Here is a 63063-nt window from a genome sequence, read left to right as displayed (position 1 = left end):
CTAGTCTCATTTGTTTATAGGTCAATGTTAACATTACTCAATACACATTCATCCTCTTGCAATGAATACTTATCGGTTCTTCTTCTTCTCTACTCTTGCTCACTCGTAATTTAAGCTCATGTATTCACGTATCTTCTAAACTAGGCTCAAACATTAGTAAAATGACCTCGGATGAGATCAAATAATTTGAGATGAGGGTATTTGTTCTTGCTTAGGGTCACTTAATATCATTACCTAAGCATGTCATTTGTGTTTGGCCACCTTGTACAAAGAGTCTCACTAATTTATCAAAATTCTGTGATTCATAATCCCCAAGGCATCATTTGTTTGGAATCCCCAAGGCACTCATTTGTTTAGAATCCCCAAGGCACTTGTTTGTTTTTGTGATTCATAATCCCCAAGGCATTTTGTTTATAACTTTTCCAAAACATGTGTAATATTGTTTTATTTTAGACCTTACTACTATAAAAAGACTATTTATATTAATTAATGAATGTGTAGTTCCCACTTATATTCACACTAGGAATTTTCTCCTTGAAAAATTCATGTACATATCAACCCTTAAAAAATAGTTAATAAAGTGTGATTCTAAAAGTGCCAATACGGTCCAACCATATTGTAACATGTGATCTAGAGAAGTTAGTTGAAAGTGGCACACTTTGATTTCTTTTCAGAGGACATAACATTGAGGGAGATTTTGTGTGTGTATTCTTCTTATAGCAGTTCATGAGTGGGAAGATCAAAATTTATAGGATTATTCCCTAGAATTCCCTAGATTAGCACAAGATAATTTTAGGACTTCAATGTTGAATGTGAATGTGATTTACAATTGTGAACATTCACATGATCTAGAGAGGTTAATCGAAAGTGGCACACTTTGACTTAAGCATATTCTTTTCAAAGGACATAACATTGAGGGACATTTTGTGCCATGTATACTTCTTGGCAATTTTGAATGAGTGGGAAGATCAAAATTTATAGGATTATCCCCAAAAATTCCCTAGATTAGCACAAGATAATTTTATGACTTTAATGTTTAGTGTGAATGTGATTTACAATTGTGAATATTAGAAAAAAACCAAGTTATTCTCTCTCTCTCTCTCTCTCTCTCTCTCTCTCTCACACACACACACACACACACACACACACACACACAGTGAGAGAGAGAGAGAGAGAGAGAGAGAGAGAGAGAGAGAGAGAGAGAGAGAGAGAGAGAGAGAGAGAGAGAGAGAGAGGAGAGGTTTTAGTAAGGGAATGTATGCCAACATTTGTAAAGTAGAGTATTATAACTGTGAAGTTAAATTATAACAATATAAGTCATAAAGGAGTTTTCAAACCATCTTATTGATAGTGACGTTATCTCCATGTTATACAAAAGTGATATTTTGTAGTTTATAATACGCCATAAAGGAGTTTTCAAACCATCTTATTGATTGAAAGTTATCTCTATGTTATACAAAAGTAATATTTTGTAGTTCACAATAGCGAGTAATACTTACTTTAGCCCATATCTAAGAAAGATATGGTGCCAAAAGCTTATACAAGATGTCAGAATGCTATTTGGGAAAAGGGAAAACCAACAAGAAGGAATCTCTGAAAAACCCCTCATATAACAAGCTTAACAGCTTTTCAAATAGGTGAGTGCAAGATGTAAAAAAAGACGTATGAAACGTATGAAACAAGTTGGTGAAAATAAAAGCCTTTGCTAGAAATCATAAAAAACAAGTGGATAGAGTCACAATCATTGCCTCATCAAATAAATGACCACTTTCACTATGATCTGATACATATCATTAAAACATTTATCTTTCAGTTCCATTGTCCATTTATGTTTAAATAATTGTTGACCAAACAAGGGTACCTTCACATTAAAAATTATTTGTGTGAATTGTCAAGTGAGAGAGGTGTGCTTTTATAAAAGGATTCCATAGGATATTGAAGGAGCCTCTATGGTATACATTTTAATAAAGATAATATATATTCTTAATATGTTGAGATTAAAAGAAAAAAACTACACTTGCTTTAGTTATTCTTTAAAAACAATAAGAAGTAACTCTATACACTTACACTTGCTTTAGTTATTCTTAAAAAAACAATAAGTAACTTTATACACTCAAGCTAGTTTTCTTGATTTATTTAAGTATAGAGATTGCATGAAGAAGAGGTGCATATGTTTAGACTTGAAAAGTGTTTCAAATGGAGGTCTAAAGAAGCACATCTCTAGACCCCCCCGGTAAACGAGGCATGGAGCCCTAAAAATCCATAAGGGATGGTGACTAGAATAGAAGAAAGAACCATAAAAAAAAGTAGCAACTTTCTCTCCTAGAATGCATTTTGCATCCCCTACCATATTGAGAGAACATGATTCTAAACTAGAGACCTAACAAGACACTATTACTAGAAACATATTTTGTAAAAGATTTGTACTACTTTTGTTGGCAGTGATATGACTAATATAATAAATACACCCTTAAAATAAACATATGGTATGCCATGTGTTTGTTTATATATGATTGTGTACACTAGTATGTGTATGATATTGTAGGCATTCCAATGCCTCCAAGATATCCTCTAAAATCCTTTTTAGATTATTCTAGAGCCCATGAGTTTCCATATATTATAGGCTTTAAAGACTTCACAAGTAGGTATTTAAGACAAGGTACATAAGGCCATACATAAACTGAAAGACTTCACAAGTAGGTATTGAGACAAGGTACGTAAGGCCATACATAAACTTATGCCTTGTTTTTGAGTATGTAATTCGATTCACATGGTCTACAAGGAGGTTGTTCAAAGGATACACTTCTCTAGCAAGCTCTCTTTGGGTGTGAGGTTAAAGATTCTAGATACACAAAGAAGCACAAACAAGCTATGTGATAATTTGGAAGAACATATGTATCTATTATATCTATAAAACAAGTACGTGTTAAATATAACTAATTTCACTTGTAGAATTTTAATCTTGTTGAAATGCATAACAAAGATCATGAGTATGATGGAAAGTTTGAATGGTATCCAATTATCTATTCTAATCTTTGTACATGTCTTACTCTTATCAACATGTGGTAAAATAAGATTGATAAATCAATAATACATGTTGCCATACAAATGCATTTAAACAAGGTGGGTCTATTGATTAAAGTAACCAAATATCATGAGGTTTAACATGAAGCCTTGAGGAACTAGAAATGCATTTTTAGTTTAAGATGTAAAAATAGTCGTACAACAAATTTATTCTCCTTATAAAAATTTAACTCCTTTCTTCTAGAATAGAATAAACCATTGGCCACTATATCCACAAATAAAAATTTAATTCCTTTCTTGGCCACTATATCCAAGTACACTGCAATTTTGTTGACATTTCAAAATGCCATTTTTTAAAAAACGATACTTTTAGTTACCCTTTTTCTCCCTCAAAAAAGGGTAGGGCGAAAGAAGGGCCTACCACTCCATGATGAGAAAAGCCACTTTCGGAATAAGAACACCACTTCTGCCAACTCGTATACAAGACAGCACTTTTGGCTTCCATATTTTCCTCCAAACTAGCAGTGCTTGCCATTTCATATCGCACACCAAGATTTGGGAGCACATATTGTAGAGAGCACTTAAGTCTCTCATAGTCTTTATCATCTCTGGTGCTTTGTGATCTGATGTTTATATTGAGGCAGCTCATTATACAAGAAGTTATCTATCAATATCATGGTCTTAGGTCAGGAAAATAAATTCCAGCCGTTAAATCACCAGGCTTTGTTTTTAAAGAATGCACCATAGGATATTGACACATCAACAATGGGAATTATACTCAAATGAAAGCAAATGAGTTGATGACACATAAGCAATGAGAATGTTAAAAAATAAAAATAAGCGACCAATACAACTTTGACACATCAGCGCATGGAATGTTAAAAAATAGAGAGCTAATTAAAAATTGCCACATCAACAAGGAGAATTTAATAAATTGTTCCACTCTCCAAGACCATGATGGTTAGGAAACTCCATGGGTTGGCCTTTCCCTAGGAAAATGGATCATTGGCAGGCACCATCTCCCCAGCTGCCTCTAGAGAAAGAACTTCCCATGGCCTTTGCCTGAACTTCCCATGGCCTTTGCCTACACCTCCTCATCCATGTTGTGCTTTTCTAAGAGAAAATAAGTGACGGCATTTGATGGGGAAGTATAGTGGCTGGACCCTTATGTACACAGGAGGGAGCAGCAGTTTTAGACCCAGTATTTCTTTTCTTTTGGTAGAGGAAAAGGTTGCGACGAGATCTAAGGGAAGGAAAAAGAGATTTGTGTATTTCTGTGTAGAGATTAAGAGCTTCCTTAAATAATTATGGTGGTCTTACTTTGTTACACTGCCTCTGAAACAATGAAAGATAATGCCCACCTAGAAATTTTACTTTCCCACCAAGAGCTTAAATTCACATATGTTACCTTCCCCCCATCTGCCTTGCGAGTTCTTATGTCCCTTTGACGGTTCCTAATTATGTCCATGTTCATATGTAGAGAGGAGTGAATCTTTAATGTTATGGACTTGGTAGCATTATACCAAAAAACAAACTCAACCTCCTTGCCATAAGATTCGCTCCTTTTGACCATGTAATCGCAATGCCATCTACATACTAGCACATCAGTCAATTATTTATTCAAACTGTTCTGAACCAGGAATAGATCGATTACACAAACTATGGTTTTACAAACTGCAGCTTTAGTACAAGGGCCATAGTTGTACAGAGTTAACCATCCTGTAAGCTTCCCAGTATTACTCATCGTTACTACAACTTAGGTAGTTTTTAGGGTACCCAACCACTCATAATGTACATACACTAGCATGAAGAAGTCCTTCACAACTTGGGAGCTGATCGAGCCATATCAACCTTGTTTGGTATACAGGACTTGACTACCATGTTACTTACCTTTAACATCTGCATTTTGTGATACCAAATTGTTCTCCTGGAAGACCACCGATCGATTCATTGCAGCAGGATTCGAATTCCGAGCCTGATCATGGGAATCGTCAGTGTCCTTAATTTCAGCCTTTGCCTGAAAGTTCCTAAAGATACCACCAGAGCCGAAGGTGTCTGATCTTTTTCCAAGCCCAAGTGTTGCCCATATGGAGCTTTGTGCAGCTTCACCAGGATCATCTATTCTCAAGGTTTTTGGGACCAAAAGTGAACCACCTTTCTCACTGTCAGCTACTCCTTGCTCCCGCAGCCGTTTTCCAAGAACAGGATTTCCAAGAGCTGGATTGGCTGCAGCGGCGGCGGCGGCGGCGGCGGCGGCGCTAACTGGAGCTGCCCATGGCATGGCCCAGGCACCACCCCATGCAGGGGGTCCCCATAATGGGCTCTGCATGAGAGGCCATGGGATTCCCGACCAGAGGCTCCCAACGGCTGCAGCCCATGGAGGCTGAGTGACAAAGTTTGCAGCCTGAGGAGGGTTGGCACCTGCCGAGCTGCTGGAGGGACTCATGACTCCCTGCATGGCATTTGCTATTGCAGTAACAGGGGCCATGTTGCCCCAGCCAAGGTTTGCTCCATACTGCCAAGGACCACCTACTAAAGAGAATGGAGCACCGGTGGCCCATGCTAGAGCTGCATCAAAATTATTGGGTATATCACTAGGAGTACCAGCCTCAGGTTTAGCAGTAACTGTGAAGGGCACCGGAAGTTGAGCAGACTCCACAGATCTCGCAGCAGGCTCTCCACCGACAGATTGAACAGGATTCCAAAAAGCAGGCTTGATGGCTTCATTTCTAATCCCATTCACAATGCCAGAGGGGTTCTGTTCTTTGTAGCGGTTTGCATCAAGAACCCTTTTGTCAGTGTCTAATGGGGTGGACGGGCCTGCATCCACCTTGAGATTGAACTTTGCTTGAGCCTGTGACATTTCTGGCTTGTACCCTTGCAGTACTTCTGATCTACTTGGAGTGAATGGAGTCGCCCCCGTGCTTCCGCATACCGGGCTTTCTTGCCCAAAGGTAAGGACTGTGCTGGAGGGCGGGCTTTCTAGGGCCAGAAGGGAATGCACATCCAAGGATAACAGGTGTCTAGGAGAAGAGGACGGAAGCCCGGTCTTAATGTGACTGTTCAAGCCCGCAAGTGAAGATCCAGGGCGTGAAGGAAGTTGCTGGGCATTCTCAGGCGGGTCATCTCTAACTACCAGATCCTCAGGTAGCATGCTTCGTTGATGTGCGACTGAGTGCTTATTCTTCCGGCGCCCAGCACCAACAGGCACATTTCTCAAAGTCCCCCCTGCTGTCCAATAGCGCTGGCAGTTCTTACAGAAATGACGGGGCTGTTTCACATTGTAGTTGTTGTAGTAACAGAACTTGGTGTCCAAGCTTTCACAGCGAGGGCATGGTATGGGCTTGTCAGGCTTCTTTGGAGCCTGGTCTTGGGATGTGTCTGCTTGGCCATCATCCTCAGGGTTAACCATCTCTGCATCCATGCTCTCTCCTGCCAGGTCCATAGTTGGTGTGACAGGGTTTTCAAGACCATCCCCAATCGCTTCAATTACCTTTTCTTCGTCACACCCGTCATTGCTTCCTGAGGAGCTTCCCAACTCATCTGGGACAGAGCTTTCATCTTCGGATTCAGGGGCCTCATCTCCTACATCCTGGAGACAGAAGCAAAGAAACATGTAAACAGGGTATTTGCATAAGGGGGCACAGAAACCCTTACGAAAAAAAAAAAACATCTCCAACACGATGCTAAGAAGCTGAAAAGGGCTAGGCACCAAGACCTCATTAGGCTGCTCTAACAAGCAAGTAAAACAGATGGCTTCCTGGACAGTGCAGAAAGAAAGCAAAAAAGAAAAAGGACCCTTGTAATGAGGGGGCTGTGACATGCAAGAAAACCTGGCAGAAGAGCTCTAATGTGCAAGCAACAGAAACTACCTGAATACCTGTGAAAGCTAGCATATAGACTCGAAGAAAAAAGTAGCATGGCCTAGCTCCATGGATAACAAACAATCAGCAATCGTGCAGGAGCCCTGACCGAGTACCTTTAATGGCCACGAGGGAATCAAACTAGCAAGTCAGAAATGCAAGCAGACAAACGCAGAAAACCATAGAGGGGAAACAGAAACAACTAACTACCCAAGAAAACAGAAAACCTAGCTATACAAAGTTCCTGAATGACACAGAAACCCTGCTATACAGAATCCCTGAATGATACATAAACCCCGACCATACAGGACTACACAGAAGCTGTAACTAACAATGGGGTTCTTCAAGAATCAGATCGGACCTGGAAACACGGCGATTCATTGCGGACGGCTGCAGGGTTCTCCTCTGCTGTTTTCTTGCAGTCGGATGAGACAGGGATTGTTCTCCCAAAAAGCTTGAAAGCCGGATCGTAAAGTCTTCTTGCAACACCATCGCTGGCCTGCGAACCATCCTCTGGGATCCCAGACAACGTTGCAGACATTGACGAAGGAAACGGGGAAGAGAAGGGAGGAGGAGGAGGAGGAGGAGGAGGAGCTAGAAATCACAGAAACAACTCGGGTAAGTATGATGAAGATGAAAAAAATCAGAAGACATGAGGGCCGTGGCACTGAACAGGAGGGAATGACATAGCATCAGGCAGAGAACAGAAACAATGAAGGTTGTGGTGGCATAAAACAACAAAAAGTAGCAACGTAGAGCGAGAGAGAAAGAGAGGGGGAGAGTCCTAAGCTGTGTTGGGTTCTCTTGTGCAGGCAAAGAGAGACACAGGTCTGTGCGGAGAAAAGGAAGAAGGCGGATGAGGATGAAGAGAGTGATTGATTTATGCGAGTATTAGAAAGGGATGATGATGAGGAGAAAAGTGCAGCCTTTGAAAAAAATCCATTAAATTTACTGATGATCATCATGTTCTTTTGACAATACACTTTACAACTCCTCTCAAGGTGAGAGGAGAGAGAGAGATGGGACTCTCTCAAGCTCTAATAATAATTTCTTTTTTTAACCTAATCTTCTCCCCTCCAAAAGGTGCGGTTGGTGTATGAAATGGCGCCTTCCTACTTTTTAAGAGGGCCCCTTTGGCACGTGGGTTAAGAGGTCAAGGGCCACAATCTAAAGTTGTGGCTACTAATGCTCCTCTTTGCCAACACATATCTTTCCCTTTCCCCTAAAGTCATTCCTCGTGAATCTCTCTCTTTTTTTATTCAATAGATTCTTTCTCCCTCACAATATATATATATATATCACCACTTGTGTGCAAACAGTCTTAAGACTCCATGATGCTTGTTTAGGAAGCTATGTATATGAGTCTTGTATATAACTCTTAACTAGTTCTTAATATATTATGAAGAAACTATGGTGTTTTTCCTTCTATAATGTTATTTGCAACCGTGTGTGTGTCGTGCATGTAGTGCATTTCCTTGAGTACCCTCCTCCCAAGCTAAACACAATTTTACTTTAACATCGTGTCCGGCCTTGTCGATTGTCGTCACTGTTGTTAGATACAGAGTCGGATGTATACACTCATGTGAATGCATTTTTTTGTCATAACAATTACACATCATCCAACCATTTGGCTTTATACACATGATATTTTAAAGTGGCATTTAACAAGTAGAACAAAAGAAGTACTTAATTTGTTTGTAGTTATTCAACCACCAAAAATGATCATTTTATGTTGTTTTCTCTTTTATTCTTTCTAAGCTTTCAAACTCATGAAGTCAAAAGTTTATTTAATTGAATTGTTCAGTGTATCACTTAATCATGTGTAAAACTACTCAAGGCCTAAATTAATTAAAGCTTGGCTTATTATATTGTATATCTGAACAAAAATTATATTGATAAAGTTCATTAGTTGCTATTAAACAAGTTCACACCTAAAATCAATAAAATTTCATGCGATATGTTCACTTGAATGTTAATTAATAAATATACAACTATATTCATATAGTGGGTATATAGCTTTTATGCTATTATATAATTTCATATACAACTATATTTGTATGTTTAACTATAGTCCTATATAGTTATTATACTTGCATCCCTCTCTCTATATATTATATTAGCAATAAGTCATTTTTGTATTATTTAAGCTTATAATATATGTTTTAATATATACTTCGAGGTAGCGCACGCACAATGGGAAGTTACATTTGCAGCTCGAAGGCAAGACCAATGACACATGCTTCAACAAGGCTAAGGTAAGCTCTTGACTTGAACACACACACACACACACACACACATGCATACATGCTTCAACAAGGCTAAGGTAAACTCTTGACTTGAACACACACGCACACACACACACACACACATACACACACATACATACATGCTTCAACAAGGCTAAGGTAAGCTCTTGACTTGAACACACACATACACACACATGCTTCAACAAGGCTAAGGTAAGCTCTTGACTCGAACACACACACACACACATGCATACATACATACATACATACACTATGTGTATGTATGTATGTATGTATGTGTGTGTGTGTGTGTGTGTGTGTGTGTGTGTGTGAACTTGTCCCTCTCACTCCTCCTAAAAGTCTAGAGATGTTTGTAATTCTCGCAATCGTAAACCACATAACTAAGCAACATGATTCCGAGGGTGTTTATAATTTAATGAAATATCCCTTTTTGACAACTTGAATGTTGTTGTTTGTTTGGAAGAATTTGAGGGACAATATTATGTCCTATTGTTTGGACACAACAAGGCTAGATGCTAGATAAGTCTTACAAAAGTTAAGTTTGAAGTAAATTATTGGGTGAACACTCGAGTGCGTGCAATTCTTTCTTTGGAGATAAACATATTGTCTATTAGCTTCTATGTGTGTGGATCTTGGGTAAACACTCAAGTGTGTGCAATTCTTTCTTTGGGGTGTTTCACCTACTATCAGCTTATGTAGATTGTGACGCTTAATACAATTGGTATTGGCTTTAATGGTTTGTTGTGTAGATAGATATTATTTTGTTATGAATATGTAGAACAACCAAATTATAGGTTTATTTTAATTGAGAAATGTTTTAAGCTTGCATGTGAAAAGAGATCCAAACATTACAGGGTATAATTTAGCTTTTTAACTCGAAAAAGAGCAAGTTGAGATGTTTAGTAGAGATCCCCATGGCTAAGCACGTTGCCTAAAGAAGATGCATAATCTCTGTGCAAGAAGACATGAAATAATTATAGAAGCTTTGGATTGGCTCCCCGTACATCCACCTCCCTCCAAACTGCCTACATGTCCATTCACCATTGTCAAAGTCGTTGAGATGTAGCCACTCACTTTAGACATATGTAACAACAACACCTAAGTGCATGGAGGGGAGGATTTTTAATTGGGGGACTTACATACCATATACATGCAAGAGAGGATTTAACAAAGAGTTTCTTAATGTAATTTATTTATAAATTACATTAAATTTACAAAGGTAGGGTTTCAAATTCAAAATTCAAACATGTACACTTACAAATAAAAGAGTGGTTTAACAACCAAGTTTGAAAACATAAAATTTAAAAAATAGGGTTGTTTTAAATTCATGCTTGCACGCACATGGTGTATATGCTTGTTTTTAAAAATAACCTCCTTGAGTGGCCACCTTGCTTAAAAAGGATGCAACGAGTACATTGGTCTTCTAAATTAAGCGAGCTACATCCCCAAAATTTATAGCAAGGGAGGGACACATGGAGCTCATGCAAAACGGAGAAGGTGTGACTAGCAGAGCTTCTCTCATCCACTTTAAAATGAGTTGGTCGCATTGTAGAACCCATCCACTTTAAAACGAGTTGGTCGCATTGTAGAACCCATCCACTTTAAAACGAGTTGGTCGCATTGTAGAACCCATTCATTTGCTCCTCTTCTCTTGCATCTCCCGCATTATGTGCACCTATAGAAGCCCCTTATAATTTACGCCTTCCCTTCTTCCTACTGCCATGGTAGCTTCATCGTCCCATCACCTATGGAGCTGAGATTAAGCCTTTGTTCTCAACTACACGCTCATCCACATGAGTCGGCATGCCATTGGCTCCAATGTGTGTGTTAGATGACAAAACCCCATGATTGCCCTCTTTGCCACCTGCTTCACAAGTTGTCTACCCTTTACAAGAAGGTGGTCAAAATGACGTTGGAGGTTTTCATACTTTTTACTTGCATCACATATTGATTGTTCATTTATCTTTTGATGCTATTTTAGGGGACGCAACACAAGCCCATGATGAGGATGCTAAAGTATAACCTCTTGCTTATGAGTCATAACCAAAAGCACTCATGCATGTAACCCAAAAGTTTGAGCTAGGCTTATAATGGCGGTGGCAAGGATGGATCATCTACAATGTGAGGATGCAACATCTACAATGTGAATAGGAAGCAAGCAAGACATGTAGATGGTAGCATCAAGGATCTAGTGAAACACCCAAAAGGTTGGCCTCAATTTTGGAGAAATGTAAGCTATTTTATGCAAACCGTTTCCTTGAAGCACCCAAGAGGTTGGCCTCAATTTTTGAGAAATGTAAGTGCTTTCGCCCACTTCCCCCCTCCCTACACTCTTCTTCATCTTCTTGGTAAGGTGCTATTTCCTTTCAAGCAGTTTTCTCTTAGGCAAGATTCGACAACTTCTGGTCTTGAACCCCCATGAGGAATCCATGGTAGTCGCTCCATCATCCGCGACCAAGGCTATGCGGACCTAGGTACTAGAAAAACCCATGGCGAAGTGGGTATTACTAATCGATGTATAGGATATGACAACGGCAATAACTTGTTGTAAAAGGAGATAATTGGGAATAGCCAACTCTTGGCATATCTCCAACTAGACCCTTGAGTGGTAGTTGAATGGGGAGTATCGTGAATGTGAGATGCCAGTGGAATGATCAGTCGGACGTGTTGGGCAGCTAGGGCTTTCTCCCTACCTGCGACTCTCCTTGTGTGTTGGGCAGCTAGGGCTTTCTCCCTACCTGCGACTCTCCTTGTGTGTTGAAGATCCAAAGTGAGTGCACCGGGGATAAGGGAAATTGGGATTCAATATGGGTATAGCAAACATCTGAAGCATAACTGCACACTCACATGACCTTTGCCGAAAGATAGGAGCATTCAATGAAACACACTTCTGGATAGATGTGTGGGACAGAGGGCTCATAGTACTTGCCTACCTTCCGCTTCGGGAACCATGTAAGCATTAGAGTACTGCTAGTGTCACAGAAGGAAAGGGGAATCTTTGGAGGTCTCCACCTTGGTATGCAAGAGTGTGGGTAGCCGCCTGGTACGTAGACAGCTCAGGGATTGTTTTACAGGTAATCCTTCTTGGTGTGCTTGGAAAGATCACTAATATTTATCCCATGAGGTGTGTCTCTACTACCAGGTTGAGTTTGATTCATATATAGCTGCAAACAGAGTCATGTAGCTAAGCCCCATCGCAGCACTACGTGCAGCCCAGACCTTCTTTGCAAGGTGGCAGCATGGCTTTGACCCAACGTTCGATCCTTTGGTTGGCATCTTAGGCTTTCCTGTGATAGTCTACTTTCAAGGTCTTAGGTAGGAAGAAATACCTTCCTCTTCTCTTGGTGATAGGTGGTGCTATCAGGAGAATGATGGAACCCCCCCACACCACCTCTTCGGTTCTTGCTTGGGCAGCTGGGATTCCATCCCTTTGTATCTGCATAGCCTCTTCGGAGCTAGTGCATCATGCTATATCGTTTCCTCGCCTCCAAGGGAACTATGTTGCAGAGAGTTGAGTACTCTAGCCTCATCCTACTCCAATGTTTCATCTGTCGATAGATGGGACACCTTGCTAGAGCTTTTTTGGCTATCCAAGAGGATGGTTCCGCAGTAGTCTCCTGTCCCCCAATTCAGATCCTCCTCAGGGGGGTAGGAGGGACATAGGCCCCTAGGCACTAGAGCACTAGGACATGACCTTATTTGATCCTGGTATAGGAGAGTGGCAGAGACCACTAGCCTGAGGCGAAACCACCGGCCAACTTCCAAAGTAGAGTGGCATCTCCAAGCTAGCAGGACACGGGAGGATATAGTTATATCAAAGAACTGTTATGAGAATTTATCTTAGTAGCCCCGTGATGGTGATGCCCCCCGCCCCCCTCATAGTACCCTCGAGGAACCCACCTTTGGCCCCCCCATCTGGAGATTGTTACCTCATCGAGACCCCTCTCTAGGCATTCATATTCCCGTGAGGCTCTTTGATACTTGAGAGCCTTTGGTGGGCCCGACCTCATAACCCTTGCCTACCCTCCCCCCCCCTCGTAGGAAAACCCTTAGCCCCTAGCCCCCCCTCGTAGGAAAACCCTTAGCCCCTAGCCCCCCTTCTTAGCCATTGTTCATTCCCCATCATCTCCCCTTCTCCTTCCCCCTACCCCTGCCTTCTGCTCTAACTCTCCCCCCTACAACTCCCTCTGCTCTCTGACATTATCAAAACCCCCTTCCTCCTCCCCTTTTGTCTCCCTAGAGCATTCTCATTGCCCTTCAATCACGCCAAACCCGGAGCAAAGGCAGCCGGTTAGCTCAATCCGCCATTTGATCCATTGTTTCATGGACCTGATAGAGGTGACCATCATTGCCTCTCCGGTGTAGGCTCTCCCTGAGTCGCCATGTGGGCCCCCTAGGGTACCGCTTGACTACATCTTCTCTGAATGCCTACCCTTTTGAAGGAGTTGGTATGTTCGAGGAGACGGTGGCTCCCATTCGTATATGTGTGGTGCTACATCACTCCAAACCTTCCACCCTAGAGAGTGGTACGCTTCCCCCTGGCACTAGGGGAGTGGGTCCGCGCCACTATTCATGGGTAGGCAATCAATACAGCGCTCACACCATTTACATGATCTACGTATCACACTGATGTTCTTACCCACCTCTAACCTTTGGCTTGGATGGAGTTGGATGGCTCAGGCCACATAGATCATGAAGGGGAGATGCTCCAGCCTACAGGTGCTTCTTTTTGTGTTTCTTCCCGTTTTAGTGGTAGTATCCCTTCCCCCTCCTATAGATACCTGCATTACAATAGGTGAAATCTTGAGTGTGCATACTTCATAGCTTGAATAAAGTGGCTCCACATAGAGGGCAGGATTCATGCCCATCTCTGGCGCAGCTTTGCCCTAGGATTGACAGTGACTACTATCCATCAAAACAACCCACACCCAAGACTCTTCGAGTGGAGGACAGTTCCAACAGCTCTGCCTCCCACCATAGATCTGAGTTATTTGGATTCTCATGGAACATCTAGTAGGGTTCGGGGGGTCCACAATACTTTCAGAGGCATGGAGTCCTTAGAGAGGAGCTTCACAGAGTAGCAGTTGGTGGACCCATTGGCATTCTCTTCACTCAAGACCACCATCTTTCAGAGGGGTGTACTTGCCTCCCCGCCGCTGCTGCTAGTGGGAAGATCTTGTAGGGCAAGAGTCACACCTTCTAGTCCCATTCTTTTGGCTCCTCTTAGACACACGATGGAGTATGCATTTCCATCAGTGAGCATGCTCACCACCAACTAGCGAGAAGATCGTGCAAGGCAGGAGTTAACTTTTTAGTCCCATTCTTTTGGCCTCTCTAGGACATAGCATTTCCATCAGTGAACAGCTATTTAGGACAATTGGTTGAATTAGGCACCATTATCACTAGACGAGCTCAGTGGGTGACCATCAAGATTGGAGAGGACTATGTGGGCTTTCTGAACATATATGCATTGAATGTTGTAAGCGTAGAGCCACCTTTTGGAGTATAGCTTGTAGTCCCTTTCGACAGGTCCGATTTCTAGTGTGGGTGGGGATTTTAACATGCTAGAGTCGGCAGAGAGGATATACTTGAAGATGGCATGGCAAAAATTCTGGTACAGAAGATCACTCGAATTGCATGGGGATCATTGAGGATGCATCCCGCTAGGTCACTTAGAGATTGGCTTACATTAAGACAGCTACCCCTTGAGGCCTAAGAGAGGGGCCTTACTAGGACACAGGGGGGCTTGGAAAGCCTCAGCCTACTCTTTCATCCCTCCTGAGTGGCTGGCCCCAATACCGAGCCCTCCTCCCCTCGCAATGGTTGGGAGTGTTCACTAGGCATAATAGCGGATGAGAGGTATGCCTTACCTTCTCTATTGGAAGTCATTGGCAGAGTGGAGACAACAGAGCCCCCCTTAAGGATTTTAGGAGATGCACCTTGCATAGGGTTGAGTAGCACATTAACCCTCTGTCGGTCAAGGTGGCTAGAGAGCGCAACTCTGGATTTGGGAGGGAAGGCCTCTCATGCATTTCCAGTGGGACCCAAGCGAGTGAACATGGCATGATCTAGAGGATAGTGAGGAGACTCTTGGTATCCCCTTTTTTGCATGCATTGCATGGTTGGGCCATAAGATTTAGATGCTAGAGGTCGAGGGCACTCCAACAGCACACTGGCATGCCCATGGCCTCTCACCACACCCTCTGAGATTTCTCGAAGAGGCTATGGGATAATTTATGTGGCAACTGGCACATAGGAGCTTGGCAATTGGCACTTGGTTGGTTGTTAGAGGTAGGCCAATATTATGCCCGAGGTGTGGCCAGCCTCAGGATTCCCAGCATCATTGTCTTTGGGATTGTCTGAAGACTTAGCACGTTTGGTGGTGGATCCTACGCATCTTCACTATGGACCGACCCCCTCCTGCACCGTTACATGGGGCACAGTCTCTTGGGCCACCGGAGGCCATGGCCATGGGCCATCATGTCATATGAGGAGGAGGGTGGGGGACTAGCCCTTCGGGTCTCTCACCTTCATATTTTTGAAGTGCTAGTTCCAGCTCCACTTGCTAGTCATTGACTCTAGGTTCTAGCCAGAGATGGGAGATTTGCAACAGTATTACCCGCGCATGGCACATTTGGAGAGCTCGATGTAGTGAAGCCATCAAAGGCACCCTCACCCCACTAGCCCATCCGGAGCATCTGGCTTGATATCATTCATACCCTCCTTGGTCAGTGGATGAAGCTTCAACGTGGCTCATACCACATCTAGAAGTGCTGGAAGGCCTTCCTGTGAGGATCTCGCATCATGGTCGCTTTCTCATTGACAGTGGTGGCGAGCTCACTTGGCATTGTAGACCACCTATGTGGTCTACAATGGTTGCTTTCTCATTGACAATGGTGGCGAGCTCACTTGGCATTGTAGACCACCTATGTGGTCTACAATGGTCGCTTTCTCATTGACAGTGGTGGCGAGCTCACTTGGCATTGTAGACCAACTATGTGGTCTACAATGGTCGCTTTCTCATTGACAATGGTGGCGAGCTCACTTGGCATTGTAGACCACCTATGTGGTTGTTTCGACCTCCCCCATTGTATGAGATAGCCTTTGCCTCCTAGAGTGGCCAGCCAGAGGAGAAGCGCATCCTCCCCCTTTTTATGCTTCTTGACTCTCACTCCCCATGTGGAGACGAGCTTGTACTTAGCAATTACGGCTATTTTTCTTCGTAAACTAACAGAAGGATCTTTTTCTCTGGAAAAAAAACTTTTCCTTGAAGCTAAGGGGGCAAAGAGAGAGTAGTTAGCCCAAAGTGTAAACATATAACATTTATCCAAGCAAAACATAGAACACTTATCCAAGTAGTGATGTTTGGTTACAAAAGAGAGGAGAGTTGGCTCAGAGTGCAAATGTAAAACATGAAGTGCTGCTTGGTTACAACTATAACACCTCCATCCAAGATCATTGTGGCTTTCCAAGTTTATATACATGTGTATTCTATATACGTATATATAAGTATACATATAAGTATATGTACACGCATATATAAGTATATATACTTATATATATTATATATATACGTATATATATGTATATATACATATACATATATATCCTATATACGTGTATGTATTAATATAAGTATATATATGTATTCATATATATACGTACACACACACACACACACACACACACACACACACATACATATATATTATTTATATGTGTATATATGAATATAAGTATACATATGTATTTCATATATATATGTATATATAAGTATATATATGTGTGTATATATAAATATGTATATATATATATATATACATATTTATATATACACACATATATATACTTATATATGTGTATATATGTATATATACTTATATATACTTATATATACATATATATAAGTATATATATATATATATATATATATATATATATATATATATTATATGTATGTATACGTGTATAGAATATATATACATGTATATATACGTACATACATACATATATATAAATGTGTGTGTACATAGGGATATATGTATATACATACACGCACACACAATAGGGATATATTTACACACACACACACACACACACACACACATACGTGCGCACGTGTGTGTGTGCACGCAATACTAGGGTTGTCGATGGATGGGACACTGGACACAAACATGAAGCCCAGGGTGGTGGAGGAAGAGATCCCAAAAATAGGCAACATGCACCAATTAAAGGATGTGGCAGATGAGACCCATCGAGAATAGTTTTTCTTCTTGCAGAATGTGATGTTCATGGTGGGAAAGCTGAAGGATATGTCGAATAAAAACTACAAGCTACTCAGAGCAGCAGAAACAAGAGAAACAAGAGAAACAAGAGAAAAGATCAATTGGGCTTTCATCTACAAAGAGAATATGGCAAAGAGAGCAGCCACATGGGCTAAGGAAAAACAACCAACGGTGGTGCATGCACACCTAAGAGTCATCTCATAGGCCTCTAGGTCTGTGGATCTCAAGTCCAGAGGCCGCTATGTAGAACAATAACACTGCAAATTTGGAGGATCCTCGAATCCCACTAGAGTGACCTTCAATTCTTTTGAAGATGATGTAGATGATAAGGAGGAATGGCAAAAAAATACTCAGAAGGCCAGCAAGAAGAGAAAGCTTAGGGTAGATGAAGAGATGTTTCCTGAGAAGGACCAAGCCACAGCCCCAAGCTACCCAGAGAACTGGAGGCGCAACTTCCCACCCCGTAGCTGCATATGAACAAAGGGCTGATGTCCGTGGCCTAGAACATTCTCTCTCTCAGGCCCTCGCTCGCAGTGGAGGAATATGAGTCAAAGGCCTGGAGCACCATCAGTCAGATGTTCGCCGTGAATTAGCAACAACACGAGCTGCTCAAAAATGTTGTAGCCAAAGCCATGGACTTGGAGAGCAAAGCACAAATGATGGCTCAGCATAATGTGGCAATGCAGAACAAGCTCGCTATGGCGGAAAAAGGCCTTGTTCTAGTAGAAGGAGCTGAGTGAAGGGAAGATCAAAACCCTCACTACAAGAAAAACATGATCCAAGCTCAAGTGGAAAGGCTCAGGGCAAAATTAGCGGAAGCTCAAAAGCCAGCCAAAGTCTAGGGCGACACCATCTAGTGCTGGAGAGCACAACAGTGTTGGCGAAAGCCAAGACAAAGGTCCAAGCCCTGAAGACCCAAGAAGAAGAAGAGATTATGTGCCTTTCTCTTGATGCTAAAGTGGAAATCATTAAAACAGTGAAGGCTAGACTTAGCAAAGTTTGGGACCAGGCCTCAGAAGCCCTACTTGACATATAGGAACAAATGGCTTGTAAAGCTCAAAAGGTCATCCATGACCTAGATGAAGATGATGTTATAGACAAGGAGCAGCATCCATAGTAGCAACAACAACAACAACAACAACAACAACAACAACAGTAGCAACAATGGCAATAGCAGCAGCAACAGCTTGCAACAATGGCAATAGCAGCAGCAACAGCTTGCAAACCAGGGGTCCCCCAAGCCAAGTACTTCTGAAAAGGAGAAATTAACCAAAAGTGAGGAGCAGAGCCTGGTGCAAGCTCTAAAGACCACTTCTTGGAAAGCATTTCACTAGGAGAAGGAGGCTAAGAAGATGGCAGAGAGAAATAAGGAATTACAAAAAGAATTATAGGATGCCACACCCTCCCAAGAATATGCATAAATTTTAAGAGAAGCCTTGAAGACAAAGACAAGGCCAAAACACAGGTAGAAGAATACAAGGAAAAGCTAGAGAAGAGCACAAAATTTGAAATGGACACAATCAGCGAGCTGAACGTCCTAGAATTAGAAATTCAACACTTTCTAAAAAACAAAGATCAACTCATAAGAGAAAGGCCTAGAGACTGGGAAGAATATAAGACAGCACTCCAGAAGCAGATAGAGGAGGCAAGAATATAAGACAACACTCCAGAAGCAGATAGAGGAGGCAAGACCAGTGGGGCGAAAAAGGTACAAAACAAACCCAGAAAACAAGACTACAATGGAAATTGGAGCTGTGTGAAGCAAAAGAAGAGGTTGCCAGATACAAGCAAAACTCGCCAAGGTGAAGGCTGATGTGGAATTAGCCATAGAAAGCACAAAGATGTTGCCAGCCGGTGTGCCAAGGAAAGAGTGAGGAGAGCTCCTGGTTGACGTTCGGAAGTTGCAGGATGCCAACCAAGCCCTAAACAAAGAAAATGAGCACCTGAAAGACAAATTAGCCAACAACTCAACTACGCCATGGGCTTGCATGGATAACCCATTCTTTGAAGCCTCCCATGTGATGTTCTTAGAGCTATTGAATGCTAACAAAAAGCTACCAAAATACTTTCAAAATGTAGATAGAATAAAATCCATACTGACCAAGAAACCCCTCCCTCTGAAACATCCATGCTCTCAGTTTTTGTTCTCTTTAGACTCTGGAGGGAAAGAAGATGATCCCACTAAGGATGCAACCACCAACCAGCGTGCCAATGTCTAGAGTTGGGGCACCGGAGAACCAGATGCAGAAAAGACACAAAGCCCACTTCTAGAACATCCGACAAAGTACAAAGAAGCCGCACATGTCGAGTGGAGGCAATCCCAATGGTGGAAAAGGAAATCCTAAGGCATATCCCACTCCGACTAGTGGTAAGAGTGTTCGACTTGCAGACTCCGCAGACCAGCAAAATTGAAGAGGATGCAGAAGTATGCCATGTACTGAGATAATGTTTACATTCTGGACTGCACTCCTCCAGAGATGTTCATGAAGTTTAAAGAAAAAGTTAAGGGAACGGGTTCCGAAGCAGAAGTTCCACTATCGGGCATGCTAGGTGTTGTGCCCAATGGCTCAGTGTGTTAACAAAACGCTCAGTCTGACCACCTTCCATGTTGGAGCACCACCTCAGTACTACAAATGTGAAGGTGGTGGGCTATAACCACCAAAGTAGCCGCTGTTGCCAAGATCAAGAAGATTGAGCTTAAAAGGATGGCTGGTCATACTGCAAGGTCAACAACGGGATGCACTAGCTGAAGGTTGCAGAAGTTGCATGCTACAATTAGTTCACAGTTAGTAGTTGACAACTAATGATGTGAAGCTTAACATAGTCATAGTTCTTAGGAGGTCCTAGCCTTGTGTCGAGCAGTTACTCTATAGTGAACTTGTACTGATTCTGGAAGTAATACATTAAACAAGAGCAATTTTGCCATTCACTTTATCTTTGTGTAGTTTCTATTATGTGTTGATTAAGAGTGTTGTGTCTCTATTTGAATAATCATGTTGTGCATGTGAAAGAGAGTGAGAGAGATATGTAGCAGTGTGGGAGCAGAGTGAGAGTGTGTGAAGTTCTAAAGCTAAGTGGTGTTCTAAGAGTCCCCCTAACCACTCTAGAGTTGGTGTTCGAATCCAAAAGATCTGGCGGGTGGCTACACGTCTCCCATGGCATTACTTGATTGGTCAGACTATTGTCTTGCCATTCCGCTGAGAGGGAAATTGATGAGAAATAGTCCCGAAATTTCTTTATTGAGCCCAAAGGAGTAATACATTGTTGTGTAGAAGGTCACATCCCTTGCCCAAGTTATGTCTACGTGAGATTAAATTGAACCTGCCTAATGCCACCCTTTTCTTAAGTCAATCTTGATAGCATAAGAACCCACATAGACACATATTCAAAAAACTTAAATAACATTGATTCCATTCATTCTCATCATATACGATACTATAGTAAGTAGGAAAAATTAAACAACAATATAAGTATACTGTATTTTATACAACATGCTCTTGCAAAGTTCTTAGAAGAATTTTATCATCATATAATATGCAAAAGGAAAGCACCGAGCTCATCCGACCCACCACTCCATAGGCCATTATATCGCCACCATGCTCCCCTTTTCTCTTGTTTTAATTCATAATGCTTGGACTATGGGGTCGAAAGCGAGTCAGCATCAACACACTAGGGGGCGATTCACCTAGGGGCCTCTCACTAGCAAGCTTGAACACCCCCAGGTCGCTAATCTTGACCTCAACCAAGCTAAACCAAAGGACCTTGGTCACATCCTAGTAGACTTGCCATTTTCTATGACGAGTGTAAACTTCCTCGCTACCCTTGTCCATTTTATCTATCAGCTCTAATTCCAATATTTATTATTGCTTTTATTACATCTTCTTTAACATCGCCATTGCATGAAGACATCATTATAACATCTTGGAAACCAACCTAACCCTTCTTGGATTCTTTCCATGACAAGGTAAATTCTCATGAAAATGTGCATGCTTTTTTGAGTTTCCCTTTTAAAACACCTACTCAATGATTTGATTTCAAAAGAGTAACTATGGTATTAAGTCTTAAACAATATTCTTGTTATTACCATCACTTGGAAAGTAGCTCTAAGTAGGAACAACAAGGCTTAGATTAAGATAAGATAATGCTTTTTAAACTCATGCACTCTACTATAATGAAGAAATGAAATCTCTCTTTAATCTCCTATACTCTCGTAACACCCCTCCTCTCATAGTACAAGATAGGGAACCCAGGATGCCCAATATACATACACAAACAATTCATCCTCTCTTAATCCTAATTTTTACAAATACAAAATAACCTTTCTACTTAAAGAGAAACTAAACACTAATCCTATTTAATCATACAAATTCATAATGTCAGGATTACAAAAGAATAACTACAACACAAATTATTCTACTCTTTTTGAGAACTTAGGAGAAGGTAGATTATCTATAATCTTCTTGTAAATTTTAATTAAGCGATTTCAATTAACTTAGTTTGAGAGAAAGAGCTCTCTAGTTTCAAAATTGAGAGCAAAAGAGAGAGAGAAGAGTGGGAAGCTCCAAGAAATGGCCTCCCAATACACTAAGGACATTAGTAGCATAATTAAACCCTACGAAAAGCTTAATTAAGATTATTTATTAAAATTTAAAAAAAAAACTAGAATTTTACTTACAATACATATAGCTTGACTATGGGAGAGCGACAAGCGGTCTTCTAGCTCTAAACTGCTCCAAAAGCACCCCTGCCACCCAAGAGTGGAGGGGATAGTAGTAGGAGGCAATAGGTAGCAAGAGGAAAGATTAATTATGACCAAAAAAAAACTCCCAGGGGCTATGGAAGTAGGCACATTTTCCAACATAAGGATAGGAAAGAGAAGTCTCCAGACATTTTAAATACAACAACAATAGTGAGGACACCATCGACGATAAATGGGATATCTCTACTGTGTGACTTTTATTCATGACTACTCTATACACACCTAGGTGTATCCATTGAAGGCAAAGTCACATGTTTTTACATGTTTTAGACACTTTGTTTATATGGCTACTAAAAATGTGTCTACATGTAAATTTGGCACCCTTCTATGTGCTACTTATGTACTAAATAGATGCCCCACACTAAGACCTTGTAGATAAATACCCCTTATGAAGCTTGGAATGGTAAGAAGCCCTCTGTGGCCCATTCTCTTGTTTTTTATTATCTTGTTTATGCTTTTGTGCCTGAGCAACAATGCAATAAGCTAGATGATAAGGTGGTAAAATGCATTTTTGTAGGATACAGCTCAAAAAGCAAAGGATATGGACTCCTAGCCACCATAAGGTGGATTTTGGTGAGTAGAGATGTTGTCTTTATTCAGAACTCAGTTTAGCATATTCTTTTATGTAAAATAATAAGAAAATTTATGCTTACATGACATCTTTGATACACTCCTACCTTTGAACAATGCCAGCCATAATGCTAGCCATATGTGGAGCAAATGTTACTCAACAAGGTGCTACAAATCAACCTATATCAGCTAAAATTAGCTCAAATTTCAACCCACAAGTCCACCCTATTACTGAGGCAAGTGTGGAAGATGCAATGGGTAGCCATATAGGCATTCAAGAGTATGCCAAAATTCTTGGTGCAAATATTGTGGAATAGCAAATTAGCTATTCCTTTTCCTAATATGACGATACATGCAGGTTCTCGTCATGCAAAGCTATACAAGAGGTAGATCCCACATATTTTTAAGAGTTACTTGGATATAAGCATTGGGAAGATGCCATGGATAAGGAGATGGCTGCATTAGAAGAAAATATGACATGGGATTTGGTGCCTTTGCCCGCCTAAGAAAAACAAGACAAATGAATGTAAGTGTGTCTACAAAGTGAAACACAATTTAGATGGATCTGTTAGCAAGGAGAAGGCAAGATTGGTTACCAAGGGATATGCAGACATATGGCATTGACTATCAAGAGACATTCAACCTGGTTGCTAGGATGCTAACCGTGAGAGGTTGAGATATGATGGGTATACAACCCATCATCATGCATATATGGTCAAAGCTATACAAAAGGTAGATCCCACATGTTTTTAGGAGTTACTTAGACATAAGCATTGGGAAGATGCCATGGATAAAAATATGGCTACATTGGATGCAGATATAACATGGGATTTGGTGCCTTTGCAAAGGAAAATAAGGTGATTGGATATAAGTGGGTCTGGGTCTGTTAGAGCAAGTACAAGGCAAGATTGGCTACTAAGGGATATGCACAAGTATATGGCATTGGCTATCAGGAGAGACACTCAACCTAGTTGCTAGGATGGCAACCGTGAGAGCAGCCATTGCTATGGTTGCACAGCTAAGGGATGGTCTTTACATCATATGGATGTAAAGAATGCATTTCTAAATGGTGATTTACAGAAGGATGCATTTCTAAATGGTGATTTATAGAAGGAAGTTTACATGGTGCAGCCACACGAGGATGGTGACTTACAGAAGTAAGCTTATATGGTGTAGCCACCAGGATATCAGGATCATCATGCACACTCAGATTTTGTTTGCAAATTACATAAAGCCTCGTATGGCTTGAAGAAAACACCTAGAGTAAGGGTAGACAAGATAGGGGAGTATCTTTTCACTATTGGATTTCATATATCCAATGTTGATTTCTCTATGTGAGAAGAAAAAATGATAGGGGAATTGGTGGTCTATATCGATGACTTGTTTGTCGTAGTTGATAGTGATGATGATATTCATGAGGTGAAGATGCTTCTTAAGAAGAAGTTTGAAATGAAAGATTTGGGTTAGTTGTGATACTTCCTATAGGTATAAAAGTAATTGGATCATGAGATGAGGTAGTATGCTTTGGACATGTTGTCCAATTATGTAGCAAGGAGTTTGATTTACATGACTATTACCTAGCCAGATTTGAGCTATGATGTTAGATTGGTGTGAGTCAGTTTATGTAGGCCACAAGGAAGCCACACTTAGATGGCAGCTAAGAGGATACTCATGCACATAAATTCCACATTACATTATGGAGTTTTCTATGAGGTTGGGTACACAGATACAGATTAGACTCGAGGGGGATGTAGAGATATTGAGCTCAACTAAGATGGGATGACACCTCCACACTTATGCCACTGGCATGTTTAGTGAGATTATGGTTATTATCCTGTCCACTGGCATGTTTAGTGAGATTATGGTTAGTATCCTGCCCATGGTTCAGAGGCCATATGATAGCCACTTTGGTTTATTAGAGTTATGGCATGGTTATCGCGCCAGCTCATGTTTACACTATGGACCGACCTTGTATGTTTTAGTAGGAGAGTACTTTCTCTTTTGGTATATACTCTTATCTTTATATTATGGTTATAGAGAAATGAAGAAGAAAGAGGAAAATTTAGCCACCCATCTCTCTCTTGTGTACTTGTCCACTTTTATGTGTGTGTGAAGAAGAAAAAAGAAAATCTAGCCACCTATCTCTCTCTTGTGTGCCTGTCTACTCTTGTGTGTGTGTGTGTGTGTGTGTGTGTGAAGAAGTTTGCATCCAAGGAGCTCAAGCTCACCCTCTCTCCTGCATTCTTCTCTCAGTAGTGAAGTGGACACATATGCATTGTTGGGAATGTAATCATCTGACTTATAATAGGTCAAGAAAGACTTGTTGATATTAGTTTACACATATGCATTGTTGGGATTGTAATCATCTTACTTATAATAGGTCAAGAAAGACTTATTAGTATTAGTTTACACATGTGCATAACTTTTACTAGTTTTGACGTCTTTCCAAAAATTTTGCTTTTAAATTGAACTTTGTAATATTTGAGAAAATATGATTCCACTTGTGGTTTATTATTTGAAAACTATATGATGTGCATAGTATCTTATTAGAGTCAAAATTTTACTAACAAGGCAGCTTGCTCTCATCTTTTCCTTGTGATGTGTTCAAAACATCATTAGGGGCATCGATAGGAAAACTATCTACATGCACCTTCCAATCAACCTCCCCCTCCCCCTCCCCCTCCCCCTCCCATGCCCCACCCCACCACCCAACACGCACACAAAAGAAAAGAAGAGAAGAGAAGAGAAAAGAAGCAGCTTTGTGCTTAAAGATGAATTTATTATCAAGCACACAAAAAAAAATGCCATGGGGAGAGCACATATATAAAAATATAATCAAATTGGTGCTATGTATGCTTCTAATCTTTTGTTTTTCAAACATTTGTGACCTCACTTTTGTACTTCTTTATGGGACGTTTTCAAGGCTTGAACATGTAAAGGGATGTACTTTAGCTAAAATACTAATGAGATTCCGTGCTGCATCACTAATTTAATATTGGGATGCTTATCTAGCCTTATCCACTATTGTATTCTTGAGTGTATATCCTCCATAGAAAATTTACATTTTATTTGTCAAAAAGTAGTGTCACTTAAAGCCCTTGAAGTAAATTCTTATTCTTTGATGTGATGTTCTTAAAGTTACTTCAAGCTAGTAATGGAAGTAATCCCCACCTTTGACTTTAGAGGCTTAGTCATTTCTACTTGATAACAATTCTTGTAGTAGGTAGACCATGATACATTTTAAGCTATACCCATTAGTTAGGGAAAATTCTACTTAGAGAAGAATCTCTCCAAATACCTTGTATAGTGGACTACAAATGGTTCAAGATAAGGGGTCTTCCTTCTCTGTGTCTTTCTTGTCCTCCCAATTAGTTTATAAAAAGTTTGTCATTATTATATTGTGATGCTCACTTTGTATACTTAACCTCACTCTTCACAAGAAATAGTTTTTTTTAAGAAAATAAAAATCTCACTTCTTTTGAATTTTGTTTCATGTGATGCATGGCTAAATATGAGTTGTATGGTGTGTAACTAGTTTTTCGTGTCATAAGCCTACCTTTGAAAGGGAAGAAGAGAACCTTATAAATTTGAGTCTGCAAGTTTCTTTTTATAATGGTGCATGAGGTGAGTCATTCAGGTCATTTTTTATGGTGGAGATAGTGCCTCTCTCTCTCTCTCTCTCTCTCTCTCTCTCTCTCTCTCTCTCTCCATGTGCGTGTGTGCTCGTGTGTGCATTACTAGGGGAACAATTCATACATTACACCCTCCAATCCCAAATCCTTGGACATATAGATCACATGTGGTCTATTGGCGGATTTTAAAGAATTTTGCTAGTATCCTCTCTCTCTCTCTCTCTCTCTCTCTCACACACTCACTCTCACACACACACACACATCTATAGTTCAGGATCAATTAGGGTAGAGCCCCATCAAGAGTACAATTCCCAACAAAATTCAAACCGCAGGTTTAGTAAAAATATTACCATTTTTTACAATTTAGCTTATTTTTAAACGATAAGTGGCTGTATTTTATGGCGCATATTACACCCTAACCTTGTGTAGGATGGGTATACTCACGGCCGTATGCAGCACGCTTGGCAACCGATTTAACCATCAAAAATCAAGCCTGGTTGGCAACCGATTGTTACGCAACACAATGCTCAAGTTGAGCTGGCAAGGGCAACAACGCAGAACCTATGTATGCATGTGTTGAGCTGTCAAGCAGAACCTACGTATGTGTTGGAAACATCCATCTTATTTTTCCACTCTCTTTCTCACTCTATGAAAGGATAGTCTGTTCGGGTGGGCCTTTTTACGTGGACGGCGGAGGTCGCTGTAGCCTTGACAAGATTCTACCTTTTCTAACAAAATATATATATATTTTCTAACAAAATATATATATATATATATAGTGGAAAGCAGAAAAGGATTTTTAAAAAAACGAAAGCAATGGGGGGCCCAAGGCATACCGCTGCAAATGCGATCCAAACGCTGTAAAGGTAATAAGACGCCAATGTTTCCATTTTTATGATGAAGAAAGCCGCCCCGCAGATTTTCTTACCGTCGCATTTGTGGCTGCAATTCCACCACGCGCCATGACTGTGCTTCCTTGCTTCTCAGAATATGACAACGTGTCGGCTCCAGATTCGCTGACCCGTCCAAGAAATCGATTTCTTAAAATCCAGACAGGACACGTCAGGGTCCGCCAACTTTGTAGAAAAAGGAATGGTTCAGATGCGGCTTTATCGACGGCTTAGGATCCCTCTACTTTTCATCAGGACCCTTTTCGAGATCCTTTTTCACACTGTTGGATCGGGGTAAGATCGGACGGCAACTATAAGCGGATAAGCATTGGAGCTTTAATAGAATCGGGTAAAAAGGTTCTAGTAGTGGGGCCTGCAACATTTGACGTTTTGGAGCTTTGAACTGGGAAGGTAGGCTAGAAGCCGACAACACAAGAACCCAGTTCGAGGCAAGGTTCCCACAGCCTACGGGAGTGCTCCAAAAATTTAGACTTGAAAATCACTAGAAATCATACAAATGCAGAGATTGATACTAAATTGCCAAGATTGATACAAAAATTAAAGGCAACTTTGAATTCCAACCAAGATTTTTGAATTTCAGCCAAGAAAATTACACTACAACCCGGGTTATGTGAGCATTGTTCCTTACAGCAACGAAGCCCCGTCTCTCAAACTCTGCCAAAAAAGGTGGAGCTGAGGAAAACGAAGCCTCGCCCACCCACTTGAATGCAAAAGTTTCATGCGTGCATCCTTATGTTAGAGCCGGGGCTTCAACAAAGTCCTTTTTGGGCTTCAAATGACACTTGCAAATTCACCCAAGGTTGCAACAATGAAACCCTATTAAGTTACCAAAGTTTCGACACCTTATAATTTTAACATTGGGCATTGTATACTCAACTTCAAAGATGATATGTTGAAGATCATGGTCCTTTCTAGGTCTTTAAGTTAAGGAAGTTTGCATATTTAGATTAGCAAACTAGTTTTCATACAAAAGTCACATACCTTTAGATTTTCATCATCTTCAAGTAGTTTGTCACTTATAATTTTTATAAGAAAAAGGTAACTAGGCAATCCACCCTTATTGCCTACTATCCATATAGACTCACACTTTTTCCCACCCTTCATATCTATCCATAGTCACCAAAACTTATGCTACACATTAAAAGTAGTATTAAGCTAAAATTCACCATGGCATTGGGAGAACAATGGCCATTTTCACTATATGCAAACTTGCATATGAAGTTTCCACATTAGGGGACGGTTGAATGTGGTAGAAAGTGAGGCATGGCCACTTAATTCAAGGAAGAGAATGTGCTGTGTTATTAAACTTGTCACATGGATCATTGAACCATAATCACTTGTGTTTTTCATGCTTATTCCAATCTTGGTTTTCTTCACCTCCACTTATTAAACTCAGTTGTGCTCGTGTTGAATGAACTAAAAACAGAATAGAATCTACAACTAGACAATCACTTGTGTTTTTCATGCTTATTCCAATCTTGGTATTCTTCACCTCCACTTATTAAACTCAGTTGTGCTCGTGTTGAATGAACTAAAAACAGAAGAGAATCTACAACTAGACAATAAAACTAGTATTAAGACAAAATGCATTATGGCTATCCACTTTTTGTTGACAATGCCCATTTTCACTATATGCAAACACTTGCACTTGCATATGAAGTTCCCACATCAGTGTGGTAGAAAGTGAGGCACAACCACTTATTTAAGGAAGAGAATGTGTTATGTTATTAAACTTTGACAGATGGATCATTGAACCATACTCACTTATTTTTTTCACGCTTATTCCAATCTTGCTATTCTTCACCTTCCACTTTTTAATCTCAATTGTGTTTTTCATGCTTATTCTAGTCTTGGTATTTTTCACCTTCCACTTTTTAAACTCATTTATGCTTGTGCTGAATGAACTAAAAAGAGAAGAGAATTTACAACTAGAATCTTAGCAAAAACCAACATGTTTCTTATGAAAAATGCTTAAATCATTTGGCCAAACAAAGATATTATTTTGTTTCATTGAGATGAGAAGAGGATGGAGGATGAGCAAGTGTGGAACTTTGTGTGAATAGATATAACCATCTTTGCTTTCATGATTCCACTTTTCTTTTTTTAATGAAGAAATCCATTTATGAAGAAATCCATTCAAAAGTGATAATGTTTACAAAAACAACCATATAGTGCACCTCTTGTGAAAGTGGCCAAGGAAACTTCAAAACCTCGACACTTTTTAACTATAACCACAATAATATTCTTCTTATAACATAAAAGAACAAAGAGTTCACTTCCAAAAAAAAAGAGAAGCACTACGAGAGATTCGATAGAACTGAAAATTTTGTGCAACATTCGGTACCAATTAGGAGTAGAAAGCAAGAGGTAACATGACTTTAATTTCTTTACAAAGTAGACATAGAGAGTAGGTGACAAATTATGCCCTAATGATGTGGTTATTATTGATTTTTGACATGTGTGTGTTAGAATATCTTATTTTATACTTCCATCATTATTGATCCTCAACCAGTTATTTTAGAGGCTTTGACAAAATCCAAAACAATCATAATAACAGCAAAATCCATAACAATCTTATGACACAATCCAACATTATTTTTCCCTATATACGCATTAAACTTTGAGAATATTCTAAATCATAGACAACATAATTACTTGCACTGTACTAGTTCAAAAAAGCTTTATGTTTTCAACAATGAAAATTACAATTTTTGCACAAATCATATTGAGAACCCCATAGAATCACATGCTTTTGAAATCTATATTAAAGAACAAATTTGAAAACTACTTATGTTGGTCGTATATAATACCATTACATTTTTACAATGACTCCAAGGGTGCGTGCACACACACCCACACACATGCATGCACCCATGCACGTATGCACATGCACAATGAGAGAGAAAGAAAGAAATAAAATTATATTAATGTCTATAAAAGGCTAGAATGACCTCTGAGATATAATACATATCATGAGAACCATGTTAATTTTGAGATAAATATGTGGTCCAGCAAATAAAAAACAACATCCTACCAATCAACTAGTAGATCTATGATGCAAAACATAAAAGAAAATCATATGGTTATGGTTTTTGTGTTTGTTTTGGTTTGGGTTTTAGTTTGGACTCACATAAATCTTTAATAAGATCTATTCCTTCACAATAGATGCCCACTTGTCTTCTTTTTGAGCTACTTTGACTTGGCTATTTTTATATTCTTTTGCTAAGTTACATTAGAATTTAGGGTCAAGTCATTTACAATCCATATTTTTGTGCCTCGTAGTTCGTTTTTGTGTGTTAGAACCGTAATCTTATTGAATTTGGTACAATATATGATTACTCCATGATTATCTTATCATAAAACTTTGAAAAATACTAGCTCCTCAATCATTTGCACAGCTTCATGTAGTTGGGCTCATCTCCATCCTTTGGGAAACCACCACATGAATTTGATGGGGCTCTGACTATCTCAATCCATTTTTTTTGACCTCCATTATGACTTCTGGTTTTAAGTGCTCTCTAAAATCTTTCGTGTGACCGTCATCTTATTTTTTATCATGGTCTCTTAAGTCTGATTTTTCTTAGGTGACTTTTGATTTTAGGTGTGCTCTAAAATCTTCCTTCACCTTCATCTTATTTTTTCTGATATCTCTGGTAAGTCTTTCTTCTTCTCTTCTTTTACCTTTGCTATAATTTCTGGGGTTCCAATTTCTAGGCTTGGATTATTTTCTAGGATCATAATAATATATTTCATGTAGCCGCACCTAGACTGCAACATTTTGTTCTTGTAACTTGTCATTTTGTCCAGGCAGGTAAATAGACCACTCACTTTATTAAATGGCTCGACGTCTTCTTGGTAACACCAATGTCATATACATTACAAGTGTATTATTAAGAAAAGAAGACATTTTACTTATTAAATCACAAAGGTTTCCATACAATCTATAGCTCTTCTCTTTGTATTCAAAGACATTTTACATATAGATCACAAAGGTTTCCATATAGGTATAATTCTTCTCTTTATATTCAAAAGTAATCACATAGATTGTTGATATTGGGTGTATGTACATGTACTCTGGTTACATCTGGTGACATACAGGTTATGTTGAAGTACCACTGCAGTAGACACAAAAGATAATGTTGTGTTGAAGGTTGTACACAGAAATTATTTGTTTGCAAGTTTTTGGTTATTATAGGCTAACATGTACACATAAATTATATATTTTTAGGTTTATGGTTATTGTAGGCATTTAACATGTACACAGAAATTATATGTTTGCAAGTTTCTGTTTATTGTAGGCTAACATGTACACATAAATTATCTCAGGTTCATGGTTATTGTAGGCTAACATATTTAATAGACTCAATCGGATTGTTAATGAGAAGCTGGACAAGAACAACTTCCATGCTTGGAAGTTCAGAATGACCAATTTCCTAATGATGAGTAAAGGATTTTGGGACTAAGTCGAAGGAGACAATGAGGAGCATCCAGAGTTTTCTGAAGAGAATGTCACTCTAGCAGATATAAAGGCATTCAAGGACTGGAACGAGGGCGCAAGGAAAGTCATGTATTGGCTTTCAATCAGTGTCACAAACATAATCATAGGACACATACAAGATGCCAATACTATAGCAGTTACATGGCATAACCTCTTGGTAGATGTTTCAAACCAACACAAAGGCAAGGAAACTGCAGCTAAAATAAGAGCTGCGTACTGTGGAGAAGAAAAGAACGTCTATCAATGAGAATGCTTTAAAGATCAAGGGAATTGTTGAGTCCCTTGGGTCTATTAATGTATTGGTGGAAGATGATGATTTAGTGAGCATTTGTCTAAATGGGCTTGGCAAAGAGTACAAGCCATTCAAGACCTCCATTGCAATCAAGGAGAATGTTCCCAACTTTCGGGACTTAGTGTCTATGATAATCATAGAAGAAAAGTCTCTTGGTGAGAACCCTTCTTCACAATGCAAGAACACATTAGAACATGCCTTTTACTCCAATTTAGGTGGAGGCAGAGATAGAGGTCATGGTTGAGGACAAGGTGGTGCCCGACATGAAAACTAGAATTATGGACAACAATAGTCCAATGATTCGCATAGCAACAATCATACACAGGTGGAAGAGGCCAGCCTAGAGGCATGGGGAGCTAGAGGGGCTGAGGTGGTTGGCAAAGAAATCAAAGTTCAAATAGTGTAGAGGGCTATTATTGTGGCAAACCAAGGCACATGGCAAAGGACTACTTCAAAAATAAGAATGACATTAAAAGTGGAAAGTTGTAGTAAGGCAACTATCCATTATTTAGTAAATAGGGTGGTGATAATAGAAGTGTGCAACTGTTTGCAATCACATACTCAGTTCCACAATAAGAGATGTGTCAAGATCTAAAGATATATGGTATATGGATTATGGCACCTCTAACCACATGACCAGTCATGGGGTGAGTGATTTAGAGACATGCAAAAAATGGAAAAACCAAGTTATATAGAAACATGTGATGATACTGTACATCTCATTACACATGTTGGTAAGTGCCATTGTCTATGCAGGATGGAAAAATGAGGTACTTGGCAGATGTACTTCATGTTTAAATATTACAAAGAAACTGGTTTTTGCTGAACAGATGGTTGAGCAGGGTCTGCAACAAGTGAGGTTTAATCCTCAAGGATGTTTGGTGGAAGACTTCAAAAATCAATGTCGCTTGGTTGCAAAGGCTAATAAAAATGCTAGGACGTTTACTTTGGATGTGAACATGCATGACGTAAAGGTAGCCATGTTTGCGGATGGAACATGTATCATTGCAGATATTGACATATGTCACAAGTGCATTGGTCATGTGAATATACATCGGTTGAAGTCTATGCAAGCCCAAAATATTTACTAAAGTTAAAGATTGATGGTATGCATAAAGTATGTTAAGCATGTCGGCTTAATAAGTAGGCCAAACATGCTTTCCTACATGAAAAGCATGTCAATGCAAGGCCATTAGATGTTACACACTTAGATGTATGGGGACCAACCAAGACTGCAACAATTACAAGTTACAAGTATTATGTTTTATTGATGATCACACTGGGAAAGTGTGGGTTTATTTCATGAAGGAGAAACATGAGGTGTTTGCTCACTTTCAGAGATTTAAAGTCTTGGATGAGAAGGAAAAATGCATACAAATAAAATGCCTGAGATCAGATGGTGGGGGAGAGTATTTCCCAAATGATTTCAATGATTTCTTGAGAAAGCAAGGAATCAAGAGATTGTTTACATGTAGGTACACTTTGGAGCAACATAATGGTGTTGTAGAAAGAAAAAATAGGCACATTGTAGAAATTGCACATGCCTTAACGTATGAAAAAAGAATATGCTTTGCATATGTTTATGTTCCCGATGAAGTGAGAACAAAGTTGGATCCAAAAGCATAGAAATGCATCTTCATTGGTTATGCTTTTAAGCAAAAAGGTTATAGATGTTATAACCCTACCACTCATGAGATGCGAGTAAGCACCAGCACTGAAGGCAACAGAAGATGCAAATGCTACACCACATGTAGAGCAGCAAATCACAAGTGCTTAGTGGACCTGGAGAGTCCTCTAGTAGTGAATATAGTGTTAGTCCATGGTAGAAATGAAAAGTTTATAAGTTCATTTGGATCTGAAAGAAATCTTTGTGTTTGAAGGGTTAGGGTTTATTGTAAAGTAGAAACTTTGGTATCATAGGGGTTCTCATTTGGGAGAAAGGGTTTTGCATTAAGAGATTGAAGTGGCTTGGTATAGGTGGAGAGAGCTAAAGCTTTTGAAAGATTTATTTATCAAGGTTTGAGCTTTAACTTTTAGCGAGCTTTAACAGTGGAAAAGCCTTTGCTATCATTGAAAGTGAACAAACTCACAAAATTTTGGGAGTTTTGGTAAAGGAAACATGAGACATTTGGATATTCCTCTGACTTCAAACTTTTATTTTTTGTCTAAAAGGCCCAAGACATGCTCAACAATGAACACATTACACAAGAATGGACAAAACCATGCGTTTAAATATATGTTTTATCTAAAAGGCCCAAGACATGCTCAACAGTGAATACATTACACAAGAATGGACAAAACCATGTGTTGAAATATGTGTTTTACAACTTGAGGCACAAGTTGTAATGCTCTGAGAATGCTCCAATGTTTGGCAGCTCCCAACATGCATCAACAAGTCCCAAGCTAGCCATGCTTACCTTGTAGATTTTGTGTATTGCTGAAGGTATTGATTCTTATTGCCATGAACAAGCTGTTTGACAAGCTCCATAGCTAAACACAAGGAGGTCGAAGAGTGCATCCCCATTCATGCAGGTATTGCTGTTAAGACTCCATCCAAAAGGGCAGCCAAGAACTGGTTTGTTAACAAGAATAATGGTAGTGCTGGATTTTTTTCGTGCTCCCACCAACTACGGCTAGTAGGTTACCTTGCACACCTGGATGAAAAGACGTGAATTCAAAGCCTCGCCAACCTTCACATCCCTGGACCCTCGCTCCTCATGCTAATCTTTCAAAAATAACTCCGTGCTATCCTCATCCCCGCTCGTTCTCCACCATCTACAACTCCTATAAGACAAAAAGCCATAAAAGCTTACATATTAGTGATTCAGGTTTGCTTGTTGACATCCATATGCATTGAGGTAGTCCGGGGCGGGCAACAAGAAGAGCGGCCTCTAAGCACTCCTCAAGGCTCCCGTGTTGCTCAATGGGCTTGGGGCACAACGCAACACAAACATAAGAACCCCAAAACCACACACTCAACAAGAAAAGGGGCACCACCTAGTTATGTCTGTGAACTAGGACACCAAATATCTTTCCTTGTAGCCAATCAACACAAGCTAACCATATAAATCAATCAAAAGGCACACACACCTTCAACAAACACACTCAACAAGAAAAGGGGCACCACCTAGTTATGTGTGTGAACTAGGACACCAAAGATCTTTCCTTGTAGCCAATCAACACAAGCTAACCATATAAATCAATCAAAAGGCACACACACCTTCAACAAACACTCATAACATATGATATTGTGTGTGTAGGAGACTAGCATAACACAAATAGATGCACACCAAACTTGGAGAAGAACTTAGAGAGACAATATAAGCTTGATTTTGTTGTCGGTATACACATGGTCTTAAGGTTACGGGAGCCCTCTCACCATACGACCCTCTTACCATGGATTGAAAGGCAACAAATCAAAAACAGGCCCTCAAGCCGCGAAGCATAAAATCAGACCACAAAATACAAGGATCAAATTTACCTTAAATCAAACATCGGACCGCTTTGCTAAATCAACTTTGGAGATGTAGGAGTCCAAGACTTTGTACACAATTGCACCCAAACTACTAATCTTATTTATGCAACAAGGGCAAGATACAATTATGATAGAGAGTATGGCATCACTCAAGCCCTCACAATGACATAACTAGCTTCAAGCTTCTTTATGCAATCAAAGGTATTGATGTATAGAGAGAGCTCACAAGTTCACTATCTCCTTATACACACTAGAGTTGGGAGTGGTGTACAATGTCTGTAATCCCCCCTTCACAAGGAATGGAGGGGCTCTATTTATAGGTTTGAGCAGCCCCAATTAGGATTAAGCCTAATCAATTTTACTATGAGAATAGATTATGGATTTTTTATTTTGAAATGAGAGTGGGCCTCTTCTTATCCCTTGAGTCACATGGATGTGGGCTCAAGGTGAGAGAATTATTGAAGGTGAGAGGAGAGTGTGATGTAGAGGTTTGAGCAGATAACTTGTAGTAATGCCTACTCAAAAATTAGTAGAGTGGGTGCTTATTTACATATGTTTAGTGGTTAGTAGTTAGTAATCACTATAAAAGGTTAGTAGTACAATGTACAAATGGGTGCTTATTTACATATGTTTAGTGGTTAGTAGTTAGTAATCACTATAAAAGGTTAGTAGTACAATGTACAAATGGGGGAAAAGGACTGAGAGGTTGAGTGAGAGGAGTAAAGATTTGGAAAGATCCTTTGTGTGGTTGAAAGCTCAAAGAAGCTTGGACTCTCCCATGTGTAGATCTTTAAGTTAACCTGCTAGTCTCCTTCTTGCATTCGACGCCACAAAAGTTGATTGAGGTGAAGAACATGGGGGTTTTTGTAGATGAAAACCCCGTATTTGCAGAGGTTAATATGATACATTCATGCTAAATTTTTATGTATTTTTTGAGATTGGGAAAATAATTTAGTAATATGGGAGTAGTAGGGAGAGAAATGGAGATGAGGTATGGGTGTAGAGTAGATATGAGAGCAAATGGAGATGGAAGGAGAGGGAAAAGGTGGAGAGGACATGAAGTTTGCAGGTTTGATGGAGTGAGAAAGGAATGAGTAAGTGTGTAGGTGATGAATGTGTAAGAGAGGTGAGAAGAGACTAGGTGTACCTTGCCAAAAAGTGGGCAGACTACTGGGGTCCAATAAAAAACTCATATCTCACTGCCATTAGCTCCAAAAATTCTTAAAAAACTTGAGCATATTTGTGAGCTCATGAGCTAACTTTTGTCTTTTGATAACTAGTCCAAATTCGGAGTGGAGGCGGGTGCAAAAATTTCAGCAGAATCATGTATTTTCTGAATTTTCAAAATCTTTGTGTGGGTCCCCATTGGTGGAATTTCTTGATAGCTCCAAGAGTGAGCCCCCAATACATCATATCCTGACCTTAGAGACTCAAGTGTATGTGGACACTTGCATAGAGGAGATTTTTTTCTATTTTATAAAGATATAATAAGAAAAAAAACAAGCTAGTACTTTAATTAGTCAACATATCATGATAATATGGTTATTATGATAGGAAAATAAAATAAACAAAGAGATCTAATTGTGAATAAAAATATAAAAATAATTGATATATGAAAAACTATTTAATAAAAATATATAAAATAAAAAATATAAAAAATATTTAATAGTAAAAATATGTACAAAAATACTAAACTATGGAAGTCAAAAGGGAGGAAGACCCTCATTATTTTAGGGTAGATGAGAGAATAAAAGATGAAATAATCTAAGGGAAAAAGTGATTTAGGTAGTAGGCTTTCTACACGGTGTGGGTAGAAATATGAGGGCATAGGATTTACTTATGTATGGTGAAGTTGAAGCATATGTACAATGATGGTCCAAAAGTGTTATGAAGAAAAAATAATATTAATAAATAATAAATAAATAAAATATACTTAGGTTTTGTAATACACACACCTAATGAAGTATTTACATAATTAGAGAAAATAGAGACCCCCATATTTAGGCCCTTATATGAAATAGAGACCTCCATATTTAGGCCCTTATATGAAATAAAATATTTACACAAAATGGGCCATAATAATTTTATTTATTTTTGATGAGTAGCTAGAAAAAACTTTTTTTTTAAATAATATAAAAAATATATAGAAGATATGGGTAAAGTCCCTAACGCACACACACCTATTTACAGTGAAAAGGAATTTATGACAAAGAGTTTATGTGATTCTCCTTGGCCGAGGTAGCTACTTGTGGTAATGTGGATAGTAAAAAAAAACAGCTATCATTTAGCCCTCCCCCTAGATGATGGTATATTAATGTACCAGCATAAAGTAGGCCTTCTAAAGCAAGTGGTGTAATGTGGTTCTCTTGTCCATCTTTCTTATGTTCCTTGTGTTTTGCACCACAGACATCACTCAAACCACAGAACTTACATGCTCTTTTATCTCCTTTTTGTGGTTGCTTTTGTAAGTCTGTAAGTCTGTCGGTAGAGTGCGACTCAAGTATGGCTTGAGTCTATAGCCATTAACCTTCTTAGAATGTTCTTTACCATCCAAATCCATGAGCTGATAATAGCTAGAGTTGAAAACCTTCTTGACAATGTATGGCCCCTGCCATCTAGTTTCAAACTTGGCATCAAACCGGTTATCAAGTCGATTGTCATACTTTAGCACAAGATCTCCTTCTTTGATGCCCTTGTCTTTCAAAGTTGCATTGAACTTCTCCGCTGCTTGCATGGCTTTTCTTCTATAACACTCGTATGCAGCTTCTCTTTTCCACTCTAGCTCAACTAAAGTGAGAAGTCGATCCACCCATGCATCTTGATCTCCTAGTCTACCTTTTCCATGTAGCCGCATTGTTGGAATGTTGAGCTCAATAGGCTGCAATGCTTCTTGGCCATAAACCAAGTGAAAGGGCGTAAACCCCGTTGCTTCTCGGTAGGTGGTCCGGTATGCCCATAGTGCTCCATCAAGGAACTCGTCCCAAAGTTTCGTCTTGTTCTTCACCATCTTCCTTATGATTCCTGCAATGACACCATTAGCCTTCTCTACTAACCCATTTGATTGAGGATAGTAGGGTGTGCTGTGACGATGTGAAAAAAGAAGCTCTTCACAAACTTCGGTGAGCAAACCTTTTCTAAAACCAGGACCATTGTCAGAAACAATCTCCAAGGGTGTGCCAAATCTGCAACATATATGAGTGTAAACAAATTTGCTTACAGTCTTTTCATTCACCCTTGCCAGACTTTGAGCCTCCACCCACCTAAGTCATGTAGTCTGTGGCCACTAAGATGTACAATTTTCCATTTTTAGTTCTAGGTAGTGGACCCATAGCATCAATGCCCCATTTTTCAAATGGACCACTTGCAATGACTAATTGGCGTGGACCATGTAGCAACCTCTTATTACCATTGACTTGGCAGTTATGACAGCTCCTACACCAATGTTGGACATCCACATGTAAGCTTGGCCAAACATACCCAGCAAGCAAAATCTTTTTCACAGAGTTAGTTCTTGAGCAAAATGGCAACCACATGCTTCTTCATGCAAACCTTCTATGCAAACCTTCTAAAATGGCTGGAATCTCCTTGGTTGTTGGTACTCTTCTGCACACTTGATCTTTTCCTCTTTGGTAGAGGGCACCTTCTAAGAACAAGAAAGAACTTGCCCTCTTCATGAGCCTCCTCTTTTGTGCCCTTGTGAAGTCTTGTGGGAATTCACCTTCTAAGATGTAGCTTACTATGGGAATTCACCTTCCAAGATGTAGCCTACTATGGGAGCCAGTGTCTCCATTCCTTGGTACCGTGGTTGCTTAATAGCCGCTGCAACCAAGACTACTTGCATTTCCTTCTTATTAACACATGCAACAGCTTGTTGTGCAAGTAGATTAGCATCCTCATTTTGTTTCCTAGGAATATGATACAATTGCACCTCCTCAAATTAATTAAACAACCTATGGATAGCATGAACCTTTTGCCTTAATCTTTCATTCTTGCATGCCCAAATGCCTAACATTTACCTTACAATAAGAAGTGCATCCCCTTTTACCAGGAGACGTTGTATCCCTTGATTGATGCACACCTTCAAGCCATGAAGTAGTATGTCGTACTCTGCTGCATTGTTGCTAGTAGAACTTGGCAAGTTGACCTTCTCCTTCATAACCACCTCTCCACTTGGGTTGAGCAGCACCAGCCCTCCCCCTGCTTTACCTGTGGCTTTTCTAAAAGCTCCATCAAAGAACAAGGTGAATGCATTAGGTATAGTTTTGGGTGGTGGCAATGGTAGGGTCTTTACTTCAGGCACCTTAATCTCCTTTTCATGCACTCTATAAGTGAGAATCCCTGCCCAATTGTGCACGCACACTATCTTCTACTTTGAAAGAGTATTGAAATTCTTGCAATTCCATAACCCACTTTGTGATTCTAGCGCTGAGAGTCATTTGAGAAGACACCCAAGGAAACAAATTTTCTGCAGTGAGAATTACAAAAGGTTTTGGTAACAAGTAGGATCTAAATTTTCTCACCGCCCGCAAAGATGAGAGCAAGCATCATGAGTTCCGCTTCCGTGTAGCCTTTCTCCAAGACATTCATGACCCTACTAACAAAGTAGATGGGCCACATCCTAGTACTGTGGGGATCTTGCTGTAACAAAACTACACCCACTCTTTCCTTTCCAACACTAGAGCTAACGAAGAAAGTGTACTCCCAACAAGGAGGCATGAGTGTTGGTAGCTCTGACAAAATGACTTTAATGTTACAAAAGTACTCCTCAAGCTCATTAGACCATGCAAACTCTACTTGTTGAGTCAATTTTTGCAAGGGGTGAAGTAACTCTGAGGCTAAGTGAATAAAGCGTGACATGTACTTCACCTTTTGAATGAATGAGATGGCCTCCTTGAGACTATTTGGAGATGGTAGATCGATAAGAGCCTTTGCCTTTGTAGGATCCACCTCAATGCCTTTGGAAGAAACCTTATGACCAAGCAAGATTACTTCACCCTCACTGATATGACATTTGTCGGGATTGAGTTGGCCCCCCATGTCATAGAGTTTCTTCAAGCCTTCTTCCACCCTCTACACATGCAATGACTTAGAGCTATAGATGCAAAAATCATATATGAACACTCTAATGGATTTCCCAAATAATGGTTGAAACACCATGTTCATGAAACGTTGAAATGTCGCTGGAGCATTGGTCAAACCAAATGGCATGATTCTGAAAGCATAACAACCCCAAGGAGTGATGAAGGTTGTTTTCAATCGATCCTCCACAATTTGAAAGTAGCCAGAGTAGCCATCACATATCGTATACTTCTCATGACCTGCTACCTCATTTAGGATCTCATCTTGAAATGGGAGAGGAAAGTGGTCCCTTTTTGTCGCCTCGTTGAGTGGACGATAGTCCACACACACCCTCCATTTGCTGTTCTTCTTGGGAGTGACCACGACGGGAGAGACCCACTCTGAATTTTCTACAAGATATATGAACCCCGCTGCTAGAAGCTTCCTCACCTCTTTGAGTAGTGCTTGCTCCTTGATGACTCCTAGCCTTTGTAGCTTTTGTGCCTTAGGTTTGGCTTCTGGCTTTAGCTCGATCTTGTGTTGAATGGCCTCTATGCCACGCACATCTGTGTAATCTTTAGCAAAAAACCTAGGAAATTTCCTTAGTACACATTTAAACTCCTCTCCTTCCTCCGATGTAAGCTTTTTTGAGAGCATAGCATCAAACATTTCTTCATCATGCACAATTTGGTCTTCTTGAGAGCCTACCTCCTCCAAACCTTGACAGGGTGTCTCTTTGTCTTTTGCTCTGAATCTTACCCCCATGACTTCAATGGAAGACTCCTCTTTCGTAGTGCTACTGCTACTTTCTTCCTTTGGGGTGTCATTGGTCCAATCCTCCTCTACTTCACCTTGAGAAGATTCTTCATTTATCTCCTCTCGTCATTGCTCCTTCATGTCAAAGATAATCTTCTTATAATTTTCATTCCTGCAAATTAACTTTCCATTTCCCCAATCCTGCAAAGCTTGCATTCTCATTAGCCATGGTCTACCTAGGATAAATGGATAACCACTTCCCTTGGTAGACATAACATAAAAATCAACAACCTTCTTAATGCCAAAAACTTCCACAGAAACATTCTTACAAATCCCAAGACACTTTGCTTTGCTATTGTTTGCCATTTTCACCTTAATTTCAGGTGTTTCATGAATATGCATGCCTAGTCTTTGCATAAGGTCCTCTGTTATAATGCAAATTTGTGCACCCCCATCTACTAGACCCTTCTTAACTAGCCTTCCCTAGATGTAGCAATCTAATATAGGTGTAATGTCCTCATCCATCTCGGCTTGTGAAATTTTTACAACAGGCACATTCTCTTTTGTTTTTCTCCTAGTGCTCACGGCCTTTGTTAATTCTCTCCTAACTTGTGGACATAAGGCTAGAAATTGAGGCCATGAGATATCAGGACCCTTACCTCTCATGTCTTCCAAAAGGTTGTATGGAGCCATACCATGTCCAAGGGAAAAATCTTGGGGGTTTATACGACGTCGTCTCCTCTTGACTTCCTTGTTTTCCTTCACTTTCTTTCCTCGTCCATGGTCACTTTGTGATGCCACACCCTCCTTTTCCTTCTCTTTTCCACGCCCTCGTTTGATACCATTTGCTTCAATGTCTACCTCCTTGGCCTTTGTTACCTCTACCACATGTACATTTGGGTCCGGCAAGGGCGGCAATCCTTCCACTCCTCATGGAGGTGGTCTTGTTGCATTGGGCCTTTGCAAAAGCATCGATTGTTGTTGACTAGTGCCTTCACTTGCATTCATCACTAGATAATTCATGTTAGGCTTCCCTGGCTCCCCAAGAGGCCAAGGACAATTATACATCCCATGCCATGACTCTCCGCAATTCCAACATTGCAAGAGTCGCCTAGGTCGTGGCTCTCGTTCTTCAACCCTTTTGGCTTGGCCCTTCTGTTCCACAGCTTGTGCAAAGTGGATAGACAAGTTATTTAAAGACTTATTTAACTTTTCTAAAGCAAGAAAAAAATTCATGTCATCATCTTCTTGCATAATCTTCGATTCTATCTCTTTACACAGGTAAGAGATTTTTGCCTCGTTACAACCTGCATACAAACCAGCTAGAATATCCCAAGCCTGTTTTGCTGTTTTAGCTGAATGAATATGTGGAGTGATGTTACGTTTGATAGAAAGTGCAATCAAGGCATGAGCCTGCGCATCTTTACCATCCCAACGAGCTTGTTCAGCAGTGGGTAAAACAGCTCTCAAATTCCTCGAGTGAAATATGTTCAATATTCTTCTTTTGAATAAAAGAATTCATGGGATTTATAAAAATCAATTCTACCCATATTTCCCAATAATGCTCAAAATTCCACTTTTGATAAATATTCATAAATTGAATTATACTAAAAATTTCTCTTTCCATTTAATTTCTTGGATCTCAAATATCATGGGAATTTCTCTTTTTGCATTTAATTAATTGCATTCCAAATGTCATGGGAATTCCTCTTTTATCATAAAATAAATTTATCTAAAATTTCTCTTTTCTTTAATAAAAATATCCATTATCCTAATATGCCAAGAATTCTACTTTTGCCATTTAAGTGGTTGAATTCCAAATGTCATGGAAATTTCTCTTTTATCATTTAAATATTTCTCATGCATAAAATAAATTTATCTAAAGTTTCTCTTTGAATTTTAATAAAAATATCCATTAATTCAATATGCTAAGAATTCCACTTTTTCCATTTAAATGATTGAATTCCAAATGTCATGGAAATTTCTCTTTTATCATTTAAATAAAATTACCATAATTTTCTCTTTTCTTAATTATTTAATTATGCATAAATCTTAAAAATTAGTTTTTCATTGAATGTGATGAAAATCATTCTTTTAGCATAGGATGACCAATCCTAGAATATGGTAGAAAGTCCTCTTTTTATGTTATGCCCCATAAGAATGAATTGTGTATCAATTTCTTAAAAATTTTACCATAGCTCCGCTGCTATTACTGATAATTTTTAATATTTTTGAAAAGAATAAACTTAGTAATACAATTATGATAGTATAACTATCTTCTTAACTTAAATCCAATTTATGGATTTAAATCATAAGATTATCATAATTTTAGAAGCATAAAAGTATAAAAAGCCACTTTCTTAACCTCTAGCTTCACAAGCCTAGAGTTTGATTTGTGAATTGAGAATTTATCAATGAGAAGCATCATTTGAATAGAGAATTGGTCATAGGAATGACCATTCTTTTGGGGAGAGAGAGATAAACATAAAAAGCATCCTAATTAAGCATAAATGTAAACTTTTCTTAATTATTCATTACAACTCTTAAGAAAAGCTTGATTTGCATTATAAACACTTAATTTAGAAACTTCTCAAGCTTGAGAGGGGTTGAGAAGTGAAAACATTGAGAATAGTAGAGAAAAACCATAAAATTACACTTTATCTCTTGTTTTTGCTTGCTTCTCTATCTTAGAAGAAGCCCCCAACCAATCAATTGGTTAGTGTGTCGAGAGGAAAGCTCCAAGGATGGTTAAAGAGAGAGAGAAGCTCCAATCTTTCCAAAATGTAGAGGATTTTTAAGGGATAATAGAAAATATCATTATTTTAATGTAATACTGGCATGGTATAGTTCATAGATTTTTTTACAAAAGAGTAAGGATCTATTTATAGGTGAGGGAGGCCTCTAACCAAGTCCAACTAGGTTCTAGAATTTTCCAAGTTCAGTTTGGCTGAATTTGGACAAGATTTGGACCTAGTTTGGCTCCCTTTTGATTTGGTTTGATTTAGAGAGAGGAGAGATAAAAATATCTTAATAATTTTGATTTAGAGACTCATTCACATGTGTGAAATAGACGCCTCCCTAAAGTCTCCCCCCCTCCTTACCAAGGTGTCAAAAATGTATCATTATACTAAAATATCTCATTTTTTAAGTAATATCTCATAATTTTTAGCTAATAAACCTTGTACTCAGTCAACTCTTCATCTTATGTGAGCATTTACTCATTTTTGGGTATTTTCTTTTATTCTTTGGATTTATCTTATCCCCACACTTGGATTAATCCAATTGGTCCATAGGTACCTTAATTGGACCATAATCTAGAAATTTCTGAAAATCTTGACCCTTAGGCTAAGGTCCTTTATACACATTTTTAATTAATTCCAAATGCACATTGGAAAGTTCTTTTTGAATTTCTGTTTCAAGGGAAACCATTTTAGACACTAGGAGGATTTTTATATCCAAAAATATCTCAATTTTGGATTATCTCTCTCTAGATATTTTCTCTCTCCAAGTCAAAACAGGGTAAAACAAGATCTTTCTTTTATTCCAGAGAGGAGAATAATTTCAAGAATAGAAGGGGAGGTTCTTACTCCTTTACACCTCAAAAGCTAGAGGAGAGAGGAATCTTACATTTCAAGACTCTTCATTCCCTTGAACCACTCACCATGACTTGTCATGTGGTTCGAAGCACCTGAATCAACATACCATACATCATCCTTACATGGTGCTACATCATTTCCAGACACAGCATTAACCACATGTTGCATAACAAACAACCTCTCATTATCCTCATTATTTTTGTTACTAGAGGATGCATAGTTATTTTGCTTGCACTTTTCCATTTTGTATGTCACTTTGCTTCTTATAGCAATCTGCCTACACATGCCCAGACTTACCAACAGTAAAAAATAGCCTCGTGTATCATTATGCTACCTTTGCCAATTACCACGACCTCGTTGACTCCCCCTGCCTCTAAACTAGCCTCTTCTACCTGTATGTTGTTGTGAATCCTGGGACTATTACTGACCATAATTCTAATTACCTGTTTGACCACCACCTTGGCCACGTCCACGACCCCTACATCGTCCTCTACCTAAACTTGTGTAGACCTGCTGCTCTGAACTGTTTTTGTTTTGTGAAGACTGTTGATCTTCACCCGAGTTCTTCTCTTCAATGATCAACATTGACACCAAATCTATGAAGTTGGGAATGTTCTCCCAAGTCTAAATAAACGTCTTAAATGCCTTGTATAGTGACCCGAGTCTACCATGTAGACACACTTCCACCTTATCATCATCATTCACAGAAACACCAATTGATGCAAGGGATTCCACTATGCCCTTGATCTTCAAAGAATAATCATTCACGGATATATTCTTCTTCTCCACAGTATAAATCTCATTCTTTAACTGAATTTTTCATACCTTGGTGTTGGTTTCTTACAGTTTCACCAAGGTGTCCCAAGCCTCCTTAGGTGACTTGGCATCCTGTATATGCCCAATCATAGTGTCCTATATGCTGATAGAAAGCCAATACATGACTTTCCTTACTCCTTTTATATCTAAACCTTCAATGTAGTCCCAGTAACCTTTTCCCATCAGGAAATTAGTCAATCTAAACCTCCAAGCATAGAATTTTTTTTTTGTCAAGCTTCGCTGCAACAATCTGGCTTATTTCATCATTTGACATCTTTTCTACAACACAAATTTACTAACAACAGCACTCTTGCTTAACTTGCACAAACTGTTGTATTCTTTACAGTGCAGCAGCAGCAGCAGTCGATACTATACTACACCCAAACTGTCACCAGTGACCTTAATTTTCATACATACACCCAATGGCAACTTTGAGACCTCTTTGTAGCACACATAGTGTCTTCACAACCAATCGCCCTTCCTGCAGTTCCAAAAACAGAGTTCTACAGAGAATCGAAACTTACCTCTGCAGTGCTTGTGAACGGCTATGAAAGAACCGAAAAATGAAGGTCCAAACACGCCCGAAATTCATTTTCGGGTAGTTTAGTTACCCTGTGTAGCTTTCCTCCTGTGAAAAATGCTCCTCAATTGGAGTTCGTTTGCCAGTGCCTCTCAAAGAGCTCCCGGATAAGGGTGTAGTAGCCAACACAAAGGGGGAAGAGTAGATGAAGCTCTTACCCTCGTACCGCTTCCTATGCTTCTCTTGCTTGCTGCTCAGTCCTTAGCATGAACCAGGCTCTCATACCATGAAAAATGTAGTGGAGAAGAGAGCTTGAGCTCTTGCAAGCATACACACACTCACACAAACCCTAAAAGAGAGCACACAGGTGTGAGAGGCTGAAAATTCTTCTTCTTCTTCACACAACAAAAAAGGTCTACAAAGAAGATAAAGTGACTAACACACATAATAGAGTATATACAAGCGGTCCATAACATGAACACACTAAGAGGAGTGGGTAGATGTGGACTAGTCGATGTAGTCCAGCTGTAGAATCTCTAGCGAAGATATGTCGGTGCCAGCTACTACCAAACCCGCCAGTGATATAAATGTCGAATGGTCATGCAAGCGCCTCGTGAGTGTTAGCTCATGTTAAGCTTGACATCTCAATAATAACTCTAATACACCAAAGTGGCTATCACATACCCTATAAACCCCTGGTGGCTGCATATCTTCCATAATCTCACCAACCCAACCACTGGTTTATGTACATAAGCTATCACCCATGCAGGTCATCAATGTCTATAGCACTAGTTAAGCTTGATATCTCAACACTCCTCCCCCACAACACACACAACCACTAGGACTTATTATGGTCTATAAGAACCAAAAGACATCACGTTCTACACACCCACTAAGATCATGTTTTACACACCTACTAGGACTCATCACATTCTACAAGAGGGTTCTACAAGAGGACCAAACTTTTTGGTAAATCTTAGCATGTCAAACTCACCAAATGTTAGTGTATAAAAACAAAGTAAAGAAGCCATGATTTATTATAATAGTAGCATGATGAAATTGACCTTGTCATGATTTATTATAATGGTTGCATGATGAAATTGACCTTTCCCTTTCCCTAATATGAAAAGGATACCATATAATCCTATCCTACCCTACCCCATGGGGATACTTTTATTAGGGAATGCCTTAACCTTGCACAAGATCCATAGCCTAACCCTATTTTGCATCAAATTCCCTAATTCTACTATGTAGTAATAAATTATCATAAACCTAGAAGCCCACGACACTTAGCCCTATTCTACTAAATAGGAGCATAAACAAATCATGAGAAGGAGTTACCTCTTTGCAAATTTATTTGAGAAAAAAACTCGTTTTGGTGTGTGGCCAACGATGGTATCTAGGAGAATGGATGAAGGGTATAAAAACTTATAGGTGGACCATCTCAATGACAAGATGTTGAAGTGCATCATCCCTTGCTCCCTTTTCTCTAACCCATCATATGGCTTGGCATCTGCTACCCATTGGTGTGCAATAGGAGAGACCACCACAATTATTAATCTTGTTCTCAAGCACTGCAAAACCTAGAGTCTATAACAACAAGCAAGGAAAATTCTCCCAAAAAGGGTAAACCTCTATGAAAATGATAAGGAGAAATACTACAATGTGTGTGTGTGTGTGTGTGTGTGTGTGTACGTTATGTATGTATGTATATATGCATGCACACACACACACACACGCACGCACGCACGCACGCACACATGCACACGCACACACATACATACATGTGTGTGTATGTACACATACATATTTACATACATACATACATACATATATACACGCACATTCTTACCTACTTAAATTTACAAGATAGGAATCTTTAATTGCAAAGAATAAGCAATAAAAAAATTACCTCCCATACCCCCCAAAACAAGCCACCAACAACTTATTAGCAAAACACAAGAAAGACCATTGAGAACCCCATTTTTTGTAGATTCCTCAAAAGGGGGCACCCAAAAACCCCTCTTTTATAGCGAGGTAAAAGGGATCATGCAAAGCCCCCCTTTTGGGCCAAAAGTGGGCGTGGAGTGGGGGGGTGAGAGCAAGAGAAAATGGGAGAGACCCCATTTCTTAGTAAGAAAAAAGGAGGCCATTTATTACTAAGAAAAAAGGAGGCCATGGAAAAGGTGTCATTTAATTTTCCTTTGAAAGGAGTGAGGAGTTTTGCCCATGTTAACCACTTTGTAGGGTAACATGGTTTCACACGACTGACCTACCCCATAAGGCATTTTGCCATCTTATCCCACAAGCTTACCTGTCGTGGGTAATGAAGCCCATCTTTTGTAAGATGGAACTAGACTTTATAAGACAACCATACCCTCAGCTTAATACTAGTTTCATGTACATACTTGCTTAAAACTAGAACTAATTTTATCTAGCCTAGTATTTTTAAATCGAATTTGACATTAAGCAATACACATTCATTCCCTTGTAATAGAATACTTAAGGGCTCTCCTTTTTCTCTAAATTCTATTTTTTGACACCATGTGCTCTAGGATTACATCCTATCTCACCATCCTATCTCACCATGACCTTGCACAATTCAAGGTTCAAGCACAATCTATATAGTTAGCATATTTTTAACACTAACCTCAAATGGGGTATATGTTGTCATCTCAACTTTGAGTTCCTGTAGAGATCATCCATGAAGATCTCTAAGAACTTTCTTAGGAAGCCCTTATACCCTGTACACATAAGTCTTTGAAATGTAGATGGCATGTTAATTAAACCAAAAAACATTACCTTATATGCAAATGTTCCCCATTTTTGGTTGTACATGAAAAATCCGTCTAAGAAGCTATATGCTTCTTTTCCTTCCACTCTCTCAAGCACATATTCAGTGTTGTATGACAGTGGTAATGATCTCTTACAATGGTTGCATTCACTTTTTTTCAAGATAACACACACGTGGATCTTACCATTCTTCTTGGGCACAATAACAGCTAGAGATACCCACTCTCTGTGTGCTCACTATCATAAATGAAACCTCTATTGAGTGATAAGTCTATCGACTCATCCTTAATTGCCTTGACATAGGTTTCCTTGTACATGTATGGTCTTTGCTCCGCCCTAGGAATTATGTGCTGGAAAACCTCTAGAGGGATGCCTTTTAAATCTACATTCCTTAAGAACTGCTACAAGCTCTTTCTCCTCCTCTTAATTTAAGTCTATGGTAATCTACACCAATTTGGGCTCCTCCCCAAGCAATGCTAAATCCAGTTGTTTTGCATCGTCTTTTCCATCATAGGACACTCCTAGTGGGTTTTTCCCTTTTTGGTGGTGGACTGCATACCTTTCAGTTTTCCACTTTATAATTCTTGAATCAAGAAGGGACTTGTTTAGAGTCCTGCTCTATCACTAATTGGGCTCAAAGGCTCACCTCCTTCTTAACTCTCCCTTGGATACTATTGCAGTTGAATTATCCTTTAGGGCCTTTGCTTCCACCCATTAGTGTAGTAGTCAGTTGCCCCACGAGGATGTATTTGTTACCATTCCTCCTTTGCTGAAGGTTTGAATATTCCTACAAAATCCATTTCCCACTTCTAAAAGGGTTCAAGTGGTAGGACTAGCTGATGAGGCATCCGATTAGAAGCTGGTGGGTGGGCTGTCCTATCTGTAGACACACAGCTCTTTGCGTGGCATGATCCCATGCATTTTTAAGTACAGTTGGCCACGTAAGCCAACTTGCAAGACTTTTCTTCCTGTTGTTTCTCCTAAGTAGTACCCACCACCTGACAAGACTTTTCTTCCTGTTGTTTCTCCTGAGTAGTGCCCACCACCTGACAAGACTTTTCTTCCTGTTGTTTCTCTTGAGTAGTGTCCACCACCTAACACTCCTTGATGTGCTTCTATTAGCACAGCTCTTTGTGTGGCACGATCCCATGCATTTTTAAGTATAGTTGGCCACCATAATCCAGCTTGCAAGACTTCTCTTCCCATCATTTCTCCTAAGTAGTGCCCACTTGACACTCCTAAAAAGTAGTGCCCACTTGACACTTCTCTTCCCATCATTTCTCCTAAGTAGTGCCCACTTGACACTCCTTGATTTGCTTCTATTTAGCATAGCTCTTTGTTCATCGTCATCGAGCAACCTGGTCAATGACTTTTTTATATAGAGCTCCTACAATCTCAAGATAATGCATGCTACATAGAGGGCTAGTTTCTTTTGCTGATCTCTTCTCATCTCATTAGGAAATGCTCCTTCTGATTAACTGCACCATGTTAAAGTACCAATTACCTTACATGGGTGTGCACTAAACAGAAAATAGGCTTGCATCTTGTAAGGTCCCCACCCTAGCTCGCTCAAGGGGATCCTTTTGATAGGCACCTAAGTCCCCTTTATCTTCTATTGATGACACCTCGATCTCTTGGAAATACGAGGATATGAGCAAATGAAAGGACCTAACTCTATCTCGCAAGGGAAATGTAATTATTCTGATAGGAATCTATTCCTCTGATCAATCGACACTCAATGTGTGTGATCAAGGATGGAACAAGTCCGCACTTGGTACATGGAAGCCAATGCCTTTTTTTGCTTTTCTTTATGAGGCACGGCCACTAGGTCGTTCTCCTAAAATGGACTTGTTTGGGCACTATTCTATAACGGATCCTAAATAATAATTATGTTGGAAAGTTACCCGACTCATTGGGTCCACCCATCCATAGGATGGTGCCATGGGCATCCATCCACCCACTCACCCAATCATTTTTGTTATCTAATTAGGTCCTACCACCACTCACCCAATCATTTTTGTTATCTAATTAGGTCCTGACTCCTACCACACTGTGAAAAATATAAAAACATGTTCTTAATTATTTTCCATCATTGATTCATTAAGAAAATTCTTCCAAAACAGTTGAAAACAAATGGATCTTCAAACACAGTCATAATATTATCAGATACTCATAACATTATTCACGTGCTCCCAAGAAACCCTCACACCAACATGGGCGACATGGTTCCTATAGTAGATTCATGAAGGAGTCTAGAACTCCAAAAATCACTCACCCGCTTGGTGCAGACTACTAAGTGGATCCCCAGTTCCCTCATCCTCGGCGTGGCAAGGTGACGTTTAAAACTCAAAGCCTCCACTGATTCCCACCTGCCCCCTCGAGGGGTGTGCCCCTTAGCTGGCTTTTATTTGCACCACTTGCCCCTCGCACCCGGAAGCAAGCACCTCATCCACCTAGATGGGTCAACTCCAAGCATCTAGTGGGTTGTTCTCCCAAAGTGGGAGGATAGCTTTAGGGTGGACCGACAATAACCAATCCAATTGGTGACAACCAATCAAACCTCATAAGATCGGCGACAACCGATCAATTGGTAACAACAAATCAAACAAAAGAAAATACAATTCGCATCACACTTTTATTTGCACCATTTGCCCCTCGCACCCGGAAGCAAGCAGCTCATCCACCTAGATGGGTCCAACTCCAAGCATCTAGTGGGTTGTTCTCCCAAAGTGGGAAGATAGCTTTAGGGTGGACCGGCAATAACCGATCGATTGATGACAACCCAATCAAACCTCATAAGATCAACGATAACCGATCGATTTGTAACAACAAATCAAACAAAAGAAAATACAATTCCATCACATTTACAATAAACAAGAGAAAATAGTCTTGTCAACTTGAGATTGCGATACGACAAGCATTTGCCATTATTATATGCCCTTCTTGTTTCTTTTTAGGCAAGTTTTTTTGTGTAGGACTTCCTAATCTTACTAGGTCGCATAATGTAATGGTCTATGCAAAACTTAAAGAGCATTTCTAACCTGGACGATATTGATGGCGGCGGCGGCAGTGCCTGCATGGCAGCGTTACTTGGTCCGGCAGAGACGTTGCTTGGTTCAGCGGAGACGTTGATGGCACGGAAGCGGTAAAGCTGTCTACGCCCTTATAGCATGCCACACTTCCACACACGCATGCAAACACACCAGAACACCAGACCAAAAGAGCATGAACAAGACTCATATTTCAGAAAAGACCTTGACCTTTACAGAGGTGGATATCCCAAAATATCCCAGACACCAGCTACACCAAGCACCCGCTCGCAAATAGCCCTCTCCAGCTCCTGGTCGCTCCAAAATCCCTTCGCTCCTTGCTTCTTTACAGCCGACCTCTTTGTTCTCTGCTCTGCACCTCAGCTGAGGGTCTCTCTGCTACACCACCAGCACACTGCCAGTTTTCAAAGCATAGAACTAGTCACCCTCTTCTCTCTCTCTTTCTCTTGTAGTCCCAACCTGTTAATGTCTTTCTATTTTGCATACGACCTAGCCTCTGTAGCAGCCCTGCCAGCCCACTATTCCATCATCTCTCCCTTTCTCTTCGCACCAACTACTTCCATCAGTGCCCTCCACGCTCACCAGCCCAGCAAAACCTGCACTAGGATCTATTCTCTCCTTCACACGAATACCTAGAACCCACACTTGCCAGCCCGACTTGACTCCTTTATTTGTAGCTCCCCGTTGTGCTTGTAGCTACCCACGCTCCAAAAGCCACACCAGCTCAACCTCTCGCCCAGCTCCTCTGCAGAATTACCTGCTTTTCTGCGCCCAGCTGCACACGTCACCCAAACACAAGAGCCTCTCACCTCCTAACTCACCACCTTGACGGCTATTGCAGCCTCTGCTTCACGGTGACCTTCCTAGGCTATCGCCTGCACGCTCCTCTTGTACCAGACCACCTCCCCAATCGCCATCCAGCTGCGCCTACCACCTGCTGTCCGACTTCACTCCACTCTGGCGCCAGCCATACCAGTCTTCACAGCAGCTTGTCTCTCCCTTACACACGTGAGCTCCACGCTTCAGCCCTTTACGCTAGCTGCGCCTAGCTCTTTTCACCACAAACCAACCACACTAACCACTACAGCACCCTACAGTCACCACACGACGGCTTTGTCCACGCTACCTGCATGATCTCTACACTGTAACGCCAGCCCAAGTCTCTGCTTCCACTAAATCCAATCTGCACACACCTCAGGACCCCTCACCAACACGGTGATCTACCACGCTGCTCTTTTCGCAGCGCCACAGTAACCATGAACACACAAACATTAGCATTTCCCTTGTCTCCTTCTTGCAGCTGCGCCTATCTGCAGCGCCACATACAAAATTCACGGGCCTCCTCCCTGTCGGCTCCCAACCGAATCCCCCGTGGCTGCTCCAGTCACCACACAAGCACCAGCGCCCCTAGAGCCTTCTCTACAGCCTCCTGCTACGCTCGAGGCCCCTCCTCCACTCTGGCAACACATCTCCCTCTCTTCGTCCAGCTGCGCCGACCAGCTTCCAGAAGCACCTAGCTGGCGGCAACTTAATCTTCCACGCCACCTTCCAAAATAAGGCCACGTTCATTTTTCTATTTTATTTAATTTTGAAAATTGGCCACCATATTGCTTTCACACCAATGCAAAGGCTCATGGCTCCCTTTCCTATTATTGCCCTCATGCTCCACACACACTTCAATACAACCTCGAGTGGCCGCTTATCCTTGGAGACGCATACACATATCGAGACATCCGAGCAGCTGACATCATCTCCATCATCTGACCTCTCACCTGACAGGCCTGCAACAAGCTCAAAGCCAATACCGTCCACCCTGTACACCTGGCAACACCCTCAAAAGTAAAACCTTCACACACGCCATGCACACGTTTGCACTCATTATCAGCCTATATTTTTAGCCACACATATTTAGCAACCCCCTTTTTTCTGCTGAGACATTTATGTCCAGCAGCTGCACTAACAGAAACCATTTATCCCCCTGGATCATACAGAAACCTCGGTGCATCTACCTTCCAGTCTTTCAAGCATTTTCCTCCATCAAACAACCATTGATAGATCCTGTCATGATCCTCTGCTCTCAGCAACCCCCTTGGCTCTTTAGATATGGCCTCATCACCATCCACTGTTGCACTTCCTCCTCCAGACCAGCTCACATAACCTTGTGGTGGAGACAACCACTCCTCACCTCTACTCCCTTCTGACACATCTGACTCCCACTCATAGTCATGTACCGAAACTACACACATCTCATGATCCACTCCCACCTCACGGTCACTCAATTTCCAACCCACATCACTGGCTTCCAACCCTTCCTCTGGACTAACTGCCAGACAGCCAAACCGCTCATCCATATGCTGAGCATCCACACGTGGTGTGTTCACCATACACTCACTTCCCTTCAGCCCATCAACACCAAACACAGCAACCTCGTGCATTGCAGACTCATCATTGTGGCTTTCCTGCAGTTTCTCCAGCTTCAAGACCATTGGCGATCCTGCAAGATTCTCCACATCTTGCACAGGCATCCCAACCAAGTCCAAGCTCCCCAAACTCCCAGGCAAAGCATCTTGGTCCCCCTGACCAACAACAATAGTCTCACATGCATCCTCATCACTCACAACCGACTCATTCTCTTGGGCATGACAAGGAACACACACCTTATGTTCAGCAACCACACCTGTGAAATCTATCACACCATCAACCAAAGGAGCATCCAGCTCACCATCAGTCACACTATCACTCTCTTCCTACTGCACAACTGGCATGCAAGCAATCCTCTCCAAGGAAGCCATCTCCAACAGATCATTCAGTGCACTATCAAGTACACAGTCCAGCTCACCATCCACACTCTCACAGGCTGCAATATCCAACTCATCACCCAGATCATCCACTAACACTTCATCCACAGCATCTTCATTAGTAACACCTTGATCATCACTCTCCACCTTGTTTGGCTGAAGTACTGGCACCTGCTCACAATCCACAACATCATCAATAACCTCATCCTTCTCCTCCTCGCCTTCTGAAAGCTCTTCAGGGCTGATTCCAGAAACCTCATCCTTCTCCATTCCCAACAACAGGCTAACCTGTCCCATATCCTACTCTGCAAATGTGACCTTATGGGCTTCACAAACACTGGGCTGAATTGCATCCTTCACCTGCATACTAGGGCCACTCACTCTATCACTCATTCCCAAAGACAATTGATATATGCCACCATTAGCTTTGGCTGGTCTCTCACATTGCGGACTCATATGACCCCACTCACCACAATTCCGGCATTGCACATCACTCAGATACCCTCTCCCTCTTCCAATATCTGCTGAATTTCCTCCAGAACCAGATGATGCATCAGTCTTCTTTCCCATATCACCTATGCCTCTTCCCTTTCCTGCAGATTCTATCCAATTCACGCTTAAAGACTTCATGAGCTCCACTGCTTCACGAACCTCCCTCTTCAAAGAGTCCTCCTGTCTAGGAACAACAGCAGCTGTTCTTCCAGGATGCATACTGTCAATCTGTGGCACCTTCACAAACCTCTTTGGCTCTTCCTGCATGCCCATCTGCCTCAAACGCTTCACCTTCCACTCTTTCTCACGAGCAACTCTGATAGCCTCCTCAAAGCTATCCAGGTTCTTCAGCTCCACTTTCAGACGGATCGTTGGCTCCAGACCAGCCACAAACCGCTCTCTCTTTATCATTTGTGGGGGTACTTCAGGAATCAGAGCCTCACACCATAGACTCCACAGTCTACCAAACTCTATCAGATACTGATCCACATCCTGACCATCCTTCTGCTGAATGTTACACACTCGTTACACAACTCTTTCCACACTTCATTCGGACTCTTCACATGGACAAACTATGCCAAAAATGTAGCTCTGACTACACGGTACTCAGGATCCTGTCGATGAACATTCCTGTGTGCAGTCACAAACATCTGCAGCCATACTTTTGCATCACCCTGCAAGCAATAAGCCAAAATCCGAGAAAGGATCTCCGGGGTTGCCCTGTCTTTCATCAAAGCTGTAAACTCCATCTTCTCCAGAAACCTGGTTGCATTCTCCTGTGGTAATCCCCAATACTCCGGAAAATCCTGAGCCATTTCCAAAACTTTCTTCACACAGCCCCTGTTCTCTTTCACAAACCAAAGGAAATCTGCTCCTCTATGGAGGCACCAAAAAGTGATGGCACGGAAGCGGTAAAGCTGTCTACGCCCTTATAGCATGCCACACTTCCACACACGCATGCAAACACACTAGAACACCAGACCAAAGAGCATGAACAAGACTCATATTTCAGAAAAGACCTTGACCTTTACAGAGGTGGATATCCCAAAATATCCCAGACACTAGCTACACCAAGCACCCGCTCGCAAATAGCCCTCTCCAGCTCCTGGTCGCTCCAAAATCCCTTCGCTCCTTGCTTCTTTGCAGCCGACCTCTTTGTTCTCTGCTCTGCACCTCAGCTGAGGGTCTCTCTGCTACACCACCAGCACACTGCCAGTTTTCAAAGCATAGAACCAGTCACCCTCTTCTCTCTCTCTTTCTCTTGTAGTCCCAACCTGTTAATGTCTTTCTGTTTTGCATACGACCTAGCCTCTATAGCAGCCCTGCCAGCCCACTATTCCATCATCTCTCCCTTTCTCTTCGCACCAACTACTTCCATCAGTGCCCTCCACGCTCACCAGCCCAGCAAAACCTGCACTAGGCTCTATTCTCTCCTTCACACGAATACCTAGAACCCACACTTGCCAGCCCGACTTGACTCCTTTATTTGTAGCTCCCCGTTGTGCTTGTAGCTACCCACGCTCCAAAAGCCACACCAGCTCAACCTCTCGCCCAGCTCCTCTGCAGAATTACCTGCTTTTTTGCGCCCAGCTGCACACGTCACCCAAACACAAGAGCCTCTCACCTCCTAACTCACCACCTTGACGGCTATTGCAGCCTCTGCTTCACGGTGACCTTCCTAGGCTATCGCCTGCACGCTCCTCTTGTACGAGACCGCCTCCCCAATCGCCATCCAGCTGCGCCTACCACCTGCTGCCCGACTTCACTCCACTCTGGCGCCAGCCATACCAGTCTTCACAGCAGCTTGTCTCTCCCTTACACACGTGAGCTCCACGCTTCAGCCCTTTACGCTAGCTACGCCCAGCTCTTTTCACCACAAACCAACCACACTAACCACTACAGCGCCCTACAGTCACCACACGACGGCTTTGTCCACGCTACCTGCACGATCTCTACACTGTAACGCCAGCCCAAGTCTCTGCTTCCACTAAATCCACCAGTCTGCACACACCTCAGGACCCCTCACCAACACGGTGATCTACCACGCTGCTCTTTCCGCAGCGCCACAGTAACCATGAACACACAAACATTAGCATTTCCCTTGTCTCCTTCTTGCACAGCTGCGCCTGTCTGCAGCGCCACATACAAAATTCACGGGCCTCTTCCCTGTCGGCTCCCAGCCGAATCCCCCGTGGCTGCTCCAGTCACCACACAAGCACCAGCGCCCCTAGAGCCTTCTCTGCAGCCTCCTGCTACGCTCGAGGCCCCTCCTCCACTCTGGCAACACATCTCCCTCTCTTCGTCCAGCTGCGCCGACCAGCTTCCAGAAGCACCTAGCTGGCGGCAACTTAATCTTCCACGCCACCTTCCAAAATAAGGCCACGTTCATTTTTCTATTTTATTTAATTTTGAAAATTGGCCACCATATTGCTTTCACACCAATGCAAAGGCTCATGGCTCCCTTTCCTATTATTGCCCTCATGCTCCACACACACTTCAATACAACCTCGAGTGGCCGCTTATCCTTGGAGACGCATACACATATCGAGACATCCGAGCAGCTGACATCATCTCCATCATCTGACCTCTCACCCGACAGGCCTGCAACAAGCTCAAAGCCAATACCGTCCACCCTGTACACCTGGCAACACCCTCAAAAGTAAAACCTTCACACACGCCATGCACACGTTTGCACTCATTATCAGCCTCTATTTTTAGCCACACAACGTTGCTTGGTCCCACGATGTTACTCGCATCCTTAACTCTGTGTAATTACAACTACTCTTTGCTAAAAATGATGTGTGTGAGGACTCCATCAGCATCTAAGAATATGCACAAGTGAGAATGAAGATATATATATATATATATACATCTCAAGGTCTAGAATCACCTTGAGGCTACTTGCTGCTTCTTATAGTTTCCCTGTGTATAGAACCAAAAAATTGTTTCGGCCATAACTCTTTGATAAAAACTCATAATATGGTCATGTAGCCAATCAAAATAACCGGAAGGCATCTAGTCTACAAGTCATTGCAAGTAGAATAGGCAAAAACGTCTGTATATAGCCACAAACGCATCATCTTTAGAAACGCATTGTTTTTCTATAATTTTAGTATGCATGGACTCTAAATATGACCTCCTATCACCTAAATTCAAAATTTTATTTTTGGAGATATTTATCTCTTTTAATAGATCTATTCTTATCTTCTTATTTCTTTTTAGATTTTTGGAACTAATACTTTTACTCTATCACTTTCTTAATGTTTCTAGCCATATAGTCTCTCTCGAAGTGCACTCTCTTTCTTCTTGAAACCTATATTAAAAGAGAATCGTTACATGGCTTGGGAGGGATATTACATTCAACCTATATTAAAAGAGAATCGTTACATGGCTTGGGAGGGATATTACATTCTCCCCCACTTAAAAGATTTGAGATGTCCTCATCTTGAGGTAATCTCTAAGTAAATCCTCTCTCTCTCTCTCACAAAGTGGTGTCCCCTTTGGGTAAAAATCTTCTTTTATCTAAGCATTGTTTCTAAGAGTCTCTTCTTGTATGTGTCTATCTCATTTTGTTGAGCTCCCAAAATTTCTTCATTATTCTAAAGTTAATTGACCTTATTATCCTAAGTTCATGCATCCATATACACTCTCATATGATATTAACCCATTCTTTATTATCCTTAAATCTACCTTACGAATTTCTTATTACATATCCCCATGTAATATGGTACTTCATAAATTGTCATGGAAAAACGCAAGGGAATCAATCCTTTATGCAATCTAGCCTATGACAGCAAGATGCATAACCTTAGCATCGTCTCCTAGAATACCTTACTCCACATGAATCTTGTACCAATCAACTTCTATTTACTCATAGAAACACTTGTTTAATTTGGCTATCTTTAACCCATCATAATATCTAAATTTCTAACTTAATCTCTCGTTTATAATCTTGTCATAATCTCTATAATATTTCCTAACACAATCCCTATGTTAATCTCTAGCATACTCCCTAACATTCTTAATTAAACTTTGATTAAAGAATCAATGATCTCTAGCTTAATTCAAAACAATCACAACTTGGGCACCCACTTTCTAGTTTAGATATTCTAGGCTTCATAATACTGGCCTCATTCTCGCCTCTTGGATTGATATAGGCCAAGCCTATTGGGTTTCCCCTTTCCATGATTTGGGAAGAGAAGAGTCCTTGGTTAGTTAGGGAAATCTTTTCTCATGTGGCCATGTTATTTACACCTAAAGCATTTGTTCTCATGGGAAATCTCATTGTGTTGTCTTATTCTTGATATATAGGTGAGAGAGAGCTCTTCTTTCTAATCTTGTTGTCTGAAAGATTGGTCTTTCTTTTGATCTAGCTAGGGATGATCTATTTACACCTAAAGCATTTGTTCTCGTGAGAAATCTCATTGTGTTGCCTTATTCTTGATATATAGGTGAGAGAGAGCTCTTCTTTCTAATCTTGTTGTCTGAAAGATTGGTCTTTCTTTTGATCTAGCTAGGGATGATCTTGATAGGAAAGGGTAATTTTTCTCTTGATGACCTTGTTGTTGGCATCTAAAACATCTTCTTTCTTGAAAGGTCCTGATGCCATGTTTACGAGTCGGAGATCTACTCTCTAACCCTATTATCTCTATTTCTTGACCTTGATTTTGCTCTAGCTCACGATTTCTCTTAGCCAGGGGTGGGCTTGACATTTCTCTTGAATTAGGGGACCTCTTCATGATTAACATGGTTTCCATATAAAAAACTTTATCATAGTCTCTGGCCATAACTATGGCTTCTGAAATGGAGGATGGTTTTGCATTATGGACTAGTTTATTCAAAGGTGGATTAAGCTTCTGAATGAATTGATAGAGAAGAGTTACCTCATCCATCTCTGGAGCAAATCGAAGAAATTTAACAAAAGTTTGGTGGTATTCTTTTAGGGTCTTCCTTTCTTGGGTTAGCTCCAAAAATTCATTCATTTTATCCTCCCGAAATCCTGGAGAACGAAACCTTTCATGAAGATGTACCTTCATGGCATCCAACTGATTCTAGTTCTAGTGATTAGATTGACAATAGTTCTTCCAACTAATCCGAGCATTTCTTAAGATTTTTAAACAAGAAAGCACAAACTTGCTTCTTTCATTGTATCTAGCTACATCAAAATACTCGTCCATGGACTCTATCCAAGCCTCTACTTCTTCTCCCAAATTTCTTCGTTCACCTTTGAATGGTTCCACTTGGGCTCCATGAAGGACTTCTTTAATGCCATTATCCAAGCTTTCTTGGTGCGACACTTTCTCTTGCCTAAAAAAATCCAAGAAGTCTCTCAAACTCAAACTCTCTTTCTTAAGAAAAGGTCTTTACTCAGCTAGTCTATATAAATTTTATGATATTTCCTATATGATATAATAAGTACAACACTTAACATGGTTAACTGCTGGGACACTCTCCATCCACTGATAAGTCTACTCATTTAAATCAACGACTCCATAAAATCTAACCTCATATATTATAGGAAGAGTAATACTCTCCTTAGATTGCTCTAATAGGCTGAAGCAATAATTATTTGTTATTGTTAATGATAGCTAACTAACTTTACTTATATCCTTGGTCATGGGCATGTTAATCTAGAATTTCCATCACAATAAAATCATGAAAGGGTAAAATTTCAAGTTTCCCTTAGTAATACTAGAGATTTTTGTTCAACTATTTTTTTATTTTATTTTTTTGGTCATTGAGCCTCCTATTCTTGTCAGATAATAAAGATAAAAAGGAAATCATACAAACTTCAAAAAAGGACTAAGTGTCATCAAGAAAACAATTCAAAATTTAATCTTTCCCTACCATCTACCATAAAGCTATCATCCATGAAAAGTTCAAAACTATCAAATATTTATCATAGCATCACATCTGAAGGCACTTAATATTAATACACATGAGAGTTTCATTTTTTTGGAAACATCCGAAGTTAGACCCACGTTTTTTCGAGATGGGGTTAGGAACTGGACGACCGTCCTAGTGTAAAGCATCTAGTGATGGCATTTACACGTCGACTATTCAAACCTGTATTGGTACCATACACAAGTCTCTCCTTAATGGAGCTATTATCTTAATAATTGACAATATACAAATTAATGAGATATATCCTAAAAATTCTCTAAACAAAGTTTTGGTCTATCCTTCTAGTCATTCAGTTCACTGATTTCTTAATTAGATCACCCTATGTTTTTTCTCAAAAGGTTTCCTCCCCAATCTTATTTCTCAAATTTTATTGTACAAATATCTAGTGTGTGCACCCCCAAGACACAAGCATAATTTCATGGGATGATTATCTCAACATGTGAGGATATTCAAATCAATTCTATGGCCAATAGAGATGATTGATTCGTCCTCATATAATAAACAATCATTTGTTTTAATCCCTTGACAGTTAACCTTTGAAAAATAAATCCCAAGAACCAAGATCGGCTCTGATACCGCTTGTAAGGTCCTCGCCCTAACTGGCTCAAGGGGATCCTTTTGTTGATAGGCAGCTAAGTCCCCTTTGTCTTCAATTGACGACACCTCGATCTCTTGAAAATACGAGGATACGAGCAAATGTGTTGAAATGACTGATGCTAGAGTGCCAAGTCACCTAGCCAAGTTATCCCACATGAGCTATCATAGCTTTCTTGTACTCTCCTCATATAAAAGGAGGACATTTCAAGCATTGGAATACAAGCACAATATCTCAAGTCTTTCTATGAGTACAAGTTTTCATCTTGTAACCTGACTAAACTTGAGTCTAAACTTAATTAGCACACACTCATCACAATGAGTCTTGTTCATTTTTGTCCACCTTAGATTAGTGTTGCCATTATTTGTAGGATTAGTTTATGATTAGGTAAGTTTCTTGTTATGAAGAATTTGTTTAGGAGAGCTCGATCCATGATATTAACATGGTATCAGAGCTTAGTTCTAGCTCTCCTACTTTAGGTTCAGTTTATTAGGAAGGGATTAGAGATTTTATTGGCAAGTAATTAGTGGTATTATTAATATTAGGGTTCTCAAGTTTCTCTTTCTTTCCCCACATTTAGGGTTTCATTAGTTTGAGAGAAAGAAGTCAAAAGAATCTAGAAGGTCGCTAGAGAAGAGTGGTCAAGGTTGAGAGCACGTCAAAGCAGAGAAGAGCGTGAAGGGTGTAGAAGCCATCAGAGCAAGCCAGCAGAGCACATAAGAAGCATCTTCCATAGCAGCCCACAATAGTGCTCACATAGGTTGGGCACACACAAAAGAGTAGCAAGTTTTGCTATATCCAGCCACAATAGCAGCAATAGTAGTGGAGCTACAATATCAAGAGCAAAGAAAGGTTATTGAGATCAAGTAGAGGACTGCAAGGGAGTGCTGCTCAACCACGGAGAAAAGAGTGAGCAGCATATAGAAGGCTTTATCAGTCTGCACCCAAGCGCAGATTTGTGGTTGACCACAGAAAAGAATAGCAAAACCTATGCCCAATCACACTGCTCACCATCGTCAAAAGCAACGACCGCACAAGCCCACGCTACACCTGCAGAAGCACTTCGACGGACATTAAGGTAGCTACAATGTGTAGCACGAGGTATTTCA

General features: G+C 40.4%; 1 protein-coding gene across 1 annotated transcript; it reads right to left on the bottom strand.

Annotated features, from left to right (window-relative positions):
* Positions 1-4650: 4650 nt before the first annotated feature.
* On the bottom strand, positions 4651-7950 carry LOC147628750 (cyclic dof factor 3-like). Its single transcript, XM_086813988.1, has 2 exons — positions 7249-7950; positions 4651-6616 (listed from the first exon to the last, which is right to left on the bottom strand). The coding sequence occupies exons 1-2, from the start codon at positions 7426-7428 to the stop codon at positions 4907-4909; spliced, it is 1890 nt and encodes a 629-aa protein (XP_086670114.1). The 5' UTR covers positions 7429-7950; the 3' UTR covers positions 4651-4906.
* Between the last annotated feature and the right edge of the window lie 55113 nt (positions 7951-63063).

Source organism: Cibotium barometz, chromosome 19 (genome assembly GCF_041138505.1).
Source record: "Cibotium barometz isolate CiBa-2024 chromosome 19, ASM4113850v1, whole genome shotgun sequence".
In the NCBI taxonomy this organism is placed as follows: Eukaryota; Viridiplantae; Streptophyta; class Polypodiopsida; order Cyatheales; family Cibotiaceae; genus Cibotium; species Cibotium barometz.
The sequence above is the reverse complement of the archived record's forward strand: the minus strand, read 5'-3'. Positions and strand labels throughout refer to the sequence as shown.

Bases quoted from the DNA above. Each gene is read 5' to 3' on its own strand.
- LOC147628750 (XM_086813988.1), bottom strand. From the start codon at position 7,428: ATGTCTGCAACGTTGTCTGGGATCCCAGAGGATGGTTCGCAGGCCAGC. The intron at 6,617-7,248 runs GTCCGATCTGAT...TTCTGTCTCCAG, and splicing joins ATGAATCGCCGTGTTTCCAG to GATGTAGGAGATGAGGCCCC.